Source organism: Chelonia mydas, chromosome 10 (assembly GCF_015237465.2).
Source record: "Chelonia mydas isolate rCheMyd1 chromosome 10, rCheMyd1.pri.v2, whole genome shotgun sequence".
In the NCBI taxonomy this organism is placed as follows: domain Eukaryota; kingdom Metazoa; phylum Chordata; order Testudines; family Cheloniidae; genus Chelonia; species Chelonia mydas.
The window spans coordinates 76,981,226-77,053,314 of record NC_051250.2 but is presented as its reverse complement, the minus strand read 5'-3'; the positions used below and the strand labels follow the sequence as shown (position 1 = coordinate 77,053,314).

The 72,089-nt window shown below is 45.0% G+C and overlaps 1 protein-coding gene and 1 long non-coding RNA gene across 3 annotated transcripts; one reads left to right on the top strand and one right to left on the bottom strand.

Annotated features, from left to right (window-relative positions):
• Positions 1 to 25,736: 25,736 nt before the first annotated feature.
• LOC122462072 lies at positions 25,737 to 62,909 on the bottom strand. Of its 2 annotated transcripts, XR_006284415.1 has the most exons (4): positions 62,776 to 62,909; positions 42,510 to 42,634; positions 26,880 to 27,049; positions 25,737 to 25,915 (listed from the first exon to the last, which is right to left on the bottom strand). It is a non-coding gene; the product is annotated as an uncharacterized LOC122462072 (long non-coding RNA). The 2 variants fall into 2 exon arrangements; XR_006284414.1 differs by lacking the exon at positions 42,510 to 42,634 and having other exon boundaries at positions 62,776 to 62,896.
• Positions 62,910 to 63,085: 176 nt separating this feature from the next.
• On the top strand, positions 63,086 to 67,108 carry LOC102942801 (actin-85C-like). The gene has a single exon (XM_043524174.1). It carries the CDS (start codon positions 63,352 to 63,354, stop codon positions 64,078 to 64,080), a length of 729 nt encoding a protein of 242 aa, XP_043380109.1. The 5' UTR covers positions 63,086 to 63,351; the 3' UTR covers positions 64,081 to 67,108.
• The last annotated feature ends 4,981 nt before the right edge of the window (positions 67,109 to 72,089 follow it).

Below are 72,089 nucleotides of genomic sequence, written 5' to 3'. Positions count from 1 at the left end.
GGTAAAGAAATTTCATTCTTGATTTTGATCAGATGATTTTTCGGTCCCTTTCAAATGTCTGATGGAAACATTCATCTGAAGAGTTTATATTTAGTAAAGAAATAGTGAAGAAAATAGGGTAAGTTAACTGAGGCAACTGCCCACAGGGTAGCGCAGATAGCTGAGAGTCAGTGTAAATAGAAGGTTGTCGGCATGATTGCTTAGTTTGCCAACACAGAATGAAAAACACCTTCAAATACTCAACCTGAGCAAGCTGAACAGGCAAATGATAGAGACTTGCAGGATTTGATGCCTAAGGTATTGCTGGAAAAGATGTTACTCCTAATGTCCTACTTATAACACCGGCATCTCATCTTTTAGAATTTATAATATACCATAAAATCCCAACTATCCGAAAGGTCATTTTAGCTTTAATACAGTTAGGGGCATAATGGTTTCATTTGCTGACACTTTTATGAATCTTCGCTTAATTTCGCCAGGGATGTCGTAAAACCTTTATAGTGATGTTCTCTGCACTGAAAAATAATCTTTAAAAATCAAGAGCTGGAACATCTTCATCAGCTGTATGCAAATAAGCAGCCCTGAAACGGCCAGCCCTTCTGTAGGGAGAGACATCGATTGATAGCCCATCAGCCTGGTGGGAGTGGGATTACGCCCTCGTCCCGAGGCAACAGATGTTTTAGTTATACGCTCCTTGTGCATCCGTTGTTGTCAGACAATTAGATATTTGTGGGTGGAGTTGGGCTGTGTGCCTCAGGTCAGATGCCAGAATTGGAGAAGGGGTTGGGAGCGCACAATGGAAGGTGCCAGTTTCCAACCCTTCAATATAAAAGTTTTCGTCTCATCCTTGCTTTTCAGCTGCCCTTTCTCTTGTGGATGACTCTTTGGAAGGCTACCTTGATGCTTGGCTGGTCAGATTCCCCTTCCCCATTTCAGCTACAAACAGGAACCGTGTGGATTTCAATGATCCCTTGACTTCTTGCTTCAGACCATAGCTCTGCTGCAATGACACACCTCTGCACCTTTCTGCTGGGGCTTTCCCCCTCCAGGGCCTAGGAATGATGCAAGCTTTTGCTGTTAACAAGCTGTTTTCCCCTAGCAGTCTGACGTGGTTTTGCCACCTGCCTTTGGGGATGAGGAAGCCCCACGATTCCTTTACAAGGACGTCGGGCCCATTCACAGCACCCACTTTGCGCAGCACAGCAAGTTGCAGGGTTGCCCGATGAAAGCGTCATGTTTGGCCAAGGATAAACTGCTAAATAAATGCCTGTTTTATTTTAAAAACAGTCATTTCTGTTTGGCATGCGGCCTGAAAAGCAAGATCAGCCAAGATACTGCCTGCCCAAGAGCCACGTGTAATCACAAACCCTCCTGTTTTCATGGGGTTTGAATCAAAACAAGAACGTTAGCAAACCCATTTTGTTTTAACAGGCTATATAATTAAAACAGGCAGTTTTGCAGGGGGTAGGTAACTTAGCAAACTTCCCCTCTCTTCCTAACACCAGCGGGGTTCCACATTTACCCAACATCACCCTGCACTTTTAGGATATCATTTGCATTACCATAGTGCCCCGGTCGCATGTAGTGCTCAGTAATCGCTCTGGACGCAGGGTGCTTGAGATGCTCTTTACCGTGTTTTTCAAGCTGTTCATCTATTTGAGCCAGAGCGCTATGGTCACACAATGCCAGCACAGCACCAAGAAGGCCTGAGTTCTAATCCCAGCTTTGACATTGCCTCTCTGACACCTTGAGCAAATCTATTATAGCCAATGTTGACGCTACACCCCACATTCTTCACAGAAATATGGTTATAATACTGTTATGGCATAACGAAGATATGTTTTGTGCAAGATGGGTCATGTGAGGTATCATTGGAGAGGTTCTGATTTACTGAATATGATTATCCTGTTTATATGCGTGTATCATTTCTGTATCTGAGGTTAGGAATATTAACTCTGTGTCAATTGCAAAAGTGTTTGTAGCTGGGGAACGCCCACCAGACAGTAGCGAATCAGCCTGGATGGGCCATGAGGAAGGACAATACGACTTTGAGGATACTGATCTCCCACCTTCCTGAGAAGCTTCCTGAGATGCTGTTTTGACACTGCAGGTTCATGTGATCATGTCACCTGGTACTGGACACCACCTTGAACTGCTAGTAGAGGGTGGGGGTCAAACTAGGAAACAAAGGATTCCTGCCATATGTAAATCCTATTTAAGGCTGGGGAGTGAGTTAATCCTGGTTCTTCTCCACTGCCTCCCTGCCCAAGAAGGAAGACTGCTGAAAACACCTGAAGAAACAAAGGAACTAAGCTGGGGGAGAGGCAGGGGCTGAGCCCAGGCGAGAAAGATCTAGCCTGTGAAAGGAATACCTGGAGATTTAAGCTGCAAGCAGTGCCGTTTACCTTCAAGAAACCTGCAACTTGCATAAAACAACAGTTAGGGTGAGAAAATGCTACTATTAACCAGTTAATTTAGTGTAGTAAGCTCAGGTTGCGTGTTTTGTTTTATTTGCTCAGTAATCTGCTTTGATCTGTTTGCTATCCCTCTTAATCACTTAAAATTTACCTTTTGTAGTTAATGAACATTTTTTGTTTATTCTATAATCAGTTTGTGTAATTCATAACGGGGTGGGGGCAGAAAGCTGTGCTTATCTTCCTCCACATTGAGGGACACAGTGGACTTCATGAGCTTGTGCTGTCTAGGCTTGAGGGTCTGGCACAACAGGACAGAGTGAGGGAGCCCAGGCTGGTGGAACGGGCGGGCTCAGTGGGACCCCAGTGTATCAGGTGGCACCCGGAGTGGGGGGGCAGCAACCCATCCCACCAATGTATCTTCTCATTCTGGGGCCTCACTTAGGACACCTGAGAGCCCAGAGGTGCTCAGCAACCACAGCCTCCACTGACTTCAGCTAGATTTTTGCATGCTCTGCAATTCTGAGCTCCAAGTCTGTGGTGTCTTGAGCTAGCTCTCTCCAATGGGCGGATACTGTTAAAATTTGGGGCCTTCAGTGCTGCCCAGTCCAGTCCAACCAGTAGAGAATTCCTTCTGTTTATTTACTTGCATATTAAATGCAATGTCCTACTGCTCCCCCCATTTCAAATGTTCCTTGTGCTGGAGGATTCTGCACTGACAGTGCTAACAGCATTGGGAAGGGACAGTTATGTGGAATGGCACTTAGGAAAACATGAGAGGTGCGGTGAGGTATTTGGTCTCGGGGATGCATCTCCTATTTCTTCCCACTTTGGGGCAAAAAAAAGCTTTAAACCTAGAGAAATGAGTGCGTGGGAGTGTTTGAATTTTTCATTCTGCACTCCAGCAACCCTGGACAACAACAAGCTGCCCCACTTCTCCTTCCACCCCACCGTTTGCCCCTGCCTCCAACAATGACAAATACGCACATCTGGATTTTTCTGCTGAAACTGGCAGCAGTGAAATATAGTTAACGAGGAAACTTAAATGGCCATCGTCAGGCTTCGGTATCAATGCAACTGTGAGACAAAGGAAAGCAGTTCACAGGTCTCAGAGCTATTGGTTCAGGCTGTCTGCAGATTCTGGCATCAGTTAACCTTCACAAAGAAAATTAAAAGTATCTTCTCAACCATACAGAGTCTTGATGTTTTTTAAATGCAACTTTAGATTCTGGATCACAACTCTGTGGCAATTTAAAAGGTAGCAAATTATGTCATGGCACAATCCCAGCATACAGGGGGCCCTGACAATATGGAGCAACCTGGTACGATCATTATTTAATTCGTTCTGTAGCTGCATTAGGATGCCCAGCACATTACCTCCCTAGACTAACCAGTCTCCAGCCTGTCATTCTGATGAGCTGGAAATGGGGACATTTCACTCACAGCCCTAACCCTGCAGAAGACTCATGCTAGGGAGCCCTTGCACACCTGAATCAAAAGAAAATTTCTCTCTAGGAAAAACTCTCACAAAAGGCCTCCCCCTCTCCTGGCCCCCAGCTAGCGGGTTGTCCTGTGGCTTCCTTTTGGCCGGTAGCATGCCTAGTGAGCGAGTTGTACTGAACCGCAGATCAGCTCCAATGAATTTGATCTGAAGTGACTCCTCTGCAGACTTCTTGCTGAGAGGATGCTTGAGGATATATCACAGGGCATGCAGATGCCTCTGGAAAGAAGAGCAGCAGGGGGTAAGAAGAGAGAAAGCCACCTCGCCCCAGCTCCTTGAGCCCCTAAGGACAGCCATAAAATAGCCCTGGCGCAGCCCATCTGCTAGACAGAAGAGCAATTTTTGTTCTGACTCTCATCATATTAGCACTTTCAGGGGGATTGCCAACTCCGAAGAGCTTTTCAGTTCAATTCATAGCACAACTTAGTGAGCTAGATATGGGAGTGTCATGATCCCCCAATTCACAGAGAGATAAGCTGAGGCACAGGGAGTTAAAGTGATACAGGAAGTCACAAGAGGAGACAGGAACTTGATTTCCGCTTTCCTATTCAAGCCGCTAGAACAAACTCCCTTCCTTAGGTTGCTTGGCCAGGAGGGTCTGGCTCCTTAGACAGCACCCAAAGGGAGCAGACTCCGTGTCCCAGCAGGAGCAGCGAGCTGACAGTCACCCCATGCACAGGAAAAGTGAAGCTAAAGGGAGAAGGGTTTAATCAAAAGCAGCTCAAGCTGAGTAGCTCTGCTCAGCCCTATTCTGCAGCGATCATCTTCACTGGAGCTCGAACCCAGATCTTGGCTTCAGCATTAAGGACTTTCCCGCACTTTCCCCTTTCCAATTTGAACAACGATTATCATACAGGTAACTACACAACTCATATCCCCAAGAGGTACGTGTCTCATGATTCAAACATGCCTCGCTCCAAGAGAGCCATCAAAAATCCCCCACTTTTAATGGGAAAAGATTAAAAACCAAAAATTCTCCTAATTTTATATGAAAACTACTCACTAACGAACCTTCCGCTTGTCCAGAAAGCTAATTTCCTTAGCACCGAAATGGCTAAATGAATGTTGCTGGGAGTAGCAGAGGAGCCTGTCTTGTTTATTGAGCGATAAATATAAAGATGCAGTAACTAAATTCATCAGTTCCTAAATTCAGCCATTGGGAAAAGCTATTTCCAGCATCCAATCTACAACTGCATGAATATTTTACAGTCCCGTTTCCCTCGGGCACTTGCCTTATCTCTGGAGCCTGGAGATTATTTTCTGCTGTTCAGCCTTTTGGCAATACTGGAAGAAATGTCATTATTTGGACCTGTGTGGATTACAGTTGACTTTCCTAAGCCAATTTATATTGGCAGGCTGCTGTTTTAAAAACCCCCTATAAATCATTGTTATGAATTTTAATAATATAATGTCGTTTCAAACATGTTCCCTTAATATGTGACATACTATTACAGCCTGCAATAGATCCTAAGGCCGTGAACTCAGTCTTATCGTCACATTTTCAGAGCGCTAGATGAAGATGTACAATGCCTCGGCCCTTTTGGAATTATGCAAATTGCTGCTTTTGTTCAAAATATGTTGTTACGGGGATAACAATTTAATGGCACCATAATAAAAGAAGTAGCGTCCCTGCACCCGCCGTGCTGGTGACTTGAATTTCATCTGACTGCTGGAAGAATAAAATGCAGAATTAAATCTCAATTGCACTAAGCTGTCAGGTAGGTGCTTAAATTGTATTTTGAGCATTTGTGGCTGTAGTAGAGATGAAGGTATGCAGGTACAGGAGATACAGGGCTTTCCTCTCCCTGGGGCTTGATTTCTTTCCCACTCAAGACAGGAGGAGGCATGTGGACTCCTGTTGATTGACCACTGGTGGGCAGTACTGAAAACATTCTCATGTCGAAGTGACGGCTGCCATCTTGGCCAACGCACCAGGGATTGAACTGGGACCCCCAGGCCTAAAAGCATGAGTTAAGGATGCTAGTCTACATAGCTGAGAGTATAACAGACTCATGCCCTGTAGGGACTGGCACAGAAGAGGACCCGTAACACACACTGACCAGTGGGTTACTCACACATCTGGCAGAACCAGCGCCATCGATCTGAACCCACCTCCCGTCAGAGTTCAGAGACCTGCATTTCAAGCAACTCGGGGCTGGGGCTGGGTTTTGAAAGACAAAAGCCAATTTAGTGACCCAGGAGACTCTCCAGCAAAAGTCACCATTTCACAGGCTTGCAAAACAGACCCAAGCTTCCCCTACAGAATCTGAACCTGGGAATTTATGCTGCAGCAAAGACAACACCCCCTGCACATGGGTAGAAACAGTCATTTCAGCACACACTTAAGTCTGTTGACTTCAAGAGGACTTAAAAGATAAGCCCTTGCTTAAAAGCTTTGTGGAACTGGGGCCTAACCTGGTACCTCTGCAGTGCCGTATAGGGCTAGAATTTGCAGAAGGGCTCTGGATTCATAACTGGGTCCAGATTTTCAAGAGAGCCGAGCTCCCATTTAGGACCCTCCCTGACTGATTTTCAGAAGAGCTAGCCCTAATTTAGGGGCCTGAAGGGGAACAGCGCTCTCTTGAAAATCTGGACCCACCACATATCAGTCTTGTGTTCATCTGCTATGAAAATAAATCAGATCCACTCTTTTTTTCACAGATGATTGTAACATTTCTGTTGGGAACTCCTATACCGTATCTGGCCTGATAACACCACATTATTGCACGGGCTGTGGCCAAAGGGAAATAGTGCCACTTTGCTTATGATCTCTGATACCTGTTAAAATTGTACAGTGCCTTGGCACCAAAGCGAGAGCTGCCTTAAAAATACTCTGATAGGTTGGTTTTCACACTAAAGGGCAGAAGTGATACAGCCAGCCACTATTGCTGCTAGTGAAGCTACCTTGCCAACATCTGAAAAGCAAACATCTGGGTCAATTTGCAGTGAGTCTGCAATGAGTTTCAGAGTAGCAGCCATGTTAGTCTGTATCAGCAAAAAGAAAAGGAAGACTTGTGGCACCTTAGAGACTAACCAATTTATCTGAGCACGAAATATACAGCTCACGAAAGCTTATGCTCAGATAAATTGGTTAGTCTCTAAGGTGCCACAAGTACTCCTTTTCTTTTTGCAATGAGTTTGATGGTTTAGGATTTAGTGTGCACTAGATGAGATAAAGGAGTGAAGTCAAATGTCTCATTCTTTGTAAGTATCTGCACGTGACTGTTAAAAACACAAATCATGCGGCAAATATTTGTAAGTTTGATCTTTAGCACGTCTTGCATCAAGGAAACAAAGCCTCTGAGGCATAGCTCACATTCTTCCTGTGATTTATCACCACTGGGTCAGGGTGCAGGACAGGTGTCAGGATCATGCAAAAAAACCACACTCCTTTAGCAGGCAGTTCCTGGAAGACCGTAGAAATTATGGTTTGGGGTGTGCAAAGTAAAAGGAATGTTTTCTTCGGTTCTTAAAGTTCCGGTCTGGGAAATGCCCTAAGTGTGGCATTTCTCTGTTGCGTTGTTGGTGAACAGGTCAGAAAGCCATTTGCCTGTGGGTATAGGGCACTTCTTGTGTGAACTTGGCAGACCATTCGTTATCCTAATTGCTATTGGTGAGCAAGTGAGTAGGATGAATCTCTTTGAAGGAATGCCATCTAATCTGGCATCCAAAGCTGCCAAGACAAAAAACCCCAGCTGGGAAAGTTTCCTCCATCTGGGAAGGACGCTGGATACAAGAGCATCTCTTAATTCAAACACAAAATCCATGCAGTATAATTAGGCTCAGGGTCCGACTGAAGTTTAGAACAGCAGAAACATTCCAGCGATCAGGCTGACGCTCCATCTGTAACTTCCCTCCCTGGTGCTAAGGAATGTATTTCCAGACACACTTGCAACTCCGAGGAAAGCAGAAGCTGTATTGATCCCAAGCGATAGGGCAAAAGGGGTCTGGCAATACAGTGCAGGATCTGAGAAAGCTGTAAGGATGCATGTTATTTACCTGGTCCAATGGCAGCTTCAGAACAGTGGTGTCGGCTCATCTAAAACGCTCTTTGTCAGCTATTTAATATGTTGTCTTGGGGGCAGGAGAGGTCCAAAGTGCCACAGTTTAAAGTGTCTCACTTTAAACCACTCCCCCCACCACAGTTCTTCTCCTGGAAGGATTTCAAGACCTGATGAGCCACATTCTGACCTTCATTCCACACGTGCTTTGGGAAGGCTCCAGGGGTCTACGCTCCTTCTGCCTGTGACACCCCCTCTCTCCCCTGTAGAAAGGTTCCAGGGTTTTACAGCCCATATTTCCATCCCCCCACCCCCCATGGACTCCTGAGCTATATGTCTCATATTACCCATTGCACATAGAGTCCCTTTGGAAAGCTGCACAGCACCACTGGCCCCATTCCCTCGTCTTGCCCCGGGCCTCAGAGAGCATTTAACAAGAGCCGACCAACCAACCAAAAGCTGGCCTCCACCTCCTTCCGCTGGCGGGGGGCATAGTTCACAGAAAGGTCACCACAAGGCAGAAGGGTTCTTAGGCCATTTACTTTCCTTCTCCGAAAAGTGATGATCAGGGTTGGTTTCTCCCCAACCACATAGCTCCCCGAAAGCTGGGAGGTGCGTCGTCAGACCCTCCAAAGCCCCGAGATGGAAGTTCAGTTCCATGGTGGATTTTCAGTAAAATTTACAATGTATTTTTGGAGAAGGACCCAATTTCTGTTTGCAGTGGAGACAGGGTGACCAGTCCTGGCTAACAGAGAACAGGAAGCATTGTCCGATTTCCAAAGTAGTCCTCCTCCACTCATCCCCATCCTTTCTCCTCCACCCTCTGCATGTGCAACAGTGACAGTGTTCCAGCATAAAGTTTTTTGGTCCAGATGCAAATCTGAGGTCCTGTCCATTGTTACTCCCACTGTCCTGACCAAATTCCAACCCAAGGAGTTACTTTCTGCCTACCTCAATTGCCCCTGCTGTTTTCAATGGCTACAGCCCCTAGCCTTCCTGTGCTAAACTCTTGAAGAATATTGCTCTGTCCTGGTAAGCAATTGCTGCATTTCACTGCAGGAGGTGGCTGACTCATGCAACCCCTGTTGATTATTTTAATAACAGTTTTTAAGGTGCTGTTATAAATACAAATGAAAGATCATCATCATCAGTTGTGATTCGGCTTGGAAACAGGTTGCTCATTCCTTAAGAGGCAGGCATCTGGCATGCTTAACTCATTCTAAAACTATGGCCATCTTACTACAGTCTCTCTCTGCTAGACTCCTCAGACAAGGATCATAAAGACTTGGCCACGCATCATCCATTGATACTGGTATTTTCCACTGAAGCAGACTCCAGTTGTGTTTTTCCTTTGCCTCATGCAGTTCAGATGATAGAAAGCATAACCATTTCCTGACATTTCTTTCAATAAAGACATAGGAAGTATGTCCAGTGTGTGATTTCCAGAATGGAGTCAAGCTGTTTGATTCACAAGTACTAACTGGTCGAATCTAGAAAATCCCCCGCGCTTTGAAAGGAGGCTAGACCTTCTAATTGTCAAGCTCTTTTATTCTGACAAGTTCTGCCTCCTTGTATCCCCATGTACAGGATTAATTTTCTTCACACCTAAATTGCAATGATGCCATAATGCCTTATGGAAAACACAGTTCCCTACACTATTCGGTGCTGAATCTGTCATTGCTATTACTGGATCAGAAGGAAAAGGGACAATGTGTTCGAATGTAGGGTGAAAGTGTGGGCAATGCAGGAAAGAGACCGTAATAAAGGCACATTCTTTCTCAACAAATCTGCTTTTGATGGGTCTTTGAGTTCTACCTGCTCATTTTAACGGCAAATAACTTTGATTCTTGATAGGCCTCCAGGGACTACTATGAGAAACCCAGCTGGAGTCTATTCTGCTTTGTGCACCATCAACAGAATTGGCAGCTATGTTCCAACTGAAGCTTTGTCACTGTTGATAATGGTACAAGAAGCAGAAAGAACCCAGGGAGCAGAGCTGGCACTTAAGGGGGAAAAAAACTTCTTATGACTTGGAAGCTGAGCAGAATTTGACCTAGAAATCAGACAGTAAATGTGGAAGCAACCCCTGCCACTTTTCTGGAGTCCCTTTTCTGGTTCTATCTGTATCTTCCACAACCACCTTGGGATTTCCTGGTACGTCCGTAAGCCACCCCTGTCATCACTTGGTAACTTCTTGGCGGCAGTGCGAGTAGAACTCAAGTCACCCCTCTCCCAACTGTTAATCTAAAGAGGAATCGTTAGGTCTTAGCAAACAGCGTTTACGACACCATTGAGCAGTCCAAAGCAGTGATTTAAACAGCCACTGGCTAGCCCATGGCAGTATTTGAGAATTTAGAGACAAGTTCAAAAAAAGCCAACACCTGAATGCCCTGAGAACGAGAGACCAATTCAACGGAGCTTCCACGGAAACTGCGTGGGCAAGCTGGAAAGGAGAACAGCCGGGTTAAACCCACAGCACACTGGCCAAACCTCCAAGCAGGATTTCAGGCCACAAGCTCTCCAGGAAAACCTCTCTCAGGTGCAGGCTGGCACCTCTTTCTTGGCATGGAAACACACAATCCCCTGTATTCTCCCCGGGGGCAACGACATGATCGTTAGTGGTCAAACAGCTTCCTTAAGCAACATAACTTAAAAACCAATAAACCAGCCTAAGCACAATGCCTGCCTTCCCCTAACACTTACCATTGCCTGGATCTGGGAAGGCCCAATGCCTTTACACACTCTCTCTCTGAAGAGTCTGTCTGTCTGTGTCAGCCTGTGCCCCTAGACAGCTGCTGAAAAGAGCCCCCTCAGAACAACTGTATAACTCTTTCATCATCTTCTTTTGAGCTCCAGCTCCCAGCCTGGTAAAACAACAGTGTTCCTGGATCCCAGGACAGGTACCACCGGGCTGTAATTGCCCACAACTGTTTGCTGGGATGTTCTGATGTTGCCTTCATGCAGAGTTCCCCTTGAATTCAAGCATTACAGGTATATAATAAATAAATATTCCACTAACTCCAACACTGGTTCGATCAATGCACAGGAAAGTGTTATAACCTAATACACCATAACGTCCCTGCACTGACCTGGTCACAGACAGTGTATGCCCTGATGACATGTCAGTATTCATATAGATTAATACCTAGCAATTTCTGCGGCATGCATATAGGCTCCATTTCGACCAGAGTACCCGTCTACAAATCTGCTCTTTCCTGGGCATCACATACACCATATTCAGCTTTTCCCATAAAAATTAAACAATGGACAGGTACAGTGCGCACTCTTTAAAAAACAACCAACACTTACCAGCAATCACTACATGGTGGTAGGAAAGTCCAGGCCAACACAGTATTTCCAATACCACCCGGTGGTGACTTTTGGCTTTTTAATTGCAATTAGGTGTTTCAAAAGATCTGCCCATACTGCCCAAGAGGTGCTTAGTGATCTCCAGAGGGAGCCAACTGACATCCACCACCTCTGTTCAGTTTCATTTCATCACGTCAGTGAGTTCACAGTCGCTGGTATTTTAATTCTGCTGGGGTTAAATAGCCTCTGTTAAACAGGCAAATGACACTGGATAACAGAGGGAGGCAGCAGGATGAACGGGGATGAGATATTATTGAACTCTTCACGCTGAAAAGTGTAATACTGGTTAATATCACCTCCAGGCCTTGGTGTGAGAGGCAGGATGGTTCCCAGTGGTTAGATCAAGAGCTGGATGGCATGTGCTTTTCAATAATGGGTACAGCATCAGGCTTCCGAAGCGCAGTTATGTTATAATCCAGTAACTTTACTTATTGGATCAGAAAAAGAAAATAGATACTAACGCTCTACTCTGCGTCTATTGACATCAAATGGGAGTGGAACTGGGCCAATAGAGAAAGACAAAAATTCGGATTGCTTTCTACAGATATACAGAGGAAAGGCAAACTGTGTGTGCAGCGCTAGCCAACAAGTGCAATGGGGCAAAGTCCCTGTCCAGATGGGATCTCTGCTACAGGCAGATGCAGGGATGTGTTAGTTTTATTTAGTGCTCGGGGAAGATTTCAGATTGGGAGCCCTGGAAACCAAAGTCCTTGTGTAGCTACACAACAGGTACAGAAGCGGGACCAGCAATGCAAGCATCTCCTTGGTGTCCAACACCTCTATGTCTCCTTTTCTAGTGGGACTGCTGGAAAGGTAGAGAGGGTCTAGTTCAGTCTCCATGGCCATTAAATCCTTGACATTCTCAGCAGAAAAGCCAACAGGGATGCCAAGGGCAGGAATGATTGTGGGTTTTTTCTGTGAAATATGGAGACTTGACCATTAGGGCCAGCTCATGAAGCAGTGTGGTCCAGTGGTTCTTGTCATGGCTCTGCTAGTCACCTGCTGCGTGGTCTCAACCAAGTCACTTCAGCCCCCATCCAACCCCCACTTACGTCAATAAGAGTCTTTCCATTGACTCGATCGGCTGGTGGATCAGCCGCTGAACCCTTCCATACCTGGGAATAATCAGAGGTTAAGGCATAAAAGGAGCAGAAAGGCAGCACAGAGCAGAATTCTCCCTCTTCTACCTAGCTTGCTGCGATGAGCATTCTCCCAGTCCTCTTCCGCTGCTTGCGTGGGGAGAGCTCCCCGTCCTTTTTAGTCTCCTTGAGCCCCTGGGGAGAATGGTATTTACCTGTCACTGCAAAGTGCTTTGAAATTTTTATGCTTTCCAAACAAGATTGGTTTCTCTGATTGGACTGGTCACATTTCAGATGGAGATGCATTTGAAAAGGAACACAGAAATAACTAACAACTACGGAAACATAGGCAAGCCATAATTGCACCCGCCATTAGGCTGATTTGCTTTCCTCCTCCACACGAAAATTGCAGGGGAAAAGACTTCTCCTGAATTGGATACTTTGCAAATGGATCTTTAAAATGCGATAAGAAGCTCAAGGGAATACATGATATAAAAATACATTTCTTTTAAACACGGCTTATATTTTGCTAATACACAGCCAAAATAAGGAAATGTGGATCACCAGTAATATTATGCACATCTGCAAGAAACAGGATCATTAAAGAATGTACTAATTACAGAGGAATAAAAAAAGCACAATCATGTATTTGTCATCCTAAAAATGTGACTACTAAAGTGCCTGCATTCCAATTAGGTTTAGATGCATAGCAGCGAATTCTGCTCTCAGTTACGCTGGTGTAAATCTGAACTAGCTGAATTGACATCAGTGGAGTTACTACAGTTTATATGGGGGCAACCCAGAGCAGAATCTGGCCCTAAGTAGTTTCATGGCACCCTGTTCAAAATTATGTATTTGAAATTAGCATTTGCATTTGGCATCCGCTTGGAGAACTGTTTGGTATTCAGCTTGCAAATATAACCTGCATTAGCACACTGTTATGCCTCCTCTAATGACTGGTCCACAGAAGAGGATCAGAACCTACTACTCCTGCTACCAGCTAACGGAGTTCCTCCTCCTTTAGTTAAGTGGTCAAGACCCATGCTTTTAGAAGTGGTCAAGACCCATGCTTTTAGCACAGAAGGCTCCACGTTCAAACCCTGCTGGTTTATTACACAACCTTCACTCTGTCCCACATTTGGGGTGTGGGAATAAATATGGGTCTGAACAATGGTCAAACTAAAAAACAAACAACAACAAACCTCTGAGGGTAAAGAACATTTTTGGGTGCGTTTAGAAAGCGTGGCGAGATGGGCAGAGATAGATTTCAGAGGGAGCCAGCTTAGACCCTCAACTCCTATCAGCAAAGGCACAGCCCTCCGGTGACCTACAGCATGATGGTGGAGTCTCTAAGCGTACCTCGACACGGCCCACGGCAGGGAGTCTATAAGCCTGGCTTGATACCACACTAAGAATACCTGTGTAGATGTTGTGGCTCAGGCTCTGAGGCCTAGCCTAGAGCCTGGTGTGGGCTCAAGCCGCTACTTAAAAGCGCTGTCTGCACAGCTGTTTTTAGCTTATTAGCGTGATCCCAAGTCTGTCAACCCGGACAAGGATGCTTGCTGCCACAGGCTGCCCCTGGCTGTGGAGATGTGCCCTAAGAGATGGGTGGTGTCCAAGTAGGGCCCATCAGGCTGAGGGCCAAGGGGGGTAGTCACTGTTTGATCTTGGGTTCACTGCAGAATTGCTCTGATGCAATTGGACTGGTCCCCCCTCAGCTACCCGTAGTACTGTGTGCAGTTCAGTTGGCTGAAACATGATCTTTCAAAAACAGAGGGCCAGACTCAGAGTTCTGGGGTAGGCCAGGAGTAACTCCTCTGAGGTCAATGAGGTGCATTGGTATAAAACCAACGAGACCTCAGAATCGACATCCTGATTCAAAGTCCATTGTCTGGTTTATGTTTTTCAAAACTTCTTTTTTTGTCATTAACCTGGATGAAACTGAATAGAAGACTAATTACAGACAAAATGCAAAAAAGCCATAAGTTCTTCTGGTAAGGCAATGAAAGGAGGGTCAGAGGGAAGTACAAAAAGTGGCAAAATATTTTATACAGGAGGGAATAAATAAGAGTGGTCCTCCAACCACTCCCAACATGGTTTCTTCTTCTGGCGCACCCAGCGAGGAATTGCGTGGCCGTGCTACGGCATAACAACAACAACTCTGGAAAGGCTCCGCTGTAATCCGGTATTCAGATCCAGTGTAAAGTTCCCCAGAAAGATTTACTGCAACCTGTAAATAAGCTTAAAGCGTAAATCGCAGGAAGGTTTTGACGTCCAATTGAAACAGGCTCTATTATGGGAGGTGGAAAAAATGCTTTTGTTTGAGGCAGATTCATTTGAAAGAAGAAATGGATCCCAACCAATCCAGATCAAACTCTGGGTCAGACTCACTTACAGTTCTCACTTACACCAGCTGTGCCTCCATTGAGATCCGTGGGGTTACTCCAGATTTGGACTCTGATCCACCAAAGCATTCAACCATATGCTTAACTTTGGACGACAACCTGATTCCTTGCCTGGTTAAAATTAAGCACATGGGTAAGTGCTTTTCTGGATCAGGACTTTACACTATCCTGCCCTGAGAGCAGAATCAGGCCCTTTGTATCTCTTTAATGGGAGGAACTGAAATTCCAGCTCTAAAGATGTGATCCGGGTTTCAAAACAGTCAACTTCCAAAAGTTTGAGGGTTTGGATTCGACATTCAAATGTGGCCCATCACAGAGACAGGCGTGAACTGCAAACTGAAATCTAAGCCTGGATCCAACATTTTGATTCAGGCCCTTCTCGGTCTGGGAGACTGGCCTAGGTAACCTTCACAGCAGTAACCTATTCAGCTTCATACAGTCATTCATGTATATTTAACAAAGGACTTACTGGAGAGGAAGCGAACTGGGATGGTGCCATGTGTTTGGGGTCCAGTGCTGTACCTGGTTTTTCAATTGCAGTCCAAATGCCACAGACCCAGAACAGTTGCTGTTTTCATGCTGATGACCACAGCTGTTTTGTGCAGAGAGCATACAAGCTTTTCAAAGGCTTTCACTGTGTGATTTACTCTGAAATGTTGCCATGTTCATCATTTATCTAATTTTTTTCCTTTTTATAACTTAACCTGTGACAAGCAGATATTGTAAGTGCTTGATTTTCCAAGAATAAATTATAGTTGCATAATGGTATTTTCCTTCCCTGCTCAATTTGCAAGTGAAATTTTGCCAACTGCTTTTGTTCACAGATTTTTTTCCCTTCTGCTCTTAGAACAATAAACCCCCCCCAAGGTTTTTTAAACCATAAATTATACTAGTATGATAATACAAGATGAATAAATGAGTTGACTATACCACCATTTGTTTTGCATTGCATACGTATACACACACACACACACGCGTGTGCTTAGTTAAACCACAGACACACACGCCACGTGTACAGAGATCTACACATCTATAAGTCATACACACAAACACAATTACTTCCCAAAACAGAAAATAGCCTGTTAGATTATAAATATTTACCCTGGCTGCACATTAGTTTACTGAATGCCCCAAGGGACTCTTAACATAAGTGATTTATGATTTCTGTTTGTGACTTGACCCTGTAAGAGCCTTAGGATATTCAGCATACAGTCAATGAAAGGTCATTCTCAAGGCTCCATATAAATACAGCATACAGAGTGACACTAGCATTACATTGACAAGAATGGACAATGGGAATGCAGTCAGCCCCTTGGTTGTCCAGATGGTGCTTCACTAAAATGCAATAATTCCTCTCCGGAAACAGGGAAATAATCAATGCGTTAGCCATTGATCCACAGCAGACAGGGAATAGGGGAATTGGCCTTCCAAGATATAACCTTCAATTCTCGATTCAAGTCACTTCTCCCATTACACAGCTGAAAAATCACAAAGCATTGAGTTTGTCGCTTTTGAGGCAGTTGCTTTAGCTGATTTTGTTAGTATATGAGATTTGCAATGCAAGATAGGTGATACCATTTCACACAAATGCCGTACAACCTTAACGGGTAGCAAATAGACTCCTCCTGCCTCAAACCTGAACTTGATGTTGACTCCCAACCCTACGATGAGCCCAGCCCAAACTCTGTGATCTGAGCATTCCATAGCAGAGCTCAGACAGACATTTTCCTGGGGTGAATTTAGCTGGTTCCTCACTCCCATAAAGGCTGCTCTTTACAATGTGTTCATTATTCAGCACTGGTTCAAGAAAGAGTGAGAACAAATTGCAGCTTATGAGCTGCTCACAATTGCTTCATATTCGTGGCAAATATTCACTCAGGTATTACGTATTTGCTAGTCGAGGTGTCTAATGTATCACTTGGGGTGCATGGGATTGACCTCTTCCACACGCAACAATTTTTTATTTTAGCACAGAATGAATTTTGTTTCTTTATTATCTGCTTCTTGTCTACAGGCCCAAAAGTTGCATGCCACAAACATCTGTACCCGTGAAAACTTGCCGACAGATATATGTGAAATAGACATGGACACAGACAAATCAAACAGCAATCCAGAATGCACAAAAATTGTTTTACAAATATTCTTCCCCCCTGCTGTAAAGATCTGTAGGCCCGGATTCTAGCCCTACAGGAACTGGGGTAGCGGATACTCCCACATCACCACTGGGAGGTCCTGCAGAGGCACCTCTAAGGAGTACTGTGGAGATTAGGCGCTGCAGGAAGTACCGCCCAAAGGGGCCAGAGTGACAGCACCCTGCTGCTCTGTGATTGGCCCACATTTACTATTTAACGCTGGAGGGTAGACCAGGAAGTTGTCTGGGCAGCCACAGCAGACTCTTGGCCTGCTGTGGTTACAGACCTTGCCTTGCTTTCTAGTCTCTGATCCCAGCCTGACTCTTGCCTCCTGACTTCAGCCTGGTGACTATTCCTGATTTCTTAACCCTACCCTGCTCCTTGCCTATTGAACCTGGCTTGCCAACTACTGCCTCGGGGCCAGCCCGGACTCTGCAACACCAGCCCAGCAGTGTCCACTAGGCCAGACTGTCTATACCTGGGCCCCTTACCACTATTTATTCAGCTCTGTGCCTGAACTGGGGAGAGCTGAAATCTACCACCTAACTTTGTAGCTTTAGCCCCTTCTGAGCAAATACACCATTCCAGCTACCTGCATGTTACCTTATTTGCCTTAATAGAAGGATGACAGAGCACTCAGTCCAAGGTGGGCACACATACGGCCCTGCTAACGTGAGCTGCAGAATGCGAGGGGCGGAGGTGGGTCAGGACACCAGCTGGGTACTCAGGAGATCAAAGTTCAGTTCCCTATTACACCACAAACTTCCTGTGCGAGGCTGGGCAACCTAAATACTTTTGAGGATCTGGGCCTTAGTCTCTCTGGGTCTCAGTTCACCATCTGCAGACTAGGGATAACAGCACTTCCCTACCTCACCAGGCTGTTGTGAGGTTCAATTGATTAACGGTTGGGAGGTGCTCAGCTACTAGGGTAATAGTAATAGCCATCTGCAGTATCACTAGATTCTTTTCAATATGTTTAAAATAGTAAATGTATTAATTAGTGTTTGTATTATTAATTTGGATTGAAATGCTAATAAAAAAGTCATACAAAAGAGCCCGAGATGACCTAATAATTAATTAAGACTTACAATCACAAATGACGAACACCCGGCAGCAAAAACCTAATCATACACAAATAATGCATGAACTCGGCCAGCCAATAAATCAGAGCAGCGAAACAACCTCTTAAGCCCCCAAAGGAACATACCTTCAACCTTCCAAAATAAACCTGGTCAAAGAAATGCTTTTTTGCAGCATGCCTCAAAGGTTGTCAAGTTTGGCCTGAAATAATAGTGAGCTCGTCTATTGAGATTTTCATGCATAGATTTTTTTAAAGCACTTTACAAACAAAGGTAAGGATCAGTAATTTTTTTTTAACAGATGGGGAAGTTGGGTGCAGTGGCCTTTGAAGGTGTATAAAAACCTAAATGCCTTAATTCAGACACGTGCTGGTAATGCAGTATGTGTGTCAATAAATTAATATCCTGGTCTTCTGCAGTTTCCACGATATGCTATGCATCCGATGAAGTGAGCTGTAGCTCACGAAAGCTCATGCTCAAATAAACTGGTTAGTCTCTAAGGTGCCACAAGTACTCCTTTTCTTTTTACGAATACAGACTAACACGGCTGTTACTCTGAAACCTATCCTGGGATGTTCTCTCCAAGAGCTTTATCTTGGAATGACTCTTCTCCTAAGCACAAGGGAAAGCAAGGGACAGACTGTGCTTGTATGATCAAGAACTGAAGAAGGTTGAGCATAAATTATGTCAGAAGCCAAACTACAATACTGAGATGGTTCTGAGGAGGCATTTTCCAATTCCTTCCCTTTGCATCTTTCTTTTTCCACACACTCGCTTACAGCTAAACTTCTTTGTAGAGCAGATGTTTTGTGTAAGGCCTCCATGACTTTCCTCCATTTAAAGACACCACTTTGATGAATGACATTTTCCTTCCCAGAAAGAGAGGAATCAGGTTTTATTCCCCTGCCCAACCACTAATAGTACAAAGAGCTGTAATATTATATTTAAGTGGGGAATTTCCTTCTCCAGGGTTATTGGATTACTTTCCCTTTTATTGCCCTGTCTCAGAGTTGCTTTATATAATGACACATAGAGCTCTTCATATATATTATCTTCCAATTCATCTCCAAGTAAGCCTGACATATTAGTTCTCACAAAAGTACCGTCTCAGCCCAGACTCTCTCTTATCTGAAAGCCTTTCTTTCTATTTACAGGCACTGAAAATTGTAGTCATATTGGAACAGGAAACAAGTAGAAGGGGACATGTTTCTGCTGGATTACATTAAAACACTACACACTCAGTCTCCTATGCCACCTCCATGACCCTCCATCCATCAGCCCACCAAACACAAAGCTGATCTAAAACAGCCTTTGTATGAACCCACTTCAGTACATATTAATTATCAGAGATAGCGCAGGTAGGCAAGGAACGGAAGAAAATGTGATCATACTGCGACAAGGCAGAATGCTAGGAGAATAAGATATAGAAATGGGCAACGTTTTTCAAATGAAATTTTTTTTTAGTTGAGAAGTGACCTTTAAAAAAACAAAAACAAAAACAAAAAACATGTTGCAAAAAATCTATTGACTTTTTCCAAACCTGGGCATTTGTTGCAAAATTCTTCATGCTATTTTAAATTGAAAATATTCTAGAAAGGTCATCAAAACTGTTCCAGTAAATTCTGGTTTGCAGCAAATGAAAATCTCAGCAGCCATTTTCAATGAAAAATGTCATACAAAATTAGAAAAGAAAAAAAGAGAAATGGGTTCATTTCAAACCCTGCAAAATGGAAACAACAACTGAAATTTCAGATTTACGTGACACGTAAAAAAAAAAAAAAAGTGACCAGCTCTAGGGAGATGTTTAGTTTCTTCTTATGTTAGGAATAGCAGTTTTCACTACCAGAGAACTGAGGCCTGGCCTACCCCTAAAACTTAGTTCGACCTAGCTATGTAGCTCAGGGGTGTGTGAAGAATTCACATTCCTGATAGTTAAGCTGACCTAAGCCCTGGTATAGACACTGCTAGGTCAACAGAAGAATTCTTCCGTTGACCTAGCTACCGCCTCTCAAGGAGGTGAATTAGCGACGGTGACAGAAAAACCCCTTCTGTCGCTGTAGCAAGTGTAGCAAGCTGCCTTGCACAGGTATGCCGCTGTGGTGTTTATAGTGTAGACATTCCCTCGGTGTTCAGGTTAGTTCAAAGGCAAGCTTCCTTGTCTGCTCACCTCCTGCTTTAAAGGCACGCCTGAAATTAGAACGTCTAGAGGACGATTTCCCACTGCTCTTGGCAGCAAGAATTTCCACCCCTATATCCCCTAGAGGTACAGTGGTAGCTGGTAAAGGTGACGGATGCACCGAGAAGTGGGGCCTGTGACTAGCAGTTCTCATAGACGTCAGGAACTAACGAGTGAAAAGATAAGGAGTGCCGAACAGGACCTGATGTGACTAACTTTCGGCCTAAGCTGGTGTGAGCCATCCCGGCTCTCTGAACAGCTTTTCAAGTGGTATTTGTTAATTTCTTTTTTCCTGTATCATCACAAATAACTCTAGCCTCTCAGAGACCCTTAGGCACTGTACATACATGCTGAGAGACTTAGTTGGACAAAATAGGCAAAGAGTGGGAGGGGAAACAGGGGCACAGAGAGATGAAGGGACATTCTCTAAGGTCACACAGCAGCCCAATGGCAGGGGCAGGAGTAGAATCTACTGCCACTCCTCTCTTCCAGTCTCATGCCCTAGCCACTAGACCACTCTGCCTCTGCAAGGCAATTGCACCCAATGGGAAAACAATGAGCCGGTTTTTCTCCCATTACCCTTTATCCCATTATCCTCTCCCCCAACACAGTTTCCAGCTTGGGAAAGGAGAAAGGCTGCTTCACTTATTAATTTCTTGGGTTTGGAGTTGGATATCCGAAGGCTGAGAACCCGAGGGCTTCCCAGTTAAAGGGGCTCCAGGCCAGAGTCCTGCTCTGATGGTTGTTTGCTGACAAAGGATTAAAAGGACTGAATTTAGAGGGCAGCTCCCGCAGAACAGTGCCACCTCTGGTGACACAGCTGGAAAAAATAAGGTGAAATGCTGGCTCTCACTGGCAACCAGATGCTGAGCACTGAGTGGAGGTTTCCCTGTGTAAATAAATATATAATAATTAGGATGCTGGGGTGAGGGGAGGATGGGGGAGGGAGACAACATTTCTGCTGGAATTAGAGCTCTCTATCACACCCCGCCTGGATTCTCCTTCAACCTCCTGTACTTTGAATGAGGTCCTGTGGAATATGTGATCATGTAATTGGAGACTGCATCATAATGCATGCTCAAAAGTGGGGCCGAATTAAGGTTGTACATTTCCTGCCTTTTGAGTGCAACCTTAACAGTGTCCTTTCAGCATAGTATTTGGTTTGGTTTTATGTGTGTGTGTGTGTGTGTGTGTGTGTGTGTGTACACAAGTATGTAATCTAATATTTACATGAGATAATCTCCCCGAGACCCCAGGCCAATTGTGCTAGTTGCCATTGCAACATAGTAATCCATGGTCTGCTCCCTGGAGAGTTTACAGCTTTAAAACAGTTTATACGAGGTAGATATTTATTTTTCCCTTGTGTGAAAGTCCCTCTTAAAATAAGTTTTAACCTGGAATGTGACTTTCAACCCTTACCTGAATGGCCACATTGGCCCTTGAATGGAAAGCTGTAGTTACCACTGTGGGACTGTTTATGGAACTAACTAATCTATAACATGACAAAGAAGTGCCTCGGTCATACGATGGATTCATTTGTTACATAACCAATACTACAAGGCAAGTGTGGGTTGTTACAGCGATTATTCAGGACTGGGCTGTTAATGGTTTTAAGTGGCTGATAATCAATGAGTGCAGTTAGCGTAATTATGAGCTCAGATACAGTGGTAGAATACCACGAGCACGTTAGCTGCAATATGAAGCATAATACAAGCTACATGCTCACTGCTCTTCAGGCATCAGAGGCTGAGTGGCTGAGCTTTCTGAGCAGAAACACTTTGTGAACTTCAGCCAATTGGGCACCAAAAAGATTTAGCGTGCGGCAAATTTGCTTCTTGTATTTCCCAGACTGTAGGAGCTACAGAGTGTAACAAAAATAGACAGGAAAACTGGCTGGCAGGTTTTGCTGAAATCTCTTTCAGATTTGCTATATAGTGCCTACCAGGCTCACAACTTGAACTTACTATCCTAGGCTCTGCATTGAGCATTAGCAGGCTAGGATTTTAATGCTCAAATGTGAAAAACACTGCAACTGAAGAGCTTCGTCATGCTGACACCCATGTTCAATGAGAAGCACTCAGATGCTACAGTGACGAGAACTTATACAGCACGGAATTTGTTTGCTCTAGTGCAGTGCCCAGGTGCAGATATTACAAACATCACCCTCACAATTGGCAGTCTCAACTGAGCGGATAAGTGTCGAATGGGCCATGGAGGCAGAACTACCTCTTCCCCTGGAGAGGAGGTCCTTCCAGGATGGTGCTGACATCTGTTGGAAAGACAAAAAACAGTCCGCAGAGCATTGCAGAAGGCCCAACTGGAACAGCTGTCCTGACCAAATACAGATCCAGAGCCATACGTTCATCTAAGGTGCGCAACTGTTCTGCTGAAAATGTCTGCAGCGCTGAATGCAACCAGATAAACCAGAGCTTCTAGGGAGACAGCATGGCCGGATGGCTAAGATACTGGGCTAGCAGTCAAGATGCCTGGATTCTAATCCTGCCTCTGCTAGTGATCACTGGCAAGTCACTTGACTTCTTTGTGCCTCAGTTTCCTCATCTGTAAAATGGAGATAATGATACCCTGGTTTGCGACCTATGGCTGCAGACTTCATTAAAAGAGCTCGCTCTCAAGTGTTTATAGCCGTGTTATTACGCTGACATGCTGAGCTCCTGCACAGCTCTGGCTTTGTGCTCCTCCTACTGAGATGCTATTTCAGTCCACAAACGACAGAATCAGAGGAGGCGTAGCACTTGGAGTCAGGCTGGGAAGACAGAACAGGACAGACATCAGCATGAACATACTGATGCTTTGGGCCGCTCTCCTTTGTTTCAGATGGGATTTCTGAATGGAGGGCAGAGAACTCCCACCCACGGAACAGCGGAGGGAGCCCTGCAAACAGAATGAACACACACAAGGCAAACGCATGGTATGTTTTAACATGTGCGCTGTTGAATAACAGCATGAGAAAGGATCACTTCACTAGCAAACTGTGTGCAGACTGGGGCAAGTTGCTCCCCACACTCCTATCCCCATGACAGAGCAAACCTCTGAACCATGTGTAGGCTACAGCTTCCATTCCTGGTAGCATGGATTGTGCTGCACCAGTGCAGTAAAACGCCACGTTTTCCCAGCACAAGTCACACCCAATGGTGCATATTTTGAGTGATGGTTGTGGAGGTGGGTCTAGCCCCCTTTTCACACCTATATTCTCCAGGATGGCAGCTCCTGCATCAGATCCATCAACACCGAGGCAATGGCTCGCTAAGCTGTCTTCAGGGATGCGTTGTGCTGGAGGAACAGAGCAAAGCAGCCCCGAAGCACCACAGAATCAGGCCCAACACATTCATGCACGTAGTGCCAAAGGCACAGAAATCAAGCCACCAATAGGTTTCCAATACCCCGTAGCGCTGGTCCCACTAACTAGCTCTTGCGCTTGTCATCAGATGACTGCAAAGAGCTTTAGCACAGATGACTGGGGAAAAGGGAACAAGTGGCAAGTATTTTGTTTCAAACCATTTGTCTTTTTTGGGAAACTTGGAAAATACAAAGAAGTTAAAAATTTCAAAGTTTTGAAATTCCAGCAATTTCGAGGAGCTCTACGCTGGGTTGTAAAATTGAAGTGGGATATCTGTGCATGCGAGAGAGAGAGAGGAGATTCTGTAAAAATGCCATCAAGGTTTGTCCTATTTTTATCAAAATATCATTGACATTCGAAACCATTCAACCCCCTCTATGCTTTGCAAGGGGACAATCACATTAGCTGCATAGTACAGATGGAGAAAATGACGCAGACAGAAGTGACTTGTCCAAGGACTCATAGCAAGCCAGGGAAAGAACTCCATAAGATGCAGGCAGACCAGGTGCCAGCTCATGACAAGGCCACTGGCCCTCACTGAGCACTGATAATGCATAGCTGCAAACCAGTTTGGCTCGCCCGTGTGTTAGCATGGTAAAAAGAGACAACAGACTTATAAGAATGGCTTTTGTGTTTAGACTTTATGAAATGCTTGTAAGATGCTGCATTTATTAATCTTACTTACAATATCTATATCCCATGTGTTATAAGGTAATATTTAAGTGCTTGCTCTGTAACTATAAAAACATTGGCAGTATTTCTAAGCATAAGCAAGGGATCCCCAAGCTGCTTGGCTTGGGTTAGCCACATATGCATATTATAGCAGTTGCTATCACCTTTTGGAACGTCAGACTGCATCTCATTTGTGTGTGTGTGTTACCTGCTTTAGCCTTGTAAAGAACTCTCTTGTTTCTTTTTCTTCGTTAATCAATCTTTAGTTAGTTTATTACAAGATTGCCTACCAGTGCTGTCTTTGGTTAGAGATCTGAGGTAAATGACTGGTCCTTTGGGACTGGCAGTAACTGAATGATTGTTGTGATTTTTGCTGTAAGGGACCCTCTATCACAAAGATAGGCTTGCCTGCATGGCAAGATAGTCCCCCGGGACACTCCAATCTGTCTGTGACTCCATGGTAAGGCGGTTATAGTGCCTGAGGAGTTCACACTTGTTACTTGCTTGATGAAATCTAAGTACAGAACTCACAGGGGTTTGTGAGCCTCTCCAGACAGCATGACACTGAGAACAGAACATTTCCCTGATTCCCATTCCTCTTCTTTAACCACTAGCCTATGCTGCACCTCCTGGCTTTGAAATGACCTTATCCAAGAACTTCTCCCTCGAAGAGTCTAATGACATTTTCCCCTTTTAAATCAAGTTATTTCTTGTGTTTCTTCTGGCATCCCTAAAGAGGAAAGGAGTTCTAGAGTTTTGAACCAGCTCTTTACAATAGGAGGTTTTCATCTGGGAATTTTACTAAACCATTATAGAAAACACTAATGGGAAGATAACATTAGTACCCAGAAATGTAGTTACTTTGCAGCACTCATCATTTTAACATTGCTGTGTATTTCTACCGCTGTGCCCACATCTGCATTAAATTCTCAAAGGGCCCAATAGTTTTCATTTGTGCATTACAATAAGCCATTCATGTTTGCGAAAAGCCCACCTGGGTTTTGCACAAGCGGGCGCATCAGCTTTGAAGGCTGAGCTTATTAGCTGCAAGGCTTGATAGTTAGACTCTCCAACCAGTCTTTTTTATGAGCATCCATTCTTGCTTTGATGTCCGGGTGACAGCACGTCCCAGGTAATGTTTCACAGAGCACATACCATGGTGATGGGATTCAAGTCTGGTGACCTGGAATGGACATAAAAAGCTGAAGTTGGAAAGGTGTCCTATTTACAGCCCTTCCTAGCCACATGGCCACAAAAACCACCATAAATTCTAAAGAGGAGCAGGCTTTTCTTCTGTCACTTACTGACATCAGCGGGGGGGGATTTTAGATCCCACTAATTTCCTGTCTGGAGATGAGCTATGCCAGAACACAGGCAGCGTCTAAGAAAAGGGTCTGCATTGAGTTCGGCATATGCAGAACATACAGTCAAACAAGGGGAAGGTCCTTTGTGTCAGGGTGTTAATGCTGGAAGAATCCTTGCTGTTGGAAACGCTAAGCAGTCTGCTACTAAAGGCGAGGCTCCAGGTGAGGAAGGGAAGCCTACATAGCCTCCAGCTAATAACCATCCGCATGTCTGGCTTGATTCCAGGGAGACGTGTAATTCTGCTACTGCTGCTGGGCCTATATCCCCCGGGAGAACGGGCAGGGCTGGGGGTGGCATTTCCGCTCCATCTCCAGCAGGAAGGGGCACTTCTGGCAATGCTGATTTGTTCTGATATGGCGGCAAGCTGCCAGGAAGCAATGGGAGGCCGTTATCCCTGTGTGGTTGCCAGATTTGGATAAAGCAACGTACTCTGTGGCTGGCATGACGAAGGCTCTCCAGTTGTTTGGGGCGTCCCCAAAGAGTGCCTTGTAAATGCAGATCAGCCCCACAGCCTTCACCACAATGATTATAACAAGGAGCTCAGTGGGGTATTTATGTATGTATGTATGCCCCTCTGATCTTCTCGTTATAATCATTGTGGTGATACCTTTATCAATAAGTGGGGTAAAACAATTCAGGGTTTTATTGATTGTGTCCCCTCAAGTACATCATTTGCAATATTTGCTACTTGGCTTTCAAAGGGTTGGGCCACACATTGTTGGTATTAGTTTCTCTCTGTGAATGTTTCCTCTCCCTATTACGGTCTGTATCACAGGTTAGAGAGTCAGCTGTCCAGCCCCTAGTATGTCTTTAACAATATGGAGCCTGATCATTCAGTTACAGCTGCTCAAGTTTTGGATACTCTACCCCAGTGAAGGCTATGGGGCTGATCTGCATTTACAAGGCACTCGTCAGGGACATCCCACACAACCAGAGAGCCTTTGTCATGCCAGAGAACATTTGATATATATATAAAACTTGTAAGGCTGCGTAGAGCTTTTTATTATTGTTTACATCTAAATCACATAAGTGATTATGGATATATATATCCATCCCCATCCCTATATTATTTTTTACATTTGGCAACAGTGCACTTACGCGATTTAGATGTAAACAATAATAAAAAGCTCTAAGCAATTACAATTAATTAGACTTATGGTAACATAATAATGAGCCTCGGCAGGATTAAATGTACATATGTAGGTAACACATTAACTCACCCAGCTGGCACCATGAAACAATCAGACAGGTAAGAAAACAAAAAAACCCAGCCAGCCAGGAAATCAAAGCAGCAAAAGGGTTAATGCAAACCACCCCCAGGAAAATACCTTTGATCTGTGCCCAAAAGGTCATCAAGTGCAGGCTCGCTGGGACCAGGTTATGGTCTTGGTCATGGTCGCAGAGTCAGTCAGGTCCCTGCATATGAGATCTACATGGGCAGACAATTGTGTCCTCAGCCAGGAGTCCTCTGCTGCTCTTAGGAATGGGAGTGGGGAAGCTGTGGGTTTTAAACAAAGGAAATGTGGTTGCAGAGCCACAAAAATTGGCAGGGGGGCTCAGGGTGAGAACTTCTTACAACTCACTTTCTATGAAACTGATTAGTTTTCAAGTTGCTGGGGTCCCTTTAGCCCCACAGCAGAGAGTTAACAGAGTCACCGACACGTGTCATTATCACACAGGTGCAAGGACTGTTCTAGAGTTCAGATCTGGAGGGAGATGTTGAATGTAAACTCAAAGCAGCCTGGGTTTAGACTTTCAAGTCTCAATCTGGTTCACTTCTGCTGGAGCTGGTAAGGGTGGTGTGCTGCTGAAACCGTCAGTCCACTTTTATAGTCCTTGTTGATTGTGGCTAGATTCTCTCTGGTCTCCAAGTTAAGAACCTCCCCTTCCCTGTAATAGACTGCTGGGTCTGCAGTGTGGGGGATGCTGTCCTTACAGAGCAATGTCCTAGTCGGATGTGAAGGACTTACCATTATCAATAGGAGCCAAGACCAATGTGCAGAAAGTGGATGCCCATGCATTGGTTCTAGCTTTCACACATGAAGGCCATTTGGTGGTAACTGTGCATGTGATCAGAGACTTAGATATTTGTGCCCAGGGCAACTACACACTTTGCTCTCACAAATGTAAAACCAGCACATGCAAGCTTTGGTGAGAGGGTTGTAGCGCCAACGGCTGTATATTTAGATCACAGTATTTTGGCTACCATTTGTCAGCTACGCTGAGTGCAAACACTCTACCTCTGCTGGCTTATTCTCCTTTGTTCCTTACTGTCAAGGTCTGCAGATTTAAAGATGCAATTTAATTATTTCTGATTTAATCATGTATAATGCACCTCAATTTGATTCCATAATGTCATCTATTCACCAACGAGCACCGTCATGTTGGACTCACGCTCGGCATCTGTTCCCACAGGGCTAGCTGAAGGTAAGGTTCCCCAAAACAGATACATGTTAAATTCTAGAGTGCAATGGTGGACCATAACAAAACTCCCCATCTCACTGGCAGGTCTATTTCACCAGCCAGTCTGTGCTCCCTGCACCTGCAGGAGATGTCTCTGGCAAACACCGTACCGCGTGGAGTTCTGCGCTCCAGGAGCTCGCCGCACAGCAGTGCGCAGGCAGGCCGTGACTAGAAAGACCCACTCAGAAGCTGTTCCAGCCATTGGACTATTAGAGCATCCATAAAGCAGCACCGCAGCTGCTCTGTGGCCCCTCCCTCCATCGTCACAGCCCCACCCAGAATCCAGCCCAGCTGGATTGGCCCCCGTGCAACTGTCTCCAATTATGGAGTGGTGGTTGGCCAATTCTGATGAGACTCCTGCGTCCGTCCACTTCTCTGCCCCCCATCACCATAGTGTCTGAGCACCTGCCAGTCGCGAATGTATTTATCCTCATCCCTGGGAGGTCAGGAACTCCCACTGAACAGAGGGGGAACCAAGGCACAGAGAGACAAGGTGACTTGCCCAGGGTCACACAGGCAGCCTGTGGGGGAAGCAGGGAAGTGAACTCAGGTCTCCTGAGGCCCAGGCCAGTACCCTTAGCACTGGACCATCCTGCCAGGCCTTTTCCACCCAACAATGGGTAGGTGGGATGTGCCTGTGTGTACAGAGGGTCTTCCGGACATAAATAATCCCTAGGTAAAAAAGAAAGCAGAGACATAGTCCCCTCTCTTTAAACAGCAGTCAGCTACAGCTAGGTACCCAGCCTGGCCCAAATCTAGCCTTCAGTTAAACCATCTTAGCTGGAGCATCTGCTCCCCCTCCCCACCCTCAACCCCCTCCAACCGCATCCCCAAAAGACTAACACCTTTGGTTTCCATGGCAGCATGATTTTCAATGAGCATCCTTCGAGTCCTAACCAGAATGAAAGCGCTTCATTAATGCATACAGGACACAGTGACATCTCCCAAGGGCAACAACATCCTTCCCCCGAAAACTAGCACCTTCTGCCCATGTTATTTTATTTTAACAAATGCATCCGAGCCAGCAGCGCTCACTTCCTTCCAGCACTGATGGGAGCAGGGCTCGTCGAGACACACGCAGCACTCGCTGATTGGCGGAGTTTGCTCGGAGCTAATCAAGAAGGGTTTTTGTTGTTGTTGTTTTTTAAAGAAAAAGGGAAGTTGATGAATAAAAATTGCTGCTGAACCGGAGAAGGAGGAGAAGGATGATAACGTTTCCCCAAACCACACTTCCAGAGGCAGCAATTTCCCAGAATGCAGCAGGCCGGGCCTCCCTCCTCCTTTCTACCTCGCTAGCCATCCTCAGAACGACACCCTCCCCTTCTAATCCTCCCTCGAGCCCGTTCGAAAAGTCACAGCACTTTATTTCAAAGTGAAGCCTGCCCTCCTCTGATCTCTGAAAAAGCCCTGTTGACTCGTCGCAGGGGAGGAGCGTGACCATTCCACCAGACCGCCCGCCTTGAGGGCCAGGCCTTCCACATTCTCACACTCCCTCCGTTTGCCATTTGTTCTCCATTTCTGCTCCGTCTGGCTTTTGCTTCGACATATGCCTTATTGGGACAGGAAAACAGAAAGTTCTAATGGGTTCTGATCTGCATCCAGCCCCCACACCCAGCTCTCCACAGCCGCCCTTCCCATCTGGCATTGTCTCCATGGACAACACAAATGGCATGCACCATCACTTGTCGTTACGTGGAGCCCTAGCTGCATTACTCTGCAACTGGAACATCAGAATAGGCATTGGTGTGGCTCCCCCTCCCTCCCCGGAATTCAGTTCTGATCTTGGAGGAGGGATCTGGGTTAGAGCACACAATGGGCTTGATCCTAAATCTGAGATACGCGGCATCTTAACAAGCACACAGCATCCACCCTGAACAGGGAAAGGAATTTCATAGCTAAAACCCTGGCGTCAAATTCGCAGCCCCGCCAGGATCTCTTTGCACAAGTGAAGTGGCACAAAGAGACCTTACACCTACCTTAAAGGGGCAGCTGAGAATTCACCCAGCAGGGAGGAATGGTAAGAGATACAGTCAGGTCCCCTGTGATGAGGCATGATTTCAGAGGGATTCTTTAGGAAGCAGAGCTACAGCCCACTGTGCTCTGATTATCCTCACCAGTGTAAGGGTCCCTAGGGAGGCATTACAATGTGGCACAGGTTAGAGTAGCCCCTAGGCTGCTCTAACTTGAGCCATAGGCTGGTTCAGCTCCAAGATTAGGAGAGGCAGTTGGTTCTGAGCCACCTCCACCTTTAGCCACATTAAGCACAAGCCTAAAGCCAATTGTCCAATAAATTTAATTTAGCTAGATTTTCACCAAATGTAGACATCTAATTGCATGCACAACTCAGGTGTATTGGAAACTGTTAAAATGACAAGCTGTCCTGGTCCTGTTTGGAGGCTAGGGGTTCTGTATCTTCAGCAGTCCGGCTCAACAAAGAACTAGCATAAAGCGAGGGGGGGAGAGGAGTTGTGCCTCTCTGCCCTAGGGAGCAGCCTGCTTTGTCTCTCTCTGTGTTTTTGGTTATTATGTGTTAGGGCTGTGGATTGCAAGAAAAAAAGTCATGTTATATTGCAACCTTCCAGTAAGAGATTTGATGTTTTTAATCTAGGTTCTCTCTGTGTGTATGCCATGAACATAACTGTGCGCACAAGTGAACAATCTGCATCATCTGAATGTGCAATCACAGCCCCTGGGTGTGAAAGCTAGACATGCAACTGTGGGTCTAAAGTTGGCACAACATTTGGCTACAAAAGCCTGACAAACTAGTCTGCAGGACAAGATTGCAAAGCAAGGGCAATTTGTGGACCGATGTGCCGCAGCCATAGGCTTGTGGGGGCAAGACACCCATTTCTAAAAGGTTAATAGGAGGTTTAAAGCTCCAAGCGCCCATGCCACAGCTTATAAACATCCAGCTATGGTAGCAAATCACCCCACGGTTTCACAAAACTGTATTATCAGCCTATAAACGGACCTCTTTAGCCTTTTACCACCTGAGCTATTATTACAAACACCATGGGACCAAAATCAGACCGAAAATGCAGCCTACACGTATTACTACTACAACCAGTTTCCGCAGAAGAGCGAGGCCTTTCATTCCAATGCTCCATGCAGGATTTACAACCAGAAGGCAGCAAACAGCAAATCCATCCACAGATCACAAGGGTCATGATAGGATCTATAACACCCATTGTCTTTTGGAGCAATCTCTGACCAGGGCTAGACATTTCGGATTTGTCACAAATGCATTTACCGCAACGCGCCAGTTCGCTCCCAGTGGCGGCTGGTGTGTAGGAAGCACAAAGCCTCCCGTGGATTGTTCTCTGGTTTATTTTTTCCAGAGTGTGTAGCATGTGAAGGGCAGTTGTAAACTGAGCAACAGCTCACGTATTAAGAGCTATCAGCGGCTATTTTTTAAAAAAAAAAAACTATGTCGTTAATCTCACTCTCTCTCTCTGCCGTCCATCATACATGCTGAAAAGTTTGAAAATACCATTTGTTTTGCGACCTGCTTTATCCTTCCCAGTTTGCAAATAATGGGCCAGCCACCCCTGTTCTATTCCGCAGCCGAGAGAGAAACACAGACACTGGTAAAACAAACAAACAACTCGCCAACGTGTGCTCAAACCACTGCCAACCCTGCAGACCCGTATTGTGTCATTGTTCCCTTGTGCTTCCCCCATCCAGAGCCTCCTGTCTTACATTTAGTTTGAAACCTGTTTGGGGCAGGGGCTGTCTTTTTGTTGTGTTTGTACAGCGCCTAGCACAACAGGGTCCTGGCTCATGACTACAGCTCTTTGGCACTGCCACCATACAAAATAAATAACAACGGTGAAATGAGACCAGAGAGCACAGAATGAGTTGACCAGTGGCTAAGCTGCTTTTTTCTTTCCACTCTCCAACCCATTCGTGGTCTTTCCCCAGTTGCTCCAGTCACACGCAGCTTTCATGGCAGGGCTTGATTAAAAGGAGATGGTGCTGGTTGTTCCCATGTGTACAGTAGTAATGCCCAAGGACTTCAGCTCCCGGTCTGGGACTGCATTATGTGTAGGGCCCTACCAAATTCACAGTCCGTTTTGGTCAATTTCACGGTCATCGGATTTTTAAAATCGTAAATTTTATGATTTCAGCTATTTAAATCTGAAATTTCACGGTGTTGTAATTGTCGGGGTCCTGACCCAAAAAGGAGTTGTGGGGGGGTTGCAAGGTTATTGCAGGGGGGGTCGCGGTACTGCTACTCTTACTTCTGTGCTGTTGCTGGCAGGCTGCTGCCTTCAGAGCTGAGCACCTGGCCAACAGCCGCCGCTCTCCAGCCACCCAGCTCTGAAGGCAACGCAGAAGTAATGGTGGCAATACCATGACCCCCCAGGCAACTCCCTTTTGGGTCAGGACCCCCAATTTGAGAAACGCTGGTCTCCCCCGTGAAATCTATATAGTATAGGGTAAAAGCACATAACACAAGATTTCACAGGCGGGAGACCAGATTTCACAGTCCGTGACACATTTTTCATGGCCGTGAATATGGTAGGCTCCTAATTACGTGAGGTGCTGTGGAAACATCTATTTAAAATGGGAGTCCCTGCCCCAAATGGTGGACAATCTAGCTTACAACCAGGAGACAAAACAAACCGGAGGAGGTGGAGGTTTAGGAGTAAAGCAAGCGTACACACCCCCCAGCATTAACCTGGGCTCTCCATTCTGCACACATATGTAAGAATACACACCAGAATAGAGAGAGCTGGGGATTTCTGCGGCATTATGCTGATTTACACCAGCGGTGGATCTGGCCCTTGGAGCCTAACCTAAAATTAAAGATAAGGAAAAGGGGGAAAGAAAGATGCCGAGACAAAAAAAGATGTATAAGATAACTGGAGGTGACCCAAGGAAAGGTGTCTCGTCAGGGATCACCAGTGAAAGAAAGTTACATGGGTGTGTAAATTCTTGCATGATCAGGGCTTTATTTTGCCCGAAGGATGAGGTTAAAGTTCCCTCGCACCATTTCTACCTTCCACTTTCCCCAGAGTTCCACCACAAGATGGGACAATTGGGCTCACTCTCTCTTGGTACTGCAACCCCCCCCCCCCCACGTGGTGGCTTTTTGCTTACTTCTTGCCTTGCACCTGCTTTACTGGCCACGTCAACAGGAAGGGGCTCAGCCTTGGGAATAGCGTGTGTGTCTGTCAGGCTGCTCTGGAGAAGCAGCATTTCACTAAAGCACCCATTGATTTTATCAGAGCAGTACCCTGGCCCTGGAGAATTTAGTAAGAGAGCACATATTTACAAAACCTAAAGACATTCCCCACCAGCCTATAACAACTGAGGGAATATTTTGAGCACAGGGAAGTGTTCCTTTAAATAAAGGGATACTCTCAATGTTAAAATAGACCAACAATTATATTAGACATTAAATATTGGGGTGAAATCTATTTTTACAAGATGACCCGCACATAAGATGGGCGTGGGACATTGAGATAGATGACGAAAAACGCTGCTTGCCTAGTATCCTTCAAAGAGATTAAAAGAATTTAAGTCACTGAGCAGCTTTAAACCTGGCTTTTTCATTGTATGAAAACAGTGACATACAATTGATCTGACCTCATCAGTGACCTATCTGCCATCTAGGGTTTGATTGGTACAGATATATGGCTGTAAATTGAGGGTCTGTTAAAAGCAGGCCATTCTGAAACAATAAAACTCTGTAGGAGGCAAAGACTGAAATAAGTTAGGGTAGCTTCATAATTTACTATCGACAGATGGACAAGCAGGCTGCCCATCATCTCTGAGCTGGTCCCAGGAAGTTGGCCTCAAGTATCAGCAAGGAATGACCTTATTTTAAGGCATTACCGAGCCTATAAAGTCTACCTCATGGGGAGGAAACCATTTGTTTTTCTGCACTCTCTTTTCCACCTTCAACCAGTTTAGAACACAAACTCTTTTAAATAAATTATTGGCTGCTGTAGAGCACTACAGATGGATGTGAGGTAGCCACATGCTATAGCACATGTGAAAACAAACCCACGGTCTCTGCCCTCAGATAGGTGCAGTCTCAGAGGAAGGGTGTTCCAGGAGCCTGGAAGAGCTGGATTGAATTCCCTGCTCTGTGCCTCAGGGCAAGTCACATAGATGCTCTGTGCCTCAGTTTCACTATCTGTACAATGGGGATAACAGCACCGCCCTGCCTCCTAGGGATGTTGTGAGGATAAATACCTTAAAGATTAGGAGGTGCTTATATACTACAGTAATAGGGGCCATTCTCTCGTCTCTCCCGGGGGTTGCACGTAAGAACACCTATGGTAGATACAGAGAGAGAAGACGCACCAGACAATGGTTTAGGCCAAAAAGGATTTTTTGAAAAATAATTCATGTAATGCAAATTAACAATTGCATACAACTGATTTTTCTTGCATACCCGTCCCTTCTGTTTTATATATTCATTCCATACATAATTCTATGTTAACGTTACCTCTTTAGCATTCAAGAGTCAGGAAATACCAAATTGATTACTGCCTGCGTGGCCTTAACTCACCCCCCTTATGCAGATAGATTTTTTAAAATAAATAAGAAAGGTGTATTTTCCCCAGCTCTCCTGGAAGGAAATTTCTGGAACAGTTTTACTCAAACTTTAAAAATGAAATAAAATTAATCAAGCCTCCGAAAACTCAGCCCCCAAGGTGAAAGTTTCAGAAAGTAACAAAACAGAGGGTTGGGGTGGAAAGTGGTGGGAAATCTGAACTTCAGCACTTTCTGTTGCTCCTGCCAGAATTCCACGGATAGGCCATGACGCACGAAAGCTCCCCAATGTATTCAGGATGGACACTTAAACACATGCTCAAATACTTTCCTGAATTGGGGCTTTCGGGCTCGAACACCCTGGCCTTGATTCAGCAAAATGCTTAAGTACATGCTTAGCTTTAAGAACGTAAGTCATCCCGTTGACTTCATTGGAACTATTCACATGAGTAAAGGGCAGCACGAGCTGTAATGGATCAGGACCACAGTGTTCTGCACCTTGCAGGATTAAGCCCTTAGTTAGTGGGAAGACAGGTGAGAAATATAATATATTTATTCAGTTTGGACACAATCATGTTCCTAAAACGGGAGTTTTGTCTTTGACATCAATGGGAGTTGGATTGTATCCTTTATCGTAAGTTTCTCCATTAACCACTGGAGGCAAATGTACTGAAAAGGCAAACAAAAAAGCATGACCCTGAGCCACATACTGATATACTATCCCAAAAGCTCTGGCTATGGACATAGAAGGCCTGATCTTCAAAATTAGGTGTGTGTACAACTGTGCACTCATTTGCATGTGTAAAGCTGGATGATTGGATGCACAGATGAATGGTTCTTCATCTGAGTGGTAACTTGCACACACAATCACGAGATGTGCATGTGCAATCATGGACAATGAGCATGCAAGTTAGACATGGAATTGCAGGTGCATTTTTGGCACCCAAAAGGCATATACCCAATATTTTGGGGGAGGAGAAAAAAAAAATCGAACTTCACAGCCAAGTTTTCACCTCAGCTATGCTCACACCACCCAGCCAAAGTTACCATGGTTGTACTGGTGTAAATGAGGGAAGAATGTGACCCCTGGGGTGTAAAATCTGGCAATATTTGAAAAGAAAACTGCCCCTCCACTCCTATGGCAAGGGCTCCTTCCACCAGGATAGCAAAAGCTATTATAAGCCAGTAACATCACTAACTGAATCTTCATAAATTACTTTGCTGTATAAACAATATGGTAACCCAACACCTTCCATCTTCAAAAGCACATTACAAGCTTTGATTCATTAAGTCCCCAGCTTTCCAGAAAGACATGGCAGTATTCGGGTTATGCTTCAACCATGGCTGCTTTATTAAACATTAGCAATGATACTGATTTTAAAACCATTAGCAATGACACTGATACAGAACGTCTGATTCTGGCCACCCAGCGACACTCCTCCAAGTCTAGAATCGCAAGACAATCTGAACAAACAAATCTAAGTTATGTGTGCAATATATCTTGAGTGAGTAAAATACTGCCATGTTTCCTGCTCCATTTACCCAATTTTAACTACACCTGACCTATTCTTATCCTAATGGGAAACGGCTGCTCCTCTCATCGCTGCGTTCGCCGAACATGTATTTCTGGTAAAGGCCAAGCCTAAATCACTTCCCCTGCTCTTAAGTGCTGAGCACCAGCTGTCTTGTGACATTGAACTGGAACAGCCCTTTTCCTAGACCTCCAACCGGGCTTCCCCATATCTGTACTCTCCCCCACCCACTATCTCCTGTGTTTCTGCACTGCGTTCCAAGCTTTCATATACTGCTTCACTTTAAGAACTCTAAATCACCCCTGGCTAATACCTACCCCAAAGGTTGGGCAAATCTTCATTCCAAGCACCAAGTTAACAACTAAGGGCCTGATCTTGTCCGGTTCTCAGCAATCCACAGTTTCTATTGACTTCAGCCGGAGTAAGCGTGCTGAGCACCTTGCAGGATCATTGCAAAAGTACTCCTTCAGCTCCAGTTCCAGAACCGATCCTGTAAGCCATGACTCAGGCAAGCTGTCCTTAATGCAAGTTGCATTCAGCAAGGCTACTCAATTCATACTGAAGTCAATGGGAAGACTCCCAATGACAATGGAATTTGGAGGCGACCCTGAGTAAGTAACTATTCACACGAGAAAGGATGTGCAGGACGGGGCCCCACAATGGCATGAACTGGACTTAGAGCAGACTCTTTTTTGGAGGTAACAAAATCCTGATTAGGAATAGGGGAGAGATGCATCTTCTAAGACTGGTCAATTCAATTAAGCCAACTCCATAAAGATCAAATGGAAACCGGATAAAAATACTTGCTGATCCCTGACCTTTCCAGGACACGTGCTTAAAACTGTCAGCTTCCTCAGAAAATGTGTTTGTTTTACAAACAAACAATGACAGTATCTTTTGAAATAGCCCAGAGAAGCCAGTCAGGTATTATTAACTGCTATTAAGTATTACTTGGGACTTGGTGGTGAAGAAACATATGCCATTGGCTGAGTCTATGCGAGATAATTTTACAAGTTCACTTTGATATGCAGAAACTGATGTCTTGAAGCAAGTATATAGGCAAAAGAATTTTCTGCTGGAATTAGCATTTGGCATAAGATAATTGCAGCAATTGTCTCTCCCTTATTGGTGGTGAATTGCCGTAACTGTCCATCATTTAGTTGCGTAAATCTTGCACGAATAAAGGCACAATTTGCGTGTGTGCAGAAAAAAAACATTACAGAAACGAAAAGTAAACAAGCTATATTTTCCTGCGCAAGATGCGTTTTCATTCTTATGTCAAAATTAAACAATAAGATTCTGTGTGATTTGTTTGTTCCCAGCCTAGAAATCAAAACTTCAGCAACCTTTAATTTTAAAATAATCAAAAATACTGGAAGAATGAGAAATCTTCCATGGTTTGTTACAGAAGTTACATTGTGTGCTATAGTGGTGAGAACACTGGACTGGGGACTGAACACTGGACTGGGCATTTATTCTTGGCTATTCCACTGATAATCTTTATGAACTTGGCCAATTTAGCAAGTCTGATCCAGGTCCTGCTGGCCGTCAATGAAAAGACTCTCATTGACTTCCAGCTTCCATTGGAGTCAATGAAAGTCTATCTATTGACTTTAACAGGAGCTGGATAGGACACTTAGGAACTGGTGTTTCAGTTTTCCCACTCACAAAATACCACATGGATGTCATGAGGCTACATAAATTAAAATGAATAAGTTTCAGAGTAACAGCCGTGTTAGTCTGTATTTGCAAAAAGAAAAGGAGTACTTGTGGCAGCTTAGAGACTAACCAATTTATCTGAGCATAAGCTTTCATGAGCTACAGCTTATGCTCAAATAAATTGGTTAGTCTCTAAGGTGCCACAAGTACTCCTTTTCTTTTTGTAAAATGAATAAGAAGCTCTTTGAGGTGTCAGATGATTAAAAAAAAATAAAAAAGTCTACCCCTAAACTCCCCCCAAACTGTTAACATTTCTTATTACCGCTGAAAAGTGCTACTGAAGTAGAACGTGTCCATTGCAACCAGCAATATCCTGGATGGAAGATTTGGGTTCGGCATTTCTATTTATTGCTGTGTTGTAGCTTTACAATACCAACGGCAGTAGAGGGAGGCAGATACTGTGAGAAATTCTCCATAAATACGCATTCCATTTTTCAACGAATTTGATTTGAGCATATCCTCATTCCTTGTGTGTTTGGTTACAGCAAATATTCCAGTGAATGGAGTTTTTTGGCAGAAATGTTCACTGAAACAATGAAGTAAGGCCCTGATTCAGCAAGGTACGGAAACGTGGATAGAATTTTAAGCATGTGAGGATGCTTAGCACCCTATCCACTAAACCAGGCTGCCAAATTTAGGAAGTTTGATATTAACATGATACCTACATTACAGGTAAGGCTGGTCAAAAATTCTCCAGTAAACCTTTTTTGACAGAAAATTGGGCTTTTGACTGAACAAACATTTTCATGGGAGGTGACTGCTTACTTCGAAAGTTTTTGATTTTTTACTGAAAGTCCATTTTTTCCTTACAGCAGAAAAATCAAAAAGATTTTTAGTTTTGGACAAGTAGTCAAAATTTTCTGTGGTAAAAAAAAAACAAAAACCATCATATGACTAGCTCTAAATCTAGGCCCTGATCCTGCAATCTGATCCGCATGGGTGGACTCTTATCTCCGCATGAGTTCCCAGAGGAGCTCTGCCTGGATGCAGAGTTCTATTCTGGCAGGGTCAGGTCTTAGTACATACATGTGATCTTGTTTTCGTTTGGAAATTTTCTCATAAAGTGACATGAACGACATTTCCTTCCAGCTGTACTGCGACATATTGGAGAGGCATACAACATAACTCAATTCCTCATATGGTGGTCAAACCCCTGAGGCATATAATTTTAATAAAGCATGGCTTCCTAGAACACATCCACCTCCTGTGCAATTCAGATGGAACATAGCTTCTTGACAACCCTCGTTAGCTATAACGTTAGGTTACTAATTAGTTAAACTAGCAACTGGAGGACTGGCTGTTCAACCAAGCTGTAATCAGGCTCCGTCTCTAGGAACAAGAGTCTTGTTGTAGATTTTGGCATAGTTCTAAATTGATCCCAAACCAAATTCCTGAACAATTATCATCATTCAGGATCAGAATCCAGCCATTTCCCCGCCATGGCCTCTCCTACCTAAAACATCTCCTCTTGATCTACTTTCCAAGTTGCCATGGAGGTCTACAGCAACAAGCCGGTATCATAATAGCTACCCTTTTCACTTCTAGCCCAAAGGTACTATGGGATATTGTACTTGTTTATTCAGCACAGATTAAAAGGAGATATTTGTACACCAGCTACAGTCAGATTCATCACTGGGGAATTCCATACTTTCAATTAAGATTCTAGTATCACAGAGCTATTAATCACTCTATAACCTCATCAAAACAAGTCCTAAGGGTAGATATTTCTGAGTAAAAAAACTGTCAGCATTTCAAGGGTGGGAAGCGACTGGCAAAGGGTGCATCTCTCCGTTTCACCTCAGTGCATTATTCCTATGTGTACATTGCAATGAAGTAGTATAGTCCATGCAATCCTGTCACTGGAAACGGTCATCAGCAGGATCACTAGAAAAGGGTGCATTTGTAAACCTCTTGTTTAACTGCTTAATACCTGGTCACAGGAGCAGCCCAGAAGAACTTCTTTCACCCCAGTGGGCCTGCACCGATAAGCCCCTCCTGCAAGTGCCCTCAGCTTCCAAAGTAGTCCCGGTGAGCTGAGGTTGCTCTGCACTGCATAGGAGGAGCTCAGCCCTTCGCAGAACCGGACTATTACTGCCTTCAGTACTTCGGCTGCTAGGTTTAGTGTAAGAACTGAGGCACAATGTCTCAGCTGACTCCAGTGGAAGGCACAAGTGAACCAGTTACAACTCCATGAAGCTGGGGCTGACTCTATGCCGCTCTAGATTACAGTAGTCCAGGGGCTACTCTAATTTCTGCTGTCTAACTGGGGCCCCTAAGGGGCTAGCTGCCAGCTAGAAATAGCCAGAGTGTCATCCACTCTCCAGCCCCTTGACATGCTTCATATGCCATGGGAGCCAACTGTGATAGCTGTACATCCACTGGGGATTTCTTCATGCTCGAGGGGAGTCCCAAGCTGGAAGATCCACCCAGTTTCCAGCCTCCTGCACCACCGGAGCAGGCTGGAGAATCTGACTCCTGGACTAGAGCCTCTGATCTCAAGAGAAAGAGAGCTTTCACTGTCCTGCTAAGTAACCTGCAGAGGCAGAGGAAAGAGGATGCATTGTCAGCATCAATGTAATCTCCAGTCACAATTCGCATACAGTTACACAAAGGGGTAGGCAGCAATGGGAACTACCTTTCCACCCAGACACAGAGCCGGTTCTGGGCCCCAGGTGACAGCATCGGCGTCCACTATGCGAGGGGAAAGAGGAGGAGTGTAATTATTGCCTAGGCAGTTGCTTACTTCACTGCTGCTTTGACTTCCATGAGCAGGGTCATTACAATCCCATTACCGCTGACAACAAACACTGAATCCATCAACCCAACAGGCGTGTGTGCGTGTGAGAGAGAGAAGGGGAGATACAAATAGTATCACAGGCTGCAGTCATAATCAAAAGTCTGCTAGCAGTGCTTCTCCTTGCTACTCAAACCAAACTCCTAGTACAGAAATATGTCAGCTATTGCTACAGTAAGGGCTCCTCAAGCTGTGACTTCCCACCCTGTAACTACTACACCCTTTCACCCCAATCCATGGTCTCATCCAGCTTCAGGTAAGCAGAGGGAGACTAAGGGCTGGTATCCTCAGGCTGGCTCCACGATCAGCTTATTGCTACAACAGACTCATCACAACTGTATTATTCTCTCTACGTCCATACTTCCACAGGAGATCATTAGAAAACAGTAGCACCAAGAAATGAGAGTGGATCATTGCTTTATCAAAGTGAAAGCTTTATACCACCTGCAGGAAAGCATCACTTTAATTTAAAAATGAGATTCTAAATTTCTGTATATTATATATGAAGAGAATGGGATTTAGTTTTAAAAGTATGAATACGTAGCCCCTTAGTACCCTACCCAATACCTCATTAGATCCTCTCTCTGTCTCAGACTCTCTGTACTTTCGTGGACAAGTAGCCACAATTGTCTAATGATCTGACTAGCCAGACCTCATTTTTATCTATAGTTTCTTTAAATCAAGTAGATATATTGCACTGGTTAAAAATGTCCATGTGCAACAACTACACCAGCACCCCTAAATACTAACCGATGTGAGCCATATACTCACTTGATAAATAAACATGAGTTTAAGATATGATGGAAACTTCTGGTTGATTTTTTCCCCCCAAAGGATTTTGAAGTTCTTTCTGGAAAAATTTTTTTTGTTTTTCCATGAAATTTTTTTTTTTTTAGAAATTTTTTTGAAATTTCAGTATTTTCTCCATCTCATCTTTTTTTGCCCTTTTTCCAACCAAGTACAATCATCATGTGCATTTTCCCTACACTGACTTTGTTTGTTTCCATATTTCTTTTGGCTACCTTGTAACTTTTCAGAACTTCTCCAACTTTCGAAAAGTCACAGGGGGGCAAAGTTACAGTCTCATTTTTCCATCTGCTGCTCTCAAAGTTTCCTCGGCTTTAGTAAAGTTGCAAGAGGTGACAAATGTCAAACAAAACAAATAAAACCCAGACCATTCATTGCACTGCATTTAGTGCCAAAAGTAAATAAAAGGAGGCAAAGTGACAAAATAATTTTTAAAATGTCAAAAGTTTTCAATTTTGAGGGAAAAAAACCCAAAAAAACCCAAACAACCAGGAAAATGATGGAACACCAAAAATGCTCATGAAACTCTCCAGCTTAGAAAAGAGATAATTTGTTAGAATATGGTTTTGAATTCAAAATTTCCACTAGTTCTAAATGCCAAGTAACCTAGCAGGAAGGCGCTAACGGAAAAGAAGTCCATTCTAGCGTTTAGAAAAACTACAACTTATTTTGCACACAAAACAAGTGTTTTTCCTCCCTGCATGACTCTTTCCTTCCATTTTCTCTTCTTTTTATGCCTTGTCTCATTCTCTCCATTCTCTAGTAAGTTTTGTATGTATTTCTCCAATGCTGAAATCATTGTCGTTCTCTAACTGGAAGGTAAATGAATCCTGAATCCTTGAATCTCCCATGCATCTGGGAAAAGGAACTAGCCAATCTAAGGGAAAAAGTTACCCACTCCAATCCCTTCCTCTTAAAAAGCAGAGAAAGGGGTTGGGGGAAGCACAAACGGAAAAGGGAAGCACAACTGCCATTGTTTTATAGGATCATAGTAATTAAATATCCTATAGGGTAGGAATATACTTAAGACAACCAAGTCAATCCCCATACAAGGCCTAGTTCTAGTCTTCCTGCCTGCCCCCCTTCCCTAAGAGAGGATATGTCCAATATTAAATTGATGTGATAGCTGATCTTACCAAAAGGCAAAGAAGTCGTTTTGAATCAGGTGTTCACCTAGTCTTGTGAGCAAAGCTGATCTGCTGACCTACCGCTGGATTTCTGCAGTAAATAGCATTCTCGGGTTTTAACAGGTAAGTGATATCTTTTAGGAAGAGAGCGAGAGAGAGGTTGAAAACATTGGATCAGTCAAAAGCAAAGCTATTAGTCAAAATGTTAAATTGATACAATGGCACTAAGATTGTGTGCATAATAAGCATCCCAGCTGAATAAATCTCATTAATCTATTATTTTGGAAGGGTCGCTGCTGGAGTCACATGCATCAGAACATTTAAACTGCTGTAATTAGAGTTTCATTGGATTTTCTCAAAAAGAAAAGGAGGACTTGTGGCACCTTAGAGACTAACAAATTTATTTGAGCATAAGCTTTCGTGAGCTAAGTGAGCAGTAGCTCATGAAAGCTTATGCTCAAATAAATTGGTTAGTCTCTAAGGTGCCACAAGTACCCCTTTTCTTTTTGCAGATACAGACTAACACGGCTGCTACTCTGAAACCTGTCATTGGATTTTCTATCACACCCACAGAAGAATGTTACTGACCAAATGTCAAATTATGCTCTGTTGCGCCAGTGTAAATCCAGAGTAACACTACTTAAATCAGTGGAGTTACTCTGGATTTACACCAATGGACTGAAAGCAGAATTTAGCCTTGTCAAATATAAAGGGAAGGGTAAACACCTTTAAATCCCTCCTGGCCAGAGGAAAAACCCTTTCACCTGTAAAGGGTTAAGAAGCTAAGATAACCTCGCTGGCACCTGACCAAAATGACCAATGAGGAGACAAGATACTTTCAAAGCTGGAGGGGGGGAATAAAGGGTTCTCTTTGTCTGTGTGTTGCTTTTGCCGGGACCAGAGCAGGAATGCACTCCTGTAAAGAGTTAATAAGCAATCTAGTTAGATATGCATTAGATTCTGTTTTGTTTAAATGGCTGATAAAATAAGTTGTGCTGAATGGAATGTATATTCCTGTTTGTGTGTCTTTTTGTAACTTAAGGTTTTGCCTAGAGGGATTCTCTATGTTTTGAATCTGATTACCCTGTAAGGTATTTACCATCCTGATTTTACAGAGGTGATTCTTTTACTTTTTCTTTTTCTTTAATTAAAATTCTTCTTTTAAGAACCTGCTTGTTTTTTCATGGTTCTTAAGATCCAAGGGTTTGGGTCTGTGTTCACCTATGCAAATTGGTGAGGATTTTTATCAAGCCTTCCCCAGGAAAGGGGGTGTAGGGCTTGGGGGGATTTTGGGGGGGAAAAACGTTTCCAAGTGGGCTCTTTCCCTGTTATTTTTGTTAGATGCTTGGTGGTGGCAGCAATAAGGTCCAGGGGCAAAAGGTAAAATAGTTTGTACCTTGGGGAAGTTTTAGGGTCTGCATTTAGCACGATGGGAAATTTTAAAATATTTTTTAAAATGTATTTTGACGAAAGAACAGTGGAGAAGATGCAAAGGAAGGAACTCTTTTCCGTTCATACACATCAGCTTGATGAAATCAAGCCTATAAAAGAATTTCATTAATGGCAAATACACCACTGTTCTTTCGTCAAAATACATTTTAAAAAATATTTTAAAATTTCCCATCGTGCTAAATGCAGACCCTAACAAATTGTGTATTGGAATAATAATTATTCACAGCTTTAAAGTTATTGACTTGGGAAATCTAATTGGATTTGCATGTAGATCTGGACTTCGACATATTTTATGCCCAAGGATTCCACTTGTCCACTATTCATTATGCTTAAAGATATCATCGTAAAGGTACCAGAGTAACTTTTATACTATACAGAGGTTAATGCAGTGACAGTAGTATAGTGCACGAACACATTAAGACCATTTCCTACAAAGAATTCTACAACTGGTTAAATGCCATCCACCAGAGGGAACAGATAAATTAAGTGGTAAGGTGATGAGCACACTGGTGCAACACATCGTTTGCCGCATTGTGGTTGCAAAGTGACAACAGAAAGTCTGGCAAGCTGGGTGAGGTAATATCTTTTATTGGGCCAACTTCTGCTGGTGAGAGAGACAAGCTTTCAAGCTTACACAGAGCTTTTCTTCAGACGACGAGCTCTGTGTAAACTCAAAAAGCGTGTCTCTCTCCCCAACAGATGTTGGTCCAATAAAAGATATTACCTCACCCAGCTTGTCTCTATAATATCCTGGGACCAATATGGCTACAACACCACTGCATATAATAGAAAGTCTATTACTCTACAGATATACTCCCTCAGGACCCATCAAACGATGGATGAGTAGGTCAGCTTCCTATACTTTGCTTTCTCTCACAAATCCACAGCAGTTACCAATGCTATAGATGTTGAGTGGTTGTCTTGTCTTTACTTTTTATATCCCGTGTATTTATAGAATAACTACCTCCCTTCCTGACAGCACTATTTTTACCATTTAAGCAAAACTTAATTAAAATTTTAATCCAAAGATGAATTACACTCTTAACCTCCTGGAGAGAAGAGCCCTATTCCTTCACTGCACACCGTATTGTTGATAATCACTTTTTTCACACTATGCTTTATTAATATACCTATGGTACGTGCTCTGCCCCAAAAACTTACGATGCAAGATGGTTTTATAGGGCCAGATTCTGGCTCACACTATGTCAATGGGACTGTCCATGGATTAAAGCGAGGATGTCACACTCTGATGTATGTTAGGTCATCAGTTCATAAATCAGAACAAAAAAGCCAGTCTGCCTGAAAAGGGCACATCTCTTAAAGCCCACCAGATTTAAAGAGGCTGTGTTACCTTCCTGATCACTAGAAATAACTGTGAAGGTTATTACTTGTGGATGGTGTCCCTAGCCTCTGTTTGCCAGAAGCCGGGAGAGGGCGACAGGGGATGGATCACTTGATGATTACCCGTTCTGTTCATTCCTTCTGGGGCACCTGGCATTGGCCACTGTCGAAAGACAGGATACTGGGCTAGATGGACCTTCGGTCTGACCCAGTATGGCCGTTCTTATGTTCTCATCAGCACATTTCTATAATTGAACTGAAAGGATCCATTAAGCTATTTATTTTACTATTCGTATTGCAGTAGTTCCTGGAGGCATGTAGTGAGGTGGAGTGGCCTCCCACTGACCCGGAGGGGGAGGAGCTGCTCGCAGAGCCCTGGTGGGTGGAGCCAGGCCATGCTCACCCCTCCCACCGGAAGTCAGGGGGCAGGGCAGGAAGTATAAAAGGCAGGTCTGGGGGGTTCAGTTGTGGGGCAGAAGGAGCCAGATGCCCCCTCCCTGCTCCCAAGCTGGGAAACTGCTGCAGGCCTCCCGCGGCACTGAGGACTGGCCGACGCTGCCGGAGCCACCTGCTGACCAAGCCATGGAGGAGTCGCCGGGACTGCCGCTGGCCTTCTACCCGGACAACTCAGAGGACGCCCTGCGGACCCAGGTACACCCCCAGGGGGAGATAGGAAATAGCCCTGGGGAACCAGGCAACGGTCCAGTGAAGAGCTGGCCTGCGACGAGGTCGGCGTGTTGCAGGCAGATCCTCGCTGACCCGGTGGCAGACCCCTGTGCCCCTGTTAGGGCCCTGGGCTGGGACACGGTGGAGTTGGGCGGGCCCGCGTCCCCCCTGGAACCTCCCACCCATGGGGTGTCAGTACTCCCCCTCCGTAGACCCAGAGGCCTGCCTACGCCGACAGTCCGCCGAGTGAGGACACGAGGAGGTTCTTCTCGTGCCTGAGCTCCCCCAGGCTGCGTTTGGGGTGCTCTACCCCGGCCTGAGCCCAGAGGACTTGTTGCCCCACCCTGACTAAGGGCCTCGGCCCTGAGCGTAGGCCTGAGACTCAGACTCTGCACCGCCCCGCCCAAGTGTTCGGCGTATTAACTCTTTGTTTGCCACTCTATCCGGAGTACCGGTCCAAGCCACAGACTCTTCGCTGCCCTGACTGTGGGCTAGAGACCCTGAGTGACTATCGCTCTGCCCGGACTGGTGACCAGAGATACAGGCCGAGTGTGACTCGGCTCATTCCCTAAGTGGGAACGACGCCCCGGGACGTAGTGAGGCGGAGTGGTCTCCTACTGACCCAGAGGGGGAGGATCCACTGCTAACCCACTACAAGGCCCCACTTGAGATGGGGGTCCCATAGGTCCAGTTCCTGAGACTGTCCCTGCCCCAAAGAGTTTAGAGTCTAAATAGACAAGACAAAGGGTGGGAGGGGAAACTGAGGCACAGCTGGTCAGACAGCATGTCAGTGGCAGAACTGGGGAGAGAAATCCAAGTTTCCTGACTCCCAGTCCAGGGCTCTATTCACCTGATGCCGCCACTTCTCTTTAACTTACTACTAACACGTTCCAAAAAAAAAGTTTCCTTTCTAGGCCCTCCTGCCAGTTGCCCACACCAAACTTGCGGGAAGATGGCAAAGAAATTTGGCTTTGCTGGCAGATGGGAGCATTGTTTCCTCTCTGTCATTCTCCTGTTCTCTTTTGAGTCTGATTCTCCTCTCACTTTCACTGGTGTAAGCCAGCAGTAGGAGTTACAAAAAATGGTGCAAGACCAGAATTAGGCCCATGGAGTTCTAACTTGCCTCAAATGAAAGCCTCTCTCTCGATCCCTAATTTTTCTGGCCATATCCCCCCTCAAAGTTCTATTGACACAATAGCTGCTAGTCCTTTAGCCTTGCCTCAGCTCTTGACTGACCCATTAAGCCCATGAAAAGACCCTTTCTGCAAACTCAACTCCAGGCACCGCCACTCGGACACATGGAGTGGTGCGTTGAGCTAGGACATCTGGGAAACCCAACTCACCAAGTTCCTCAGGGTCTCTCCCCTTCAGTGGGTAGTGACCCAGTTTCTCCTCATCCCCCATTATTAAGGATGCGTGCTCACAAGGCCAACATTCAGCAGAAATGGAGAGTTCTTGGCACCGGGCAGGATTGGATCCCCAGCAGGCAAAGATTGTCACAATCCCCTTGCTTCAGAGATTGGGCCCAGGTTTGCAAACTTCCAAGGTCAGTAAGAAGCCCCCAACTTACTCGCTATAGCCTCCTTCAACTCCTCGCTCTTCGTGAGGGCTAGGGGAAAAGCGCTTTTGGAACAGAGCGTTACACTTGGCAACTGGCAGAGCCACAGGTATATTCATTGGCCTTTGCTTATTTTTGTTTTATAAGGCACACTGGCACATAAACATGAATAGGATGGGATGAGGCAAGAGCTAGATCCCCTACTGCTTTTCTCTGGGTTTATGCCTGTGTGACCCTGCTGTGTTACATCAGCATAAAGCTGCCCTGATGCAGTGAAGGAGGCCCAGAATTTAACCGAACGTGTGTGTTTCTGTTCGATCAAGGCAGAAATGAGGCTTATTTTACTCACAATTCCTTGCAAGCACAAGTCCGAGGATGGCACTATGTTTCCACCCTCTCTTGCTCTAAATAAAATGTAATCCTTTGCACTTCCATGGCACCTTCCGTCAGAGGATGCCCAGGCACTTTACAAAGGTTAATAAGTTAAGCCTGGCATCATGGCTGTGAGACAAGATGGTATCACTGACCCCTATTATACAGATGGAGAAACTGAGGCCCAGAGAGAGATGAAGTGACTTGTCCAGAGATCCTCAAGAAGCCTGGGTGCAGAACCCAGACATGGAGACAACCAGTCTTGGGCTTTAGCCATAAGACTGTTGTGCCACGTTGCCAAAAATCAAACACTGAAAAAGTTTCTCATGATTTGCTACCAGGTTTCTAGGGAGGAGGAGGGAGATCAGAGCTGTTAGCCTTTTCAAGGTTAAAGCAAAACTTAGTTAAGACCATTCATCCCGGTTCTTGCTCACTCTTTCATTCTGAACAAAGACGACGCAGGAAAAGCACTCTCACCGCAGGCAGTATCTAGCAGAGGAAATAAACAGCAATACATTATGAGACAGAGAGCTCTTGCATCTTGTACCCATTAACTAATTCCTACGGCAGGACATGGGCACCAATTCATCAAATGTAATCAATACCTTCCCATACGCAGCGGGTTGAGGAGAGTGTGTGTTGACATTCCGATGACCTTGGGAGAACAAGGCCAGCTCCCTCAGAGCTCAGGCCAAAGAATCTAGTGACAGAGGATGTGGAAGAAGCTAATGTACTCAATGCTTTTTTTGCCTCTGCCTTCACGAACAAGGTCAGCTCCCAGACTACTGCACTGGGCAGCACAGCATGGGGAGGAGGTGACCAGCCCTCTGTGGAGAAAGAAGTGGTTCGGGACTATTTAGAAAAGCTGGACGAGCACAAGTCCATGGGGCTGGATACTCTGCATCCGAGAGTGCTAAAGGAGTTGGCAGATGTGATTGCAGAGCCATTGGCCATTATCTTTGAAAACTCATGGCGATCGGGAGAAGTCCCGGATGACTGGAAAAAGGCTAATGTAGTGCCCATCTTTAAAAAAGGGAAGGAGGAGGATCCTGGGAACTACAGGCCAGTCAGCCTGACCTCAGTCCCTGGAAAAATCTTGGAGCAGGTCCTCAAGGAATCAATTCTGAAGCACTTAGAGGAGAGGAAAGTGATCAGGAACAGTCAGCATGGATTCACCAAGGGCAAATCATGCCTGACTAATCTAATTGCCTTCTATGAAGAGATAACTGGCTCTGTGGATGAGGGGAAAGCAGTAGACGTGTTGTTCCTTGACTTTAGCAAAGCTTTTGACACTGTCTCCCATAGTATTCTTGCCAGCAAGTTAAAGAAGTATGGGCTGGATGAATGCACTATAAGGTGGATAGAAAGTTGGCTAGATTGTCAGGCTCAACGGGTAGTGATCAATGGCTCCATGTCTAGTTGGCAGCCAGTATCAAGTGGAGTGCCCCAAGGGTCGGTGCTGGGGCTGGTTTTCTTCAATATCTTCATAAATGATCTGCAGGATGGTGTGGATTGCACCCTCAGCAAGTTTGCAGATTACACTAAACTGGGAGGAGAGGTAGATATGCTGGAGGGTAGGGATAGGATACAGAGGGACCTAGACAAATTAGAGGATTGGGCCAAAAGAAATCTGAGGTTCAACAAGGACAAGTGCAGAGTCCTGCACTTAGGACGGAAGAATCCCATGCACCGCTACAGACTAGGGACCGAATGGCTAGGCAGCAGTTCTTCAGAAAAGGACCTAGGGGTTACAGTGGACGAGAAAGTGGATATGAGTCAGTGTGCCCTTGTTGCCAAGAAGGCCAATGGCATTTTGGGATGTATAAGTAGGGGCATTGCCAGCAGATCGAGGTACTTGATCGTTCCCCTCTATTCGACATTGGTGAGGCCTCATCTGGAGTACTGTGTCCAGTTTTGGGCCCCACACTACAAGAAGGATGTGGAAAAATTGGATAGCATCCAGCGGAGGGCAACAAAAATGATTAGGGGACTGGAATACATGACTTATGAGGGGAGGCTGAGGGAACTGGGATTGTTTAGTCTGCGGAAGAGAAGAATGAGGGGGGATTTGATATCTGCTTTCAACTACCTGAAAGGGGGTTCCAAAGAGGATGGATCGAGACTGTTCTCAGTGGTAGCAGGTGACAGAACAAGGAGTAATGGTCTCAAGTTGCAGTGGGGGAGGTTTAGGTTGGATATTAAGAAAATCTCTTTCACTAGGAGGGTGGTGAAGCACTGGAATGCGTTACCTAGGAAGGTGGTGGAATCTCCTTCCTTAGAAGTTTTTAAGGTCAGGCTTGACAAAGCCCTGGCTGGGATGATTTAGCTGGGGATTGATCCTGCTTTGAGCAGGGGGTTGGACTAGATGACCTCCTGAGGTCCCTTCCAACCCTGATATTCTATGAATCTGGACCGAAACAGCTCTATAAGCTCACATGTTGCTCCACACCGCAATCAGGTCGCAGCTTGTCGTGGCATACCCTAACTAGACCAAAGCTACCTGGAGTAACAATAGCAGTGTAGCCGAGCAGCCTGGGTAGCAAAGCTTGTGTACGTACCCTGGGTCCTGTAGCTGGGACGCTAGCCCATGCCGCTACCCCCACGGCTGCAGCTACACCGGTATTGTTACTCGGGTACGTCTACACGAGCTGCAAGCCCATCTCCTGATTGCAGTGTAGACGTACCAATGTGGCTTGGCCCAGGCAGCATGTGGCAGAGGCAAGGGATTAGACCTGATGTCTCCCAAGTGCGAGGTTAGCCCCATAATCACTGACCATCCTTTAGGCACTGCCACAGTGCAAACAGTAAGTAATAGCGGCAGCCAATGCCCGTGCTACCCACGTTCTGTGGATCAAGTACTTCAGTCTTCAGAGCCAGCCACATCCCTGGCCCCTATTTATAAAAATGCCAGCATGTAAATGAAATGCCCCCTATCTGTACGGCCGCAATTCAACAAGGCAAAGAAGCCACGGCAGTAAGTAGTATCAATGGATTATTATGCACACTGCGCACTTTTTTGCCAGAGGGGTATCCTTACGAACCCCCCCCCCCGCCCCCCCAAATGAATAAATGCGAAGAGCAGCAAAAATGCAGGCTTACTCATTGGCATGATGGTGGACTTCGTCTTTCACAGCAGTTCGGCTACCCCAAAATTAGAATTAGTAAGAGATGCAGAGATACAGTAAAGCTGCTTTGATGTTTGTCTGCGTGATTGAGGGTTAAAATCATCGCTGTTCAGCCTTATCAGCATGCCAAAGGTAATTAGATAACAGGCTACCATAAACTGTCATTTCCTATGAACATATTTTAAAGTGGTCTTTAGTTGACCTTTACTGTATGCAGTGGCTTCATTTGCTCTATGCTGCTCCAATGGATTTATTTTGAAAATTAGACACATGTCTGTGGTCTAGGATGCCAGATAGGAGAAATAGCCTAGATTCTGCAGGGGAACAAAACATACATGGTGATGAGAAAACAGTCCTGACAAGCTGTTTTATAGACTCTTTAGAAAGCATATTTTTACCTGTATGGGCCAAATTCAGATTTTGTGTAAGCAGCTGCAAGTCCACTGACTTTACATGCAAGACTAAATCTGCTGTTTGAAGCAGTGGAAATTTACTTATCATAGAGTCATTAACAAGAGAGGTAGCCAGGGGAATAGAAAAAGATGGAAAATTTTAGGACTAATTACATTTTCAGCTGAACATGCCAAGGTATAAAGTCTGATGCATCAGGGCACCAGGCAATCACCCAAGGGTCAGGAAGGAAATCTTCCCCCACCCATCAGAGGCAGGATTACACAACTGGCCAGGTGCATTATGGTCTCAATCCAGAGATGGTACACAGCCAAGTGAGGGCCAAGTGTCCTGATCTGATACAGCAGGCCCTAAGGTCTTATATCTTCACCTAGACAAAGGAGGTTTTTAATATAAATCAAAGCAGAAACACATTCTTTTCAAATACACTATTCGATCTGGCTTTGCAGAAGAGCAAGAGATTCCATGCCATCGGTAGCTGCTGGCTGGGGCAGCACTTCCTGCCTTACAAACCTCCAGAGTGGAACAAAGAGAAAAGATGGAGAAGGAAAAGGACTTGAATAAAGTGGTAGCAGTGCCAGATTTGCCTTTCCTACATTCAGAAGACACCTGTCATCCCAGAGCAGTGCCCAAAGGGCTTCTAAAATTGCCATGCTGCTCAGCAGTTTTTCTTCACCTTTTGAGCCTCTGAGCATAATGGAATTGAAAAAAAAAAAAACCCCACACAGACATAATGATGACAGCTGCTATCAAAATAATTCTAAAGCTCTGGGAAGATTCCATGCAAATTACATGTAGATCGATGGCTACGTTCCATTGCTAGGACATATGAATATGGTGGTTATGCTTCTAAACACACCCAGTGAGTCATTTCCTACTGTATATAGCAGTAGTTTTCAACCTGTGAACTGTGACCCCTGGGGGTCCGCAGACTAGGTCTAAGGGGTCCACAAAAGGTTGTTGTTACCATAGCACAATGGTTTTCAACCTGTGGTCCATGGTGGACCACTGGGGGTCCGCAACCCCTGGGGGTCCGGAGGCTATGTCTAAGATTTCCAAAGGGGTCTGCACCTCCATTTGAAATTTGTTAGGGGTCCTCAAATGAAAAAAGGTTGAAAACCACTGGTCTAAAGCTCTGGAGTTATCTTTCTTTGTCCATTCCTATATATGTTGAGTTAGGAAAGTGGTGTCAGTTGTCTACTGGAGTGTCTCATAAAAATAATGGAGCTAGCCTATTATTAATATTTTCCACAAGGATTTTAAATAAGAATTCCTCTGTTACGGTTGTCATTTCTGGAATTTAAGGAAGGGTCTGATGTCATTAAATAATGGTTTGAGGCTTCAGTAACTCAGGCAGAGATTAGAGGTCTATTACAAGAGTGGGTGGGTGAGGTTCTGTGGCCTGCAAGGTGCAGGAAGTCAGACTAGATGATCATGATGGTCCCTTCTGGCCTTGAAGTCTATGGTCATCTCGGTTTGGACTGAAATATAAAACCAAGGTCCTGACCACTCGTATCAAGGAAACACCATGTCTGGGTTACATTTTGCTTAAATTGATCATGTTTTTCAAAAATTCCCATTTCTGTTAGCACCCCCTTCAAATGGCGTGTATGGAATTTTAAAGGTTTGCACAACTTTTCATTTCTTATTAATTTCCTCTGGTGGTATTTTTAAGGGTCTTTTCAGCAAGGGAGAGTGGCCGCTTACAGCAGCACCCGCACCAAAGGTGGTTGGGCCCATCCTCTTTCCCTGCTCTGTGTTTATTCCTGCCTCGAGGTCTGCTTGAGCCTAATCTGAAAGCTGGATCCAAGGCCAAGAGGGTGAGTTGTTTTCAGGTGCAACCGGAGCCAGACATCTGTAGCAGGGTGACTACCTTTTCAAAATGCAAAAACAGGACACATAGAGGAGCCCCGCCCCTCCCCGGGTCCCTCCTCGTGCTCCTCCTCTTCCCCCTGAGGCCCCGCCAGAAGCTGAAGCATGGCAGTGGTAAGAGCTGCCCAGGGAGCCCGGGCTGCTGAGGTGACCATACTTGAGTAGTGGACAAAACAATCCCCATACATACCACAGATTGTAAAGCACTTTGAGATCTTTCTGGAGGCAAGGTGCTATATAAATGCAAGATCATTTTCAGGAGACCCTATCTTTCTCATTTGTCATGAACTCCCAAAGTTCAATAGACTTATCTCCCCATAATCTTATTCTGCTATTAGAGGTAGATTTATGCGAATTTTAGAATTCAGGAGAAAGTCAGACCCTGTTGGTCAAGGCATCTTGCAATTGAGGAATTTATAAAGTAACTGAATTTCATTTTAAAATCTCATCAGATTCACTGGTTAATACTCCCATATCGAATCTAATCAAATTTTTTAAAAATACTTTCCAATTCCCCTCACACGTGATCTCACTTGGCAGCCAATAGATGAGTTTTTCCTGTTATTTTCATCATTTCTTCAATGACATGAAGACCCTAGTTTTTAAGAACAAGCAAGATTCTTAAAGCATATTGTTTATATTTATTATACCAGAATCAGGGAGATCCCAGGGCCAGACAATGTTTCTTTGTGTTTTTAAATCTTCAAAAACTAAAAAGCACAAATCCCTGATCTGGAAGACAACAACAAATGGGTGTTGCGACTATCATCCATTAACAGTGTCCAAGTCAACTTCCATATATATTGTTGGCTTTTCTATCTACCTGGCCCCCATCACCATACTCCCTGAGCGCCTCGCAATCTTTATGCATTTGTCCTCACACCACTGCTATGAGGTAAGGTGGTGCTATCATCCATATTTCACAGATGCGGGGACTGAGGCCCAGCGAGGCTAAGGCCCAGATCCACAAATCACGCACCTAAGTCCCCATTTTGGCTCCACAAAACTCCCACCAAACCCCAGAGGTGCCTAAACTCACTCAGGACCTAAGTTTTCAGGGTAAAAAGTTCCCTGCGTGCCTAAGTTCCCACCTCTGGGCATGCACACTGCTGCTCAGTCGTCAGGCCTGGATGCCTATCTCCCACCTTAGCCCCAGCGTGATCTGGGAGAAGACAGGCTCCCTAACTTGTTTGTCTCCCTAACTTGCATGCAGGACCCAATCCAGAAGGCGGCCTTCGAGCGCACTTGCTGCATCAGGTCCCATTTAAAATCTGGCTAGAGGATGAGGTGGTGGTAGTGCTGCCCTTACAACTTGTAGCTCAGTGGTTAGAGCATCCGTGTGAGAGACCCAGGTTCAATTCCCCCCTCTAGTAGATGGGGAGAAAGGATTTGAACAGGGGTCTCCAACCTCTCAGGAACATGCACTATCCAATGAGCTCTGGGATATTCTGGAGTGGGCTCCCTCCGTCTCTCTGGTTGAAGCTGTTCCTTGGTGGATAAGTGATGGAAGAGTCACTGGAGGGGGGGGACTGGACCTTGGTGGGTGCGTGAACGAGAATCCTCACTGGCTCTCTCTCTCATTACTGATCCACAGAGGAACAGCTTCACAGGAGAGACAGAGGGAGTCCCCACATCTTGCTCTCCCATAGCTCAGTGCTTAGCACACTCCCTGGAGAGGCAGGAGACCTCTGTGCAAATCCTTTCTCCCCACAGGCAGAGAAGGGAACTGACCCTGGGCCTCCCAGGTGAGTGCTCTAACCCGGAGCTAAAAGTTATAAGGTGGGCGGTGACACTTCCTCCTCTGGCAGTTTTGGAGAGAGGCAGGCACCTCACTCATTCTCCCAATACACGACTTAGGCACCTAAGCCACCTGACTCCAGGAACAGGTTCCTGTTCATGGACATCTAGCAAAGCCAGCTGCCACCCTACAGCCCAGACTTACATACCGATCTCCATGAGAGAGGCAGGGCTTCGCACACCTCCCTCTCATCTGCATCTCCCATTGGCTAGCCTAGGCAGCTTCCTGCCAGCCGGCTTTTGTGGCTCACATCCTAAGGTGCCTATCTCTTCCCATTCATTGTATAGCGAGCCTAGACACCTAATTCAGGCTTTGTGTGCCCCAGTATCATTCCAGGGCTTTTCTAGGCGCTGCAATGCTCAGCATCGCAATACCTAAGTCCCTTTGTGGATCCAGGCTTAAGTGACTTGGCCATGGACAGCCAGGAAGCAGAGGAAGGAACTGAACCTGAGTTTCCCAGTTCTCAAGCTAGTGGCCTAACGGGACCATCCTTCCTGTATTTATAGAATGACTAAGCACCACCAAAAACTAAAATTGTAGCACTGGAATGAATGCAAAAGAGAAACAGTAAAGAAGGAGAGAAGAGACGGACACTGAGGATTTTTGCCATTTTTAAAAATTTTAGCTTTACCACTATTTTATACTTACGTGCTAGTAGCAGGACATGGCCAACCATTCCCATCTCCAGGAGTGAAGTCATTAGAATGTATTTTTCCTCTTGAAGCTTGGTTTTGTACCTCCTGTTTTCATGCTCTCGCTAATAATAATGTGTTGTGCTAAAGCATCTTCCATCCAAGAGTCTCGATGCACTCAGCAATCAGCATCTCAGAACAGTCCCACCTAGTCTGCCTGGATTACCCCCATACTCCAGATGTAGCAAACTGAGGCACAAAGCAGTTAAAGGTCACACACAGTGAATCAGTGGCCAAGCCTGGAATAAAACCTGTACCATTCATAATCACGTGCCTCAGGAGGCTACTGCAAGGTCTAATTCATTAGACGTATGGGAAGCCATTTGAGTTCAGTGGGTGGAAGGTACTATAGAAATGCAAAGCATTGTTATTAGTAATCAATCTATGTGAGCTGAAGTTTAACCAGGGGATGAAATGCAGCTGCAAGGAAACGTGGATTTTAATAACATTGTCGGGTTCCTTGGAGTATCACCTCTTCTGTATTTTATTAAGCTTCCTCTCTGCAAGGCTCATCTTTAAGCCCAGGCATTTGAAGAGCAGGATATCTAAAAGGCTGGGGAGTTTTATCTGGGTTAGAGATGTTTATTATCAATCTTGTTTATTCATAGAGGGGCAGCAAGTTCACAGTACTATGTATCCATGAAAAAAATAACACACAGCCTCAAAGAAATTAAGTGTGACACGTCACCCAGTGCCTGGGATAGGTGCTAGCGTTTGAACGATTCGCCTCTTTACGAACCAAATATAAAAGAAGGCAACGACATTTTCAGTATGATTTCAGGAGCCTTAATTTCTGGGGGCTAAACTTCAGCCTGATTTTTACAAGTGCCGAGAAACCGCCACTCCAATTATACAATATAGACGGGACTGCAAGAAGTCGTCTAGTCCATGCTTCTGCACTGAGTCAGGATTAAGTGTGGTAAATGGGAGCGGCTGGGTTTAGCACTTTGTAAAAATCAGAGCTAACGTGTGTTGAGTGGGGATCCCAAAACCTTGTTAATTTTTGCCTTAACCGCTCTGTGCTTAAATAAATGCTCAAGGTTGTTGCAGGATGCTTTTAAATTCTCCTTGTGTGCCATACAAAACACCACCCTGCTAGCAAGCAGAGATGACAGAGGACATGCATAGGCCAGCCTAAATGAGAAAATCAAGGCAGCATGCTTTCTGCCTGAAGGCCAGTGATTGGTGACGGCACAATTCCTCAGCGAGGCCTAGAAATTGACAGTTTTTGACAGCATTCCCTATCATTAGGACTCACTTGCTGTCTTCCCAGCCTAGATCCAAGCAAACACTGCTGACCGATTCCACACACAATATGCCACAGTTTGATATGCAGAATGAGATTCAGTTGTCACTGCACAAAGAAATTGGAGAGCAATTGCATGAGAAGTCACTGGTGTATTAAGCTGTCCTGGGATACCTAGCCCCCTCGCCCTTGTGATGGACACCACTGGCTAGAAGCCGTAATGTATCAACATAACCATGAATGTGTTTATTGTCCCAGAGGTTCTATTACAGCTAGACATAACCAAACTGCCTTAACTTGTTGCATTACAATCCTCATTCCTGCAAGATTTATTGTTTAGGGTCAACTCCAAATGAGGGCTTGGATCCAGCCTGGAGCTCGTATTATAGGATTGCTGGACTATTTATTAACATTTCTGTCCACAAAGACATGCACTGTTTGAAATAAATACTGCAGGAACCTTAATTTCCCTCCGTACTAATGCTTACACCCCCCCCCCCACCCAAAAAGAAGGCAGGAAGAGAAGCGGCAGAGAGCGAGGCAAAGACAAGAAGAAATAGTACTTAGCGTGTATACATAGGGCTTTGCATTCACAAGAGCATCCTGTGAGGTGGGAAAAATATCAATGTACCCATTTCATAGACAGGGAAACCGAGGCTCAGGGCAGGGAATAGGCCCCCCAGCAGGTCAGCAGCAAAGACAGAGTTAGAACTTAGAAGTCTCTGGCTCCCAGTCCTGGCCTATGTTGCAGAAGGACAGAGGATGCAGAAAAAGGAGGGCGGAGAACAGAGCAGAAATCAATATAAAGGGGATGGAAAGTGAGAAACAATTTTTTTAGATAAAAAGTATTTTTAAAGACCCTTAGCATAGCAGCCAATAGCCGAAATCCTGCACTGTGTATGTGGTGCAACCTTGGATAACCCATTGGTCAGCGTATGTTACATACCCTCTCTGTGCCCCATCCATACTGGATAGAAGTAGAGGTGACACATGATTTCACGTGTCCCCCCAGATTTCTGCCAGGGTTTACATGCCCTGCCCTGCCCCCCGCTGAATACCACCAGAGCCTTTAAATTGTGCCCCCGCCACTATCAACACAAGCCTGCCTCGTTAGCTCAAGCTGTAAAGACCCATGTTGTGAGCTCGAGAGCTCCCCAGGGTTAGGGTGACCAGACAGCAAGTGTGAAAAATCAGAATGGGCTGGGGGTGTAATAGGAGCCTATATAAGAAAAAGCCCCAAATATCGGGACTGTCCTTATAAAATCAGGACACCTGGTCACCCTAGGCCAAGGTGGTGGCCTTCAGTCTTGCATAACCCTCAGGCCACAGTAAGCAGCCGATCTCCGACAAGATTCCCTCTCGGGCACCTTTGTCAGCTTGGAGCTCCCCATGCCGCAGCATGAAGTTCCTGATACACTGGTGCCCTCTGGCTCTGCAAACATAACAGGAGCTGTAAAACCACTGTGAATTCCTCCGAGGGGATTCCTTTAACGAACCCAGCATATAATCTTAGTCCAGTGAAAACAAACTGACCAATGCAGTCTGCAAGCAGTTCTGAGCTGATTACAGCCCAGCCCAAAAACAGTAGCCTCAGACGAGTGTAATTCATGCACCACTCTCTGCACGGTCTGCATCTGTTTTAGCACGACTGTTCCTCCTTATAGGACTCACAGTGCTGTGATATACGGCAACTGTACAGTATTTTAGAGGAGCTGTTTGCCAAATGTAAAGGAAGGCTTCTTGCCCGAGGACTTCCTTCTGTTCCTATTGATACACACGTCTGCAAAGGTTTGTTACATGCCACCAAAAGGATTAAAGCTTAACATAAGAAATATTACTGCAGAGATGCTGGAGACAGCAGCCACAGGGCAATAATGTAGCCATGCCAGCTACTGTATCAACAGCGTCCTACTGCAAGCAGCTTGGATTTTAATGCATGAGGCTTTTGCCTCTCCGAACAACGTAGTGCAAACAAACAAAGGCACTTCCATGGGGAAATGTTCTGCAAGTCCATGGCATTGCTGGCCCGCCAAGTACTGGCTGTAGACCTCAAAGTGGCCAGTACTTGGATGCACCTGAAAAATCTTTAGACAAGACGATCGCTGTGATTTGTAATAAAAATACTGAGTCGTCCCTCCCTGCCCCTCTTCCTGCTGGCATTTCCTGAGAAAGAGAGGCTCCTTGGGCCAATGTGTAACTGTTTGGCCCCCTAAACCCAGAGGCTACCCCTGATCACCCACCTTGCAAGAGCCCCTGGAGCAGACTGCCTGACAGTGGTGGGGGGAAGGAGAAGCACTGCACTGCACAGTGGGGAATTCTCCGCCCCACCCCAGAGAGGTTAAGCAGTCCCTGCACTGGAGCTCAGGATTTCCTCAGACCATTAGGCCAAGTGCTAGTTAGGTGCAATGTCGGTTTCAGGCATGGTTGAAATGGTTTTGACCTGGCCTATGGTAGCACTTAAATGGCTTTCCCCATTGGCTCAGGTGGGAACACGTGCTGAAAGCCCGTCAGATTTCCTGGCATGCCTGCATGGCTGGGAAGTTTTTGCTGAGTTTGCCAATCTGACTCATTCCCATGGAGAGAGGACTGGTTGTAACAGGATTTAGCAGGACTAGATTATCTGTCAAGGATTAAACCCTACCAGGAGACAGCATTATGGAGAGATTATTTTGTGATTAAAAATATATATGTATCATTCGCTGAAGGAGATCACAAGATTATCCTGCAACAAGATTCATTTATGGAGACAATGATGGACAATCGGGGAAGGGGCCAATGCCATCTTAACATGTGCTCTCCAATGTGGAATCATCCAAGTATATATGATCGTCCACTGTGGGCTCTGGGAGAGAAAAGCATCCAAGATACCAATGATGCCTCCCGCAGTTTGAGAGAGAAACTTCTGGAGAAGATCAGCTCAAAGGTCATTAATTTATAGGTAGTTTCTTAACTGGCCCTAATTTCTGAAGCATTATTAGCCTTCTAACACAGTCATCCAGTAGATGGAAGCCAGGGCTTGGGAGACGAGCAGCATCTAAATGGAGATTTGCAGTGAGTCCAGCTCTTTTCACTTTCCAGAAAGTTGGTGGCAGGACTGGTTGGGAATATTTTAGCTCTGCATAGAAAGGGTATTTCTGCCTTATGGCCTATGAGAGAAGAAGAAAAACAGAGACGGGAAGAAAGAGAAAAATAAGAAGAAAAAAAGAGCTGATCCCCCAAAGCTAAGAATGGATTCTGAAAATTCATGGGTGGGAATGAGGTGAAGAAAACACGTTGATTTGAATCCCCCGATACAAACCTGCCTCTAAAGCTTTGGTTCTGGGTCAGTCCAAAACCCAAAGTGGCCTTTGGCATTCTAGAGTGAGGGCATGCTATGGGCAAGATGGCAGAAATCCTCCCAAGAAACTGGATCTTAGTGGCATTAAATCTGAACAGGAACCCAAACTGAACCAAAGCCAGATTCAGACACTGTTTCTTCACCTTTGTCCTAGTTAAAACAGGAGAGTTACTCTCTATTCACTTGCTGGAGGATTCTCTGCTCCTTGAACTCTTTAAACTACGATTTGAGGACTTCAATAGCACAGATATAGGTGTGAGGTTTTTTGCAGGAGTGGTGGGTGAAATTCTGTGGCCTGCGTTGTGCAGGAGGTCAGACTAGATGATCATAATGGTCCCTTCTGACCTAAATATCTATGAATCTATTCCAGGTTTCTCTTTCTCAGTAACAGGCTCAGAGAAGTATTCAGGCAAAGGAGAAAGCAGTCCCAATGGCTAATTGAGAACCAAACCTATAAATCAAAGAGCTCTGTGCTATCACCGTTATGTTCTGGAGTTGCACGTAGTTACCCACCTCTGGGACTCTCATCTGGGACTCCATCCGCCCTGCTAAGTGGGACAGGGGTCCTGATATGGAAAAAAGCAAACATGGTACAGAAGAGCTTAAGAACGAGTGTTACACAGCACCCATCCGACATAAAATTATGGTTGAAACCTTACCTCTTCCATACCATTGGTTTCAACGGGAGTTAGGCACTTATATACCTCTGAGGATCTGGGCCTATGAGTCTTCAGGGTTAGTATAGCTCACGAAAGACCAGTCTCAACATTCCACAAAGTATTACCCTGCAGCCAGAGCCATTTTCAGGTCATATTTCCTTGTGATTTCTCAGTGTGCCTACTGTGCATTTCAAAGAATAAGGGGCTGAGGGAAAGATACAGGATTCTACAAATGGGATACAGGATGGGCAAAATGGGATCCCATGCAAATTAGCTGGGTTCAAGTCAAGAGGCTATACAAATTGTGTGGGGAAGGGAAGAAGTGGATTTTAGGGGGTGTTTACATTTTATCTGAAAAATATTTTGGTGCCTGAAACCTCTCTCTCTCCAGTGAATGCATCCGATGAAGTGAGCTGCAGCTCACGAAAGCTTATGCTCAAATAAATTTGTTAGTCTCTAAGGTGCCACAAGTCCTCCTTTGCTTTTTCCAGTCAGTCTGTGGCTCTTATTTTTTAGCCATGTTATAGAGGGCATAATAGCAAATCATGCCTATTTAGAAACAGATTTCCATTTTTAATAAAGCCCAGCTCTGTATCCCTTTTCACATGCTGAGCAACCTGGGAGCAAGAATGACTCAGCGTGAGTAAGGCTTACAGATTCTGTCCCATGCTGATTTTAAGATGATACTTTCCACAGAAAGGCTGCTTCGCACCCTGTACTTTTCAAATTGCTGCCTTCCATCTTTTAACAAAGAATCAGTTACAGCAAATCCTTCCATTCTTGCGTATAAATAGATGATCTGCATCTCTTCAGCCTCATGCACGAACCCTGAAGTCACACTCGAACAGCACAGTGAGGTACTGGATCTCTGCCACCTTTCAGATTGTAGAACGCCACCTTCCAAGTAATGCAATCAAAACAATCCATCTAAAAGCATTTCATTTGGGATGGATTGATGTGAATTGTTTCGAAAAAAGCTAAAGCTCTGTGGGACAACTAATGGGTGCTTATTAGGACAGCCAATGAACTATTCAATCAACTATACAGGGAAACTAATGGGGACTGGTAGGCAAAAGACTTGGTGAGGACTTACCTCTTTAAATAAAGCACAGAGGGTCTGGTGATTGGATTAATCGGTTTTAATTTTCATTGCTACCCCAATCATGGCAGTGTGGCCTACTGGGCACAGCACAGGACTGGAACTCAGGAGAGCTGGGTTCTAATCCTGCCCCGCTGGGTGATCTTGGACAAGTCACTTCATTGCTCTGTGCCTCAGTTTCCCCATCTGTAAAACGGGGATAATGATACCCAATTCCTTTATAAAGTGCTTTGAGACCTACTGATAAAAAGCACTATCTAAAAGCTAGGTATTATTCGCATACTGCACTCTGGTTTGTTTCACTTGCAGGTTGGGAAATACTGCCCATCAACTTTCCAAATCTGACTCATTTGGAAGATCCCTCATTAATTATCAGGCAGACTCTAAAGTCTGGCACTGCCACCAGGAAGGGCTTGGCAAAGGATGTCATCTGTAAAGTTCTTTTAGATGAAAGCCCTATGTAAAGACAAGAGATTAACATGAGACAGGGAAAACCTTCCTCAGGGTGGAGACCCCCCACTCTTTACCATACTAGGTTAAGACCAACCTTGAAACCATCCCCACAATCCCCTGAACAAAAGCAGGCAAATAATTACACCCACCCTCTAGAAACAAAAAGCACTTCTTAATCAGTTTCCCCCCCATACCTTTAGATAGTCACAGCAGAAGGGACTCTGGAGATATCTCAGAATAATTTACAACTGTGGCAGTGAAGTGAGCTGACAGGGAAGGGAAAGGCTAGTTTCCCTTAAGAAGTAAGGGCCTGAAATTTGCAATTTGGAAGTGGGAAATACCCATCTCTGAACCAGCTCTTTAACTTACTTTTAGCATTGTACCACTGGCAGCTGATGTGGGGCCCTTCCGAGATGCTCCCTGCAGAGGGTGCGTGAACAGATGGAAGCAATAGCTGCTGATTCCAGGTCACAACCCTCTGCACCTCTCCCTAACGCAAGCCAGGTGCATCAGGCACTGAGTAGCTTCTTCCCTGGACAAACGTCAGTGAACCAGTGGGCTCACCAAGAGACACCAATGAATGACTGCATCCTGCCCCATTCAGGAGCGTGGTCATGTCTCCCTTCAATATGCCTCATACTGCAGGAGGAACCTCCTATCCAGCCAGCAGCAGTGCATCTCTGAGCTTCTGCTGATGCAGTCATTCTCCCAGCTAACTCACTATAGCTGATGAAGAGCTTGCTGCTCTGGTAATTGATAATGGCTCTGGTATGTGCAAAGCTGGCTTTGATGGGGATGATGCTCCCTGGGCTGTCTTCCCCTTCATTGTGGGGCACCCCAGGCACCACGGGGTCATGGTGGGGATGGGCCAGAAGGGCAGCTACGTGGGAGATGAAGCCCAGAACAAGAGGGACATCCTGACCTTGAAGTACCCCACTGAGCATGGCATCGTCACCAAGTGGGATGACATGGAGAAGATCTGGCACCACACCTTCTACAATGAACTCCTGGTGGCCCCCAAAGAGCACTCTGTCCTACTCATGGAAGCCCCCTTGAACCCTAAAGATAATAGGGAGAAGATGACTCAGATCACATGTGATACCTCCAGTGCCCCAGCTATGTATATAGCCACCTGGGCTGTGCTGTCCCTGTATACGTCTGGCCATCCCGCCAGCATTGTCATGGACTCTGGGGATGGTGTCCCCCACACTGTGCCCATCTATGAAGGCTACGCCTTGCCCCATGCCATCCTGCACCTGGACTTGGCCGGCCATGATCTGATCAACTTCCTCATGAAGATCCTTACCAAGAGAGGGTACACCACGGCTGAGAGGGAAATTGTGCGAGATGTCAAGGAAAAACTGTACTCTGTCACCCTAGACTTTGAGGTGGAGATGGCCATGGCCGCTTCATCTTCCTCCTTGGAGAAGAGCTATGAGCTACCTGATGGCCAGGTGATCGCTATTGGGAATGAGAGGTTCAGCCATTGTCCACTGTAAATGCTTCTAAATAAACTACCTGCAAGTGTATCCACACAACTGGAATAGTTCTGGTTCAAATAAAAACCCTTGCCCTTGCCAAGTTTCTGAGACTGATACTGAAGCTATCTGAACGAGACTACTTTGTTCATGTTAAATCTCCAAGGTTGGTCTAAGCTTCAGGAGAATCACACCATGTAAAGCTGTCTGCTTGCATCATTGCTAACTGGGACCGTCCACTATGTGATCTAAAATTGAAATGAGACTTTTTTTGGTGTGTGTGGGGGGAGCTGGTTGTAGGAATGCTAGGACCCTGTGAGATTTCTGTTTGCTCTAAATATTCTCCTCCTCCTTCCAATTATGAAATTCTCTAGGGCTTGAGCCCCAGTTTTGGGAGTGGGAGAAGTAATCACGGCAGAATGCAATGACTGAACCACTAAGCATTGCAAAAGTGCTGTCTCTCTCTTTCTCCCTCCTCCTTCCTCTGCGAGGTTAGCGCTCCAAGGAAAACAGGAGGAGACGCTTGCTATTCTGGAGCACCTAAGCATTACAAATAAGTTCTTTATGGCTTGCAAAAGCATGGTGCTAAGCACCATGCAATGTGGGCTGCATCTCTCACAATAGGAATGCTTAGAAGCTTCTGCAGAGCTCAAATGGAAAATCAGGTTGCTTTGGAGTTTTGCAAAACCGAAGGCCTTATGCAGTGTCCTGAGTGCATTAAGAATACAGCTGACCCCTCTAACCGGGTTTGCCCATTCATAGATCTAATTCTAAAGTCTAAGAGGTATCTCTTTAATGTATTAGTAGCAATAAGAGCATAAACACATAGCTCATGCACAGCTGAGCCTTCCCTTTCCGCCACCATATCCCCTTGCAGAGGACAGCTTTATGCTGATTAACTTCCATTGCCTCCAGCACAGGCGCTGGTCATGGTCACAGAACATGCACTGCAGCTGTAGGACCCAGATGCATCCCTTTGCTATGGCATCTGAATGCTACTTCCTCCTGACTAGTCCTATCTGGGGCTGTGGTTGGGTTCTTGTGGGACTGGTGAAGTAGCTGCATTGTCCTTTAGACTAGGAGACTAACTTCCTCTTAATTGTTAGGCTTCTCCTGTATAACCATCTGATTAAAGTTTTTTTAGCTGTCCTCAGTCTCGCAGCTCCCCCGTTTGCCCTCCATCCACCCTGGGCCCTATAGAGAGAGACAGACAGACACACACACATCCCCTTGCAACTTGCATACGGCAGGAACCGAATCCATTTTTGTTGGCACTGAATGCAGTAGAAACTCTTCTGAAAAACTTCCCACAACTAACTGTCAGGCAAGCTTTTAAATAACTTGGAGCATTGTTATCATGAAGTTGTTAAGCTAATTAAGAACCATTACTAAATAGTTAAGGGTAAACAGATGGGTACATACAGTAACTCTTCAAATAAGGACACGATAAACTTGTAATTTTTTCCTTGAATAAAGAACATACACTCCACTAGAGAAAGTAGTGCAAGAATTTATCAGCATTACTGCAAATAATTTAGAAAGAGCTAAACTGCATGATGGAAAGGGATCCCTTGTGTTCTATTTAGGACTCTCTTAACAGGATGTGATTTCAAGTGGAGGATTTTAGTGTATGAGGCTCCAGTTCCAAACTCAACTTGGGCTGAGAGCCTCTTTGAAAGACAGGAACCTGAAACTGGGCTCCTAACTAAGTGGCCTGGTCTCTGAGTCTGCTGAGCAGCCAGCAGCTCCCACTGACTGCCATGGGAGCTGCTGGGTGCTCAGGACCCTTAATAAGTTCGCTCACTTAGTTCCTTCTGGCCTTTGAGTCCATGAGAAATAACTCTCCTGCAGCCAATGGATTTACACCAGTATGAAAGAATCACTGCCGGCGTGTGTGTATATATGCACATTGAGGGAAAAAATGAGATGTTTCCCAAACAAATACAACTGAACTGGCTGCTCAAGGCTTTGCCTTTGCCTTCACTGCTAAAAAAGGTGTGCGATTCCAGTGGAATAATGCAGGTGTGATAGCTATTGCTCTGTAAACGCTTAGTGGAGAGAAGGCTCTGTAGTTTTACCATGAGGTTAAGTAGATGAGGTCAACCATGGGTAGGGCCATAGTGCCGACCTCACGTAAAACGACAGGTGCTTTGCTTCCGCAGGATTTTACAGTGAGAGAACTATCCTGTGTTTATCTCACTGTAACAAAAAATCCTCCACCACTAGTCTTCCTGCCCCAACAAGCTTCACTCAGGGTGAGAGGTGTCCTGTGTCTGTGAGGTAAGCTGGGAGGAATCTTATTGTTTTGTGAAACGAGTCAGCGTGATGTGCAAAAGGGGTAGGGCTGAAGCTGCATTATTCATAGAGGATCTTAAATATTTCAGTGAAAACAATCCAACGCTGATTTTGATTTTGTCCTCTCTTCCCCTACCATGACTACTTGGGTTTGGGGAGGGCAAGATGGGAATATGCTCTCGCTCCATACACCGGCTCTTGCAAATGTTTTGCAAAACTCCCAAAGTAAAATCAAGTTAATGGTTTTGCTGACCAAGCAGACCCCACTGTCTGTATGTAATAATCTCTGAGAGAAACACAGTTAAGCTGTCGCCTCCTTGTTCAAGGCAGTCTTTAATTCTCTCTTTAGTGTTCTGGGAGAATGGCTGGTGAATGATTCAGTGCCTCACTTTGTTTTGAGATTCAGCAGCCGGGCTCTAATTTAAAAACACAAGCAAGAGGAAGACACAGGTAGAAGATGCATAGAGCAGAAATGACTGGTTGTGCTCTCCATGCTCCAAGAGTTGCTACCCTGTTAGTGCTCGCTTCCGTATCTTTCTCTTTTTCCTTTGGGCAATTTACCCAATCTGCAGAAACAAATCAGATGAAATTGCCCGTTCCCACACGGCAGCATAATATTGCACTATAATCACGTCTTGCAATATCTGAAGGAATCCAGTCAGAACACCAAAAGAAACTGACAGGTCAGCTAGTTAGAAAACCCTGCCTGCTGAGCTGCATGAAGCATAAGTCCTACCCTGCAGTGGCACAATTATCATGTTTAATTGTATTCGCTGCGAGGGAGACGGTGGCTCAGTTGGATAGATACACTGCTGCCATCACCTGGCAAAACACATACATTAGGGAACGCTCTCTCCACGACAATGAAAACAACGAGGAGTCCTTGTGGCACCTTAGAGGCTAACAAATTTACTTGGGCATAAGCTTTTGTGGGCTAAAACCCACTTCATCGGATGCATGCTAAATTTGTTAGTCTCTAAGATGCCACAAGTGCTCCTCATTGTTTTTGCTGATACAGACTAAAATGGCCACCCCTCTGAAACCTGTCTCCACGACAGTGGGAATTAGCATTGAGATGTGCTGCAAACATCCGACAGCTGAACAAACACCCAGAACCATTGTTTTGTAATTGTTACATTGCCGATCACTCTCTAAATGCAGTCGGAACAGTATTACAAACAGGGTATTCCATGTAGCAGAGATCTAGACCCCCTGGGCATGAATCAGTGTTACACACCAGTTTTACATCACCATAACTCCACTGAAGTCAACTGAGTTGTGGCAGTGTGAAACTGGAGTAATGCAGTGAGGATCAGGGCCCTTGCAAACAGGATGAAGTAAAGGCCAAACAGCCTTTGTAATTGGTCTCATTGGAGGTGAAGTCACAAGATTAGTGCATTCATGTGCAATGGACTTTTATTTACATAGCACCTGTACTGTCCGATGCATTTGCTATGCAGTCCTGAAAAGCAGACAGTCTGTCAACTTACCAAGTGCATGGACTTTTCAAGCTATTTAGTTTTAGGTCACTCATCTTCTTAGGTCATTGCCCCTCACAGTTCACCTTATTTGCCACTTGCAGGGGAGACCACTATAATTATCCATGAAAGCGCTGGGCGCACAGCTGCCATCAGGACCTTGTGGACACTTATGCTAGGTAAAATATCACCCATTTTGCAATCCCTCTCCCCATTTTGAGAGTCTCTTGGGTGGTTTCATGAAGGAAAAAGTGAGATGTTTCACAATCCAATACCCACACTCATGCCCACGCTCCCAAAGACAGAGGTCTCTTGTTCTTCCCAGCAGAAATTGCTTTTCAATTCCGGAAAGAAACATACAAAAATATGCAGAAGAACAATTTGGACAGAGGGGAAAACTGGTTAAGAGAAAACTTCAAATGGGCAAACCCAGTTCCCCAAACCAAATCTCCACCCTATCTGATCAGGTACCTCTACCTTTGCCCTAAGAGTCCTATGCCTTCCTAAGTTAATGAGGGCACAAGCACTTCTGACTCTAACATGAGACTTTGAAATTTGTTCCCCACAAAGATTCATGGCACTAAAACTTGACTGTGCAAACATCCATGTAAAGTGCTTTGCAGCTCCCACCAAGCTCTACTCTGGTTAGTGGGAGGACATGCATGGAAGAAGGAGGGAAACTTCAAAAGGTTCATGGCCAAGCTTTGGATTGCCTTTCAAACCCTTTGGGCCTTAGCAAACCCAGGTCTCTAGCCTTTTCTCACAGCACTCATCACCCAGTGTTCACAAAACAGCCTAGCAAGGCAAAACTTGACAGTAGCTTCTTGTGTGAGAGAAGGAACTAAACCAGCACCCTACAGCTGACTACTCCTGGACTTGAGGGAAATTCTACTCTGCTGGGAATCCTCATAGATCAATGACTCAAAGGACTATCTTAACAGTGATTTAAATTCTATCTCATGTCTCCTTTCTGTCGGGTTAAAAGTTTTTCACACCATCTCACTGTAAATGTTTACATTAATTCAGTGCAAACTTTTGCAATTACCTTAATTATACTTCAGTTTGTTAACTGACGAATGCACCGTGCCCTTTGTAGTGGAATATTTTCCATTCCTGAGTTGTGCATTCAACAATTTCCAAAACAAAGAAAAGGAGTACCTGTGGCACCTTAGAGACTAACAAATTTATTTGAGCATAGCTCACGAAAGCTTATGCTCAAATAAATTTGTTAGTCTCTAAGGTGCCACAAGTACTCCTTTTCTTTTTGCGAATACAGACTAACACGGCTGCTACTCTGAAACCTGTCTAATGGAAAAGAGACTTATGATGTTAATTGGGGCCAGGATTTCACCCTTGAGGACTATCCCAGCTCTGCCACAAACTTCTTGTGCTGCCTTGGGGAAGTCACTTAACCCTGTCCCTCATTTTCCACATATGCTAACTGGGGATAATGCCTATCTCACAGGGGGTGTGGCGAGATTAATATTTGTAAAGCACTTTAAGCTATTTAATTTTAAAAAATTAAACAGCTCAGTTTTTAGAAGGGCAGACTAAACTGAGGGTACACACGAGAACTCACAGCAGACCAAATTTTCCTGGTAAACTTGCGGTGATTTGGGGTGGCACCTGTATGAGTGACAGGAAGATTTGACCCATCATTTTCACATTGCTTTATTTACAAAATAAAAGTTAATATGATTTCAGCAAGCCACTAAAAAGTAGGGAAAAGTGAGGGCATTTTCTGCCAATTGATTTCAAAAGATATTTGGTACAGAGTTCTAGTTTCAGTAAATATGCCAGGAAAAAGGGGCCTTAACAGATTAGTCATGAAAAGGACAGAAAGACGTTAACTACTAGAAGAAGGAGGAAAATGAGATAAACAGTTTATTTCTATTATCTTTACCATATGTTCTATTCCAACTGGATTCACAAACTGCATGTCATCTTCAAGCACAGCTCTAGACCCTTTGAAGTAACCTGACCATATTATTGATTTATTTCAAACTAACCTCTCTCTTTGAACCCTAGGTCAAGGTTAGTGCTATAATAAAATATACCTTTTACAGCTGGCCTTTGCCAGTGTTGCCAACAAGTAACAAACCCCTTATTTAAGCATTCATTTTACTGAGTGTAGCATTGTATTTCTATTTTCCCTCCCCCATAGTCATTTCCTTCACAAACCCTAGTTAAGGAGAAAAAATTCTCATTTCCGGTCCAGGAGATCAATTTTAAACGTACTTGAAGTAAATGCAGATATTTAAGCTACATTTCTATGCCAAAAGGCACTGACACCAGAAATGCTCTATTTCGAATATCCACGTACGCTAACCTACCACATCTTTGACTTCATAAGAAACCATACAGATACTTCTTCCACCAGCAATGTCAGTTTAGCAACCTTCTATAAACCTGTCTTTGTGCAGAATCACAGCTATCCAACAAGGACAATATAGCTAGAAAATCAATATTGGAGAATATATTTTAAGAGCACTTCTTGAGTAGGGAAGACATAACGGAGAGCTGCTTGTAAGCACACACAGGGCAAAGCTCATCCTTGATGTAAGTTCATTGGCTTGCAGAGGAAGATAGGGATGGAAGTGAGGTGAAGTGAGGTCTTTGATTGCATGTAGGCAGCTGGGGGTGGAAGCAGCACTGGGCTAAAAGTGTCCGTGGTTGTTTGGAGATGAGGAATGCAGGGATTAGGGCAGGGCATCAAGGCTGTACTCCACTCTGTTCAGGGCTTCTGAGTCTGCTGCTTCCTAGCCGAGAGTTTTGACCCTTAAATCCTCAGCCAGTGATCAGACAGCGCTGTGCCTTTTTCAGACAGCAGGAGGGTGACCATATTTCCTAAAGAGAAAATGGGACACCCTCAGCTTCTTGCCCAAGGTGCCTGTCCCCTCCCCCAAGTCGAGATGGCTGGGACAGGGCTTAAAAAAGGGACTGTCCCAGCCAAAATAGGATGTATGGTCACCCTAGATGGCAGTGGAAATGAATGTGGCTGGGCGACAATAAAAAAGAAATAAAACATTTAGAAATTTGTAATTCTTCGATACAACAGTGTTTTTAGAAAAGAAAGGAGTGAGGACAAGGGGCGAATGTTCGATTTTTGAAATCAGAGCAACACTTTCAACTCTTAATTAAATGCAGGAATTAGTTAGTTGGCTATATTTCTAATATTCCTCCAGACCCCAAGCTTTAGCACTCTGTGGCCGTCAGAGCTGCTGTGAGCAGGATTAAATGACACGGGGCTTAAAATGCAAGCAGCACTTGGAGGTGCTTCTATACCAGGGGCTCCCAGTGTTGTCAATACTAGGGGAGCTGAACTGGTATTAGCAACAGTAGGATTTTTGCTAGGGAGGTGATGTTTTAAATAATGATCAAATTAATAAAATCTACCCTCCCCCAAGCAGAGTTGTGGCCCCGAAAGGGGAGAAGTGCCAGAGTTTCCATGAAGTCCATTAAGCAGTTTGCTATTCCTATTGCGTGGAAGGTATTCAGATACTGCAGTGATGGGCAGCAGAATAAAACCCCAAGATAAATAAATACTAATGGGCAAAAGCTATTTGGCTTCAAGGGAGTTACTCCTGATTTACACTGTGTGAGGGCCCTGTCAAGTCAATGACTCCCGTTGAGGTCAGTCAGAGTTGGATCAGCCCCTGCGCAAGAGGAGAATCAGGCTTTGTTACTCCATACCCCCCATGGGGTTTCCCCAGTGGTTTGATTGATAGTATAACAGGAGGCAAAAGAAGATGATAGCGCCCAACGTCCCCAGCTGGAGAAAAGGTTCATGCCAAAACTAAGAATCAGAAAGAGGAATGGATCTAAATACAATACTGTAACTTTAACACTTACAAGGTGGTAGTGGCTCCTTATTAATATGGCTGATGTCACATCTTCATGGACTTTAGTGCCTTGAGTGGAAGTTCAGAAACATCAGTACAGGAAGGGGTTTCTCTTAAATTTGGCATCAAAAGCTTTTAGTGCTCCACCCCCTACTTTAATGTCTAGTTTGTAGAATAGGGTTTTAGTGCATCCTTGGATGAATTTGACCAGACACCACTCTCAGTAAGTTTAAATAAGGCAAACTTGTTATCCCATCAATATCTGCCACTGCCTAAATCAGCAGAACTTGCTGCAATAGAACTGTCATCCATTATAAATCCCAAGGATGACACATCAGTTCTGGGTCAATGTTTTCAGCAGTTTCATTAACTATCACGCTGCTGGTGTTACTTTATATCTATTCTTGGGTTAATT

Bases quoted from the DNA above. Each gene is read 5' to 3' on its own strand.
- LOC102942801 (XM_043524174.1), top strand. From the start codon at position 63,352: ATGTGCAAAGCTGGCTTTGATGGGGATGATGCTCCCTGGGCTGTCTTC.